This window comes from Squalius cephalus, assembly GCF_949319135.1.
Source record: "Squalius cephalus genome assembly, chromosome: 4".
Classification (NCBI taxonomy): Eukaryota; Metazoa; Chordata; class Actinopteri; order Cypriniformes; family Leuciscidae; genus Squalius; species Squalius cephalus.
The window spans coordinates 13,268,229-13,340,317 of NC_137125.1; the positions used below are offsets into that span (position 1 = coordinate 13,268,229).

The 72,089-nt window shown below is 37.7% G+C and overlaps 1 protein-coding gene across 2 annotated transcripts; it reads left to right on the forward strand.

The window, feature by feature from the left end:
• Positions 1-3,654: 3,654 nt before the first annotated feature.
• LOC307157411 (membrane-spanning 4-domains subfamily A member 4A-like) lies at positions 3,655-43,364 on the forward strand. Of its 2 annotated transcripts, none has more exons than XR_013820950.1 (8): positions 3,655-5,040; positions 6,483-6,663; positions 6,848-6,958; positions 7,051-7,125; positions 8,721-8,849; positions 9,599-9,709; positions 10,004-10,066; positions 10,229-11,256. XR_013820950.1 is itself a non-coding variant. In XM_079869343.1 (8 exons), exons 2-8 carry the CDS (start codon positions 30,389-30,391, stop codon positions 42,357-42,359), a joined length of 714 nt encoding a protein of 237 aa, XP_079725469.1. In that variant the 5' UTR covers positions 5,002-5,040; positions 30,364-30,388; the 3' UTR covers positions 42,360-43,364. The 2 variants fall into 2 exon arrangements, 1 of the variants encoding a protein (XP_079725469.1); XM_079869343.1 differs by lacking the exons at positions 6,483-6,663; positions 6,848-6,958; positions 7,051-7,125; ... (2 more) ...; positions 10,004-10,066; positions 10,229-11,256 and adding exons at positions 30,364-30,520; positions 30,705-30,812; positions 30,905-30,979; ... (2 more) ...; positions 38,490-38,552; positions 42,267-43,364 and having other exon boundaries at positions 5,002-5,040.
• The last annotated feature ends 28,725 nt before the right edge of the window (positions 43,365-72,089 follow it).

The window sequence follows — 72,089 nt, forward strand, 5'->3', positions numbered from 1 at the left end:
AATGAATGAATCAACTCTATTCTAAAAACTTTATTTGAGAAGTATTTTATACAGTTTATTTTTTATGGATTTTTAAAATATATTTATTCTAAAACATAGCAAGGATATTGGATAATTTTTAGCAATGCAATGTGTATGGCACAAATGGCATTTATATATAATATTTTCCAATGTCTTGTAGTACCTTTGATGGTGTTAAACATGGTATAATGTGGATGGAAATATGAATGGAAATGATACAGATGTGTAGTAGGAAATGTGAAAAAAATTTTTTTGGGTGATTTTCCTTTTATTGTGACAGGACACTAGAGAGATGACAGGAAACGAGGTGGGAGAGAGACGGGGGATGGGATCGGGAAAGGTCCACGAGCCAGGACTCGAACTCGGGCCGCCCGAGCGCAAAGGCGCTACATGTCGGCGCACTGACCACGAGGCCATTGGCGCAGACAGGAAATGTGAATTTTAACAGGTATTTTGGACCTACAAACACACTTCCAGATACATATGCACGCACACACTTACACAGAAGTCCAAAGCGCAGCCCAGACAGCATGGTAACATTGATTCAATGTTGAGTTTTGATCCAAACCATCATTTTGGTTGACATCAAAATTTCAATGTTTAAAGTGTGTTGGATCAGCAAGATCTTGCAGGCATGTATCTGTGCAAAACACTACTGGGTGTTTCCCAATCAGTGGGGCGTTTCAGTTCATGATGGGCACTTTCAATGGTGTTACCTCATTTGCTCTAATACACTGGGGGTTTGGTTTAGGGGTGGGCCCTCATGATTTTAGCAAGTCTATTGAAAAATGGTTGAAAAACACCAATTGTAGTTTGAAAATTGGAACTAATTGGTATATGCCCATTTTGGTTTTGCATGTGGGCTTCTCAGTAGTTAATTGATTTAGGCTGTTTAATCCGGCCCGTCGAGTATTTAAAAAATTGTCTTAAGATTGCTTTCATTATGCCTTTTTCTTGCAATACTTTGCGTTATATATATATATATAGCGTTGCATATATTTGACAATCGGAATATCAGATATTTCATGCCATAGCTAACAAATGTAAAAAAGGAAAAATGACATAAAAGCAGATTATCATTCATTCAGCGCTGTTGTGGCTGCGGTGTGTCATGTAGCGCGTCACCATGGAAACCAAACAGACAGCGACTTAAGCGCATAGACTTAATGGTCTGATCTGCCTTTGCTTTTTGTTTTATTTTATTATTCTTAAAATAAATTTGTATATTCGTTTATTTCATTTTTTTTCCACAAATGTATGACTTTTGGAAGTGCAAATTGATTGCCATATGCAGTTTTAATAAAGTTGAATTAACGTAACCTTCTGTCATTTTTACTCTTCTAAGTGTACACTTGCAGGTGTTTTGTTTCTAATTTACTGTTAGGCCCATTAAATAATAGTAAGGATAAACAATATTTAAAAAGTATAGGCTATAATTATCTAACATCTGACTAATTAAAAATTAACCTCAAAACATAACATGCTAAATGGGGGATATCTAGCATAAAAAATGTAACGTTGTTGTCAGAATGTCGTCTTTCAGTTGTTGAATTTCGCGCAGACGTTGCCACAACGTAAATGTGTTTGCTCAGCCCGATCTCATGAAAGTGCGAATACCAAGAATTGTATTTCTAGTGCTTATGATACGCAGTTTTCGCGTGCATATGATACGCACTTTATGGCGTGTAATAGGCACGCACTCCGCACCCCTAATCCTAACCAAGGGGTTTACAGTGCGTAGCATATGCACACAAAAATTTTTTTTGGCGTATAAATGGCACGAGAAATTAAATTTGTGGTATAGATACGCACTTTCATGAGATCGTGTCTCATAATCTGCTACTGGGCCGACCCTCTGTCAAATTTTAAAACCCAGTGTGGCCCTTGAGCCAAAAAGTTTGCCCACCCCTGTTCTACAAGATAAACTTGTTTCTTGAATGCTATGTATGTAGTTTCACAGAAAATGAACTGAGATATAGTTAATGGCTATAGCTCAGAGGTGTTTGTTCCTCTTCATGAAGAGTTTAGCTCTAACACCTGCCTGGAAGTGTTCATTGATCCTAAATGACCCTTGATTAGCTTGATTAGCTGCTTCAGGTGTGTTTAATTAGGGCTGGAGATAAAATCGGACATCCCTGCCATAGTGCTTTCTTTTGATATTGAAGCATTAATAGATTTTAGAAAAATAAATGAAATAATCAGAATTTAACAATATTTTAATCATAGTTAAAATATTTTGTGTTCAGCAACTTTTTTTTCATATTGTGTTTAGTTTATTAACATTCTTGAACGTGGCAACTGAACTGACTTGTTCTCGAGTAACATGCTTTCTTTTTCAGATTTCAGAGAACCCAAAGGAAAAGAGGCAGTAGTCTGATGTAAGACAGATTTGTAAAAACCTGAACCGTTGGACCACCTCTAATTATGACATCAGACTTCTGAAGCCAGTTTTATTTTTAAAGGTTGAAATGCTTTTGTCTTATTTCTCCCCCTTTCTTTTTTAACTCAACTGCTGGAAAGGTGTCATTTATATTTTAAAAGGTTTTTTGCCAAATTTTGAAATGGTCAGGAATTTGTTGATGCATCATTGAAGTGTAGTTGAAATATTAATGTTGTTTCAACATTAACTTTGTACATCAGATGGCAACATTGGTTGACATTCCTTTTCAGATGTATTTTCAGTGTTTCAACAAACTGTATTTAGAGTCAACATCACATTGTAACATTGATCAAACCATATTACCAAAGATTATTTCTGTTAATTTCAGTGTTAATTCAACAGCAGTGATGTAGATTCAACATCATAATGTTGATTAAACAATATTACCATCGATTTATTTTAGTTAATTTCAGTGTTGATTCAACAGCAGTGATGTAGATTCAACATCATAGTGTAACGATGATTCAACAATATTACCATTGATTATGTTTGTTAATTTCAGTGTTGATTCAATAGCAGTGATGTAGATTCAACATCTTAGTGTAATGTTGATTCAATATTACCATTGATTATTTTAGTTAATTTCAGTATTGATTCAGCATTGGTGATGTAGATTCAACATCATAGTGTAATGTTGATTCAGTAGCATTACTATTGATTTTTTGTTCAACAGTTTCAATATTAACTGAGGGTGCAAAAGTGATGTTGATAAAATATCACTTTGTAATGTTGAATCAATATGAACACCATTGATTTGTGATTGAAATCTGAACATTATTTCAATATTAACTGAGGGTGCAAGAGTGATGCTAAAGCAACATCACTTTGTAATGTTGAAGCAATATGAACACTATTGATTTGTGGTTGAAATCTGAACATTATTTCAATATTAACTGAGGGTGCAAGAGTGATGCTAAAGCAACATCGCTTTCTAACATCATTTCAATGTAATCAGCGTTGACACATCAACACTGACTCAACATTGTTTCAGTGGTTACATGCTATCTGGGAGAGGACAGAAAGGACGCAAGAATGCCCATTGGGAAACAATAATGTCACCAAAAACCCCCTCGACTGAAGCAATAGAAGGTTAATGTTGCAAGATTTGTTTCCTCTGGAAAAAAAAACAAGAAACTGCATAGGAACAATGTAACCCAGTTCCGTATAAATATGACCGCATTTTGACTGTTAGTGGCTGCATTTTTTATGTTGATGTCGTTTGCATCCCTAGGGAGAATTCTTCTAGGGAGTTCTCTTCTAGTTCAGTTTTCTAACTGAAACTCTTTTTTGCTTATATTGCTCTGCTGTATTATCTTAGCTTGTAGACTTCTGAGGAGAACAAGTTATTTTTTACTCCTATTGCTTGAACTGCTTACAAGGTAATTAGCCTTTATAATATTCACTCATACAGGACTGCCCTGTTGAGATTGAATAAACTGAAATTTATAACCTGTATTTTTTTGATGATTTGCTACAAGTATTAATCCTTGTGTAACCAGTATTTTATCTTTTGTTTAAATAAAATTTTATTTCATAAAGACAAACACTGTAAAGTTTTACTTCAGCTTACAAAGACAGTTCTATTAGCGATAGACAGAGCATTGTAATAATCTTTGCAAGACCAAAGACAACAAAGTTTCCAGGAACGATTCTGCTGGAGAGTAAGCATGAATTTGATCCATATGTCTAGTTGTCAATGATTATTATTGTTTCACGAGAGTGTAGGGATTACACCTAGATTTGCTGGTATAAATTAAAACAAGCTAGTGAGGAAATAAATCCTATTCTGACCTGACAGCACAAGACTACCTAGCAACTTTGATACTATGGGGTTAATCAGGAAAATGAGATAAATACCAGATCTCACCACAATAGTGAAACTAGGCACTGTAAGGGGATTACTCCATGTATGGTTATTTCGGGGAGGGGACGGGGATTGAGATGCATGTACACACAATCTTCCGCTGACTGGGATTTTTGAGCAGGTTCTGGCATACGCATGGTTTTATAAATCTGAAAACTTTTTGTGCGTACGCAGACTTTTAGTATGAAATCTACAGAAAGTTTTATAAATGAGGACTCAGTGAATATCTGTCTCATCTCCTGCTTGTGTGTGATAGTATGGTTTTAGATTGTCAGATGTTTAACTCTCAGGGATACCTTATGATGAGTTTGAGTCTGTGATGCACTAGTGTTAGGTCTTTTGTTTAGTGTCTTGTATTTTGTATTATTCATGATTTCCTGTCCTTTTGTAGTCTTTTACTTGGTCTTTGTAGTTCTTCTACTGTTTTCCCACCCTAATTTCCCCCAAGTGCTCCTTGTTTTACGTTGTTTAGTCTGTTTTTTTTTTTAGCCCTGTGTTTTCTATTGTCTGGAAGATCCAGCTTCCTCACTTCGTTTTTAACAGCATACTAAAGGTAATGAATCCGGCTTATATGCCCATAATTAACACAAATGATACAGTATGATGCAAAATTTGTTGCTGTTTTTTACAATCCAAAATTCAATTCATTCTCTATTTTTCTCTATTCTCTAAGTCTTGAACTACTGATTATTGGGCCAAATTTGTTCCAAATAAGGTAAGATTAATGGTTTTGACTGTGCTTATCATTGTTATGCCAAATGTTTTGTACAATATTTAGTCTGTTTCCAAACCAGCATGCAGATTATATAAAATACAACAAAGACAAATTAAGTAAGATTTAATTTAATATTATTGTTATTGTGAAAAGAGATTATATTACAGTAGTGCGTCAGGCTTGATTTCCTGGAAACAGTGTGTAGCTTTGCCACCCCTCCTAACCATCTGAGCTCCCCCCCACTTTAACTATCATTCTGGGAAACAGTATTACACCACAGAAAGCGTTATCTCAGAGGAGTGAACTATAAGAACACACAGCAAAGTAGGAGAAACCAACTGAAGAGTCCATCGTTTCCTCCCCTGCAACTGCAAACTGCAAGAAAATCAAAGCCGAAAATCTGAACAAGTTGTGTTCCAAACTTTAGGTTGATATCTCAAAAAATAGCTTTCAGTAAGATTTTGTTTGGCGCAATACCACACTTTTTCACTAGATCACATCCAAGCTCCATTACTGACCATATAAGGGCACCTCCATTTCCATATATGGTTTGAGTGATCCCATCTGAACTATATATTTCGATCATTTTCATAAAATGTATGAAGTAGTCATCCTATCCAGAAGTAATATGGGCGGTTTGGCAGTATTTGATTTGTATTCAACCTATAGCCTAAGTAAAGCAATAAAAAACATGTATGTGCATTATAGCTCAACACTGCATACCAAATCAAGAATCCATCATTTTTTTTCTGTATATTTAAAACATTTTCAGACCTTTTTTTCCTCATAAAATTAAATTGGTGTTATCTTTTGAACTCTTGCCATGAAAACAAACCGAGGTTTCTACTAATCTTTCATGATTTTTCATGTTCATCGCCATTTCAAAATAAAGGCCTGAACACGCCTAATGAGAATGAAATATTTTTGTTGCAATTTGATAAATTACTCCTCCTCTGTAATTTATTTTTGAAAAACAGTCATCAAATATGAAAACTAGAGACTGTAAGCTTTCATTTTTTAAGCTTTTTTTTTTTTAGTTTGTCAGTATTACTTTAGGTTTTTACAAAGTTTTTGCTTTTATACTCACAACTCTATGACAACATCGCCCTCCTGTGGACATCACAACTTTTTTTGGTGAACTTCCAGTTTGTCACAATATTATTGTTTTGAATATATACTGGCAAATGTGAGATGGTGACAGCTGTAGATCAGTTTAAACGAGATGTTTGTAATATAATATCTGTGAAGCGTTATTCTAGTTACCAATAATTCTGTGACACAACTGCATTCATAAGTGTTTCCAGAATATGAAGACCACAGATTGTAATAATAATAAATATGAACATATAATATTTTAATAAATACACTGGTAAGATAATTTATGAACATCTATTTTATATTCTTATTGTTCACATGTTTTTACATGTCTTGATTTTGTACAGGTCAATTTCAGATTCAGAAAGAAGAATGTCTAGTACAGTCATTCCCACAAACTCGTCGCCGCTTGTCATCCAGTTTCAGGCCCCACAACAAACGGCTCCAGCGACTGTTTATGTGCCACAGACAGCTTCAGCTCCTCAAGGACTTCAGGCTTTCCTGAAAGGCCAACCAAAAGCACTTGGGGTGAGAAATCTTTCAATAAAATGTATTTTTATACATGTGAAGTAGGAAAGGTATGGAAAAAAATCCAAAAAAGCAGCAGTACAAACATTAACAAACTGTTGTGCAGATCTGGCAACCCTGCTCAGCTAATAACTGTGAGTCACTATTCCCCTGCAATAAGTGCCTGTTTTCTGGTCTTCCTCAGACTGTCCAGATAATGATCGGCCTGCTGATTCTCCTGTTGGGAATCGTGGCTACAGTCAATGCATATTCCAACTTTGCCGTCAGTGGTATTCCTTATTGGGGATCTCTCATCGTAAGGAAACAATATACAACTTAAGTACAGTTCTGTCTTTTCTAACACAAGCTAAATATTCTAACAGAAGAATCCTTTCTCTCTCCTCTCAGTACATTATCACAGGATCACTCTGCATTGTTGCAGAAAATAAACTCCATGGCAAAGTCTCCTCCAGTTTGTGTTTGGTAAGTACACATCACTTGTTATTTTCAGGGGTAAGGGGCAAGACTAAACAAACTTTCCAATACTGGATGAAAGTAAAAGTATTACTTTCTTTCAAAAAGAAAGAAAGAAAATATTACTGAACCCAAAACTTTTGAACGGAAGTAATGATTTCTGAAGGATCATGTGACACTGAAGACCGGAGTAATGGCTGATGAAAATTCAGCTTTGCATCACAGAAATAATTATATTTTAAAGTATATTCAAATAGAAAACTATCATTTTAAATTGTAATAATATTTCACAATATTACTGTATTTTTGAGCAAATACATGCAAGCCTGATGAGCATAAGAGACATCTTTCAAAAACATTAAAAGTAGTAATGTTTCCAAACTTTTAACTGGTACTAAGTTTATTTGCCATTTGTACCGGTACAGATAAGGAATTTTTGTAGCAGAGCTCGTTTAGTCAGCATTTAAAAAAAAGAAGTAAACATAGAAGACCAACTAGCAAACTACACACTACACACAATAAATAGACTTTCAGAGATACAGTCAACGAAGGGCAGCACAAACCTATGTCAAATAAGCCCACACACTAAGGATTATTACTTTAAGATTACGATTAAATTAAGATTGTTACACATTAAAAAAATATTGCACTGTCCCGAGATAATACATTTTTCCACATTTTGTTATGTTACAGCCTTTTTCCAAAATGGATTAAATTAATTATTTTCCACAAAATTCTACTAATAATACTAATATTATATATTAATAAATAAATAATAAATAATAATACATAATGACAACATGAAAGAAGTTTATTTGAAATCGTTACAAATTTATTAAAAATAAAACTACATGGTGCAATCCTGTTTCCACTGATCACCCTTGAGGTGTTTCTACAGCTGGATTGGAGTTCACCTGTGGTAAATTCAGTTGATTGGACATGATTTGGAAAGGCACACACCTGCCTATATAAGGTCCCACAGTTAACAGTGCATGTCAGAGCACAAACCAAGCCATGAAGTGTCTGTACAGCTCTGAGACAGGATTGTGTCGAGGCTCAGATCCATTTTGGATTAAGTCTATAACATGTTGAAATGTGGAAAAAGTGAAGCGCTATGGATACTTTCCGGATGCTCTGTAAATGGTTAATTTGATTGACTGTGCATAAAATCCATTATATTCTCATAAAGATCATTGAAGTCTAATCAAAATCTAATCAGTTTGCAAAGAAATCGGTGATCTCCAAATTACCTTTAATTTTACATGATACAGAAAACATGTCAAGTTGCCAGATATAAATGAATGTATTGCTATTCTATTAAAATGAAGACAATATTATTTGTCTATTATAAAATAGTACATAGAAGAATAGTTCCACACACCGACACCCGTATTATATTTGAAATTATAAGATATTTATTATATTTGAAGAGAGATATTGCCATTGTATAATTGTATTGTCATCATGAGTCATTTGTTCTTGGACCCGATAATTGCAACTTTATTATTTATTTTTATAGTGCTCCATATATATTGTTTCATGATCTGCTTTAACACACTGGGTAAAGTGCTTTCTAACTTATTAACTTGTTTTTCTGCCTATAGGTGAAAGGTTCACTTGGAATGAACATCTCAAGTGCTATAACTTCAGGCATTTCCATTATTATCCTTTCATTGGAGTTGGCTGTATGATATATCCCTTTCTGCTATGGATATGACTGTTATTATTACAAGGTATGTTAACAACTTTTCTAGTCACAGTTTTACTTGCATTTAATAGAAGAATTTAATAGACCTCTTAATGTTACTGATAATTTACGTCTTGATATTAACACCCGCCAAATGTGTGTGTATTTCAGCAGTGGCGTGTTGCAGTCACTCCTACTAGCCGCTTCGTGACCGTTAGGCAGACTGTCTCACAAATGAATTAGGTTGATTAGCTGTCATCTGTTAAATTTAATTACATAATACCAATTACTAAGAAATGCTTAATTTTGTTCAGTCTGTGTGTAAAAAGGTCGCATTAGCAATTAAAGAAAAACACTAAAGCAAAACATGGTCAGGTCAAAGTGTCTGAATAATTTGGTAGTCACTGTATGAAGAATTTTTGGATGAAGAATGTCACAGTTTACTTTATTTTGCTATAATAATTTGTGGTTTACTGTAGCCAAATTATGAGATGGTATTAAAAATATCTACAGTTTTTCCTCATGGTTTTGGTAAAATTGTAGCCCGTGAAAATGCTGAGTGGCTTGTAACTTCTGAAAACCACTCGACACAGTGGCTAGTGAGCAAAAAAGTTAATGTCAAGCCCTGTTCACCATGCAAGAAGGCTTTGACATTATACGTTTACCGGTAGTTTGATTTGTTGTATTTCCATATGAACCTCAAGGATTGTACATTCTGCACTTGCAGCCAGCGTATGAGTGAGTAACTATAATTTATTTTATTGATATTTGTGCTAATGATGAGTGTTTTCTCAGACCGTATACCAGGGGATCCGTGGTGTGTCCTTGGTATTCTCTATCCTTGAGTTTATCATCTCCATCGTTCTGTCAGCATTTGCCTGTAAAGCCAACGCCTGTTCTCCACAGGTGAGTGATGCGTTCAGGGCTAGAAGCTGAGTGGCCGCTATGGTTGCTAAGCAGTTGCTAGGGTTTTCTGGGTGGTTGCTAGGACATTGCAGATTGACAAAGACGGATAATTTTCAATTTCTATTGTTTTCAATAATCTGCACAAGTTTCAAAACCACAGGATTTTTGTCTTTTCCTTTTTCCATTTGAAATACAGTGCTGTCTATAAACCTGTAATACTAGAACTGTCATCCAATGTTATTAAATTTATATTGCAGTAAGAAGGTATAAAACGCAACGTGTATTTTTCCGAAGGTGCTGAATGTTCAACAAGTTGTTATTCCACAGTCCTATGCCTTTAGACCCAATCCATCAGAGGTAAGAGAAGCTAGTAGCACCAGTCTAATGGGACTTTGTGGAAAATATAATATGTGTGTGTGTGTGTGTGTGTGTGTGTGTGTGTGTGTGTGTGTTCAAGAATTGATTAGAACTATCAATAAATAAGCATTAAAGCTGATGGCATACCTGTTTTTCCTGCAGGTACCTGTGGTGAGCGACTCTTCCGTGAATCACGATCCTGCAGATGTTCCCCCACAATACAGTGAAAGTTCTGATCCTAAATATGAATATTAAAAAGTGGACAGAGCTGTGGTCCTGCTGTTGGGTTTGATGCTTTCACAGGACACACGGGTTCTTCCAGTGATTCAGGTCTTGTCCACACTAATATGTGTGGCATCTTTTAAATGCTGTTTAAACTTGTGACAAGTTTTGATAACATTGTTGTTAAAAAAAATAAAAAGCATATTTTTCTTTCTGTTTTGTCCTTCTGTCCACACTAAGACGCATTTTTATTAATAAAAAACTTTCTCCAAAGTGGATGAATTTGAAAACACTGTTTTCGCGTTGTAGTGTGGACTGTCAAAACTGAGTTTTTTTAAAAACATTGACGTAAGTTTAGTCATGTGACGCATATTCATGTTTATACCAGTGTTCTGCCTGTTATGTATGATTCACTTTCACACTGTTGCTAAAATATGTTACTTACACACTCTTCATATCACAGTCCTGCAAGGAAGACAGAAAATGTACTTGCATTTGCTCTCCTTCAATAAAACATGAGAGCAGTCTCGCTTTAGACATATAATGGTGACTGAGCGCATCAGTGAATGCGGAGATATTTTGCTAAGTAAAATAATCCTGTCAGAAGAATTGCGCGATAACTTTATTATTTATTGTATTCAGCGTTTTCAGGAGTTTTTCAAAAGAAAGTGTGGACGGAGAGTGAAAACACCGTTTTTAAATGTATGTATTTTTTCACTAAAAAGAGTACACGAATGTAATCACTGGATGAAATAGTAAATACAGATTTGTGAGTACAGACACTTGAGTAAAAATACTATTCAAGTACTATACTGCTTCACAATTTTTTTACATCAACAATGCTGCCTAATCATCAGTGAAACTCTTTTTCTCTTTAAAGATAATAAATAAACGCAAATGGCTGATATAACTGAATGTTTAAAACTTGCAAAGTAAAAGCAAATATTAAAATTATTCATAAAATTCCCTAAAGTCTCAGTCCTCTGTGTGTCCTTCAGCAGGCTTCCTGTTTAGGGGTTGAAAAACACAGTTAAAGATTAGAGTAGCACAAAGAGCAGTCTACCCTGATTAAGTCTCGTTTCTTTTCTTTCTGGATCTCAGGATTGGATCTGTTATTTTCCAGTGATAAATGGTCAGAGTTTATTTAGAATCGTCAAAAATAGAAACAAGCAGATTCTGCGCAGGACAACGGCACACCCTCTAGAAGCAACCCAAAACTGATTTAAAAGAATTACGTCCTACAGAGTTTGGGTTCATGTTTCATGTCAGTCATGTTTCCTGTCTTGTCATGTGATTCCCTTGCCCTCATGTGATCCTGCCATGAGCTTCCCTAGTCTTTTGGGGCATGTTAGCATGTTGTCATTGGTTAATTGTCTAAATGCCATGTTTCTGTTTCGAGAGTAGGCGGAGAACTCAGCCAGCACAGCTTCTCAAGAGCGGCTGCACAAGCTCTGATAATTCCCCCCAATAAACTCACTTGAAACTCACTCAAGTGATAAACACCACACCCCAAATAGAGAGGTGGGCAAAGTACCCCTTTACCAATGGCCACAGGAGTCCCCAAGCGCTTACATCAATTACAAAAAAAAAACCTTTATAAATTAACCCCAGGGGCAAACTTAGATACCCCCATAAATTGTTCAAACAATTGCTTGTTCTTCAGTAAACTTCCCCAATAGGAAGCACTTCGTCTACAAAATACAAATTATAAAAAAAGAAAAATCAAATCACACAGATTATAACAATTACTAATAAAAGAAAATGCCACAACACAAAACCATTAATAAAATAAAACAAAATTCAAAATAGAAACAAAACAGCAGCGTAATTTGGGTCCGTGTATCCTGCCATCAAAGATATGTTTACACCGCACAGAGCTGGAAGCAAGTCTGTTTAGGCACGTCCCTCCGACCTGCACGCGCACGCACACACACACAGCCGTGAAATGTACGTTGAAACGGTCCACCAGAAAAAAGATCATACTCACTGTGTTAGCAATGACTCTAACACGACCGTACAGGCTCTCGCTGCACTCGAACTGTGTAGTGACTAGGGCTGGGACGGTATTAATTTTTTCTTATCGCGGTTGAAAAGCAAGAAATTCCCGCGGTATAGTGGTAAACCACTTTAAACCTCAACCCCCCTCCCCACCCTCCCCCAGTTTTTTTTTCTGCGACATCGCGCTGGAACAACAAACAAAGTGGCAATGATAATCTCAGGTACTGTTTATGTGCTTTATTTAATGTTATATCGTAACGAAATGAATATCTTTAAGTGCTCCAGCTTTGTAGCTGTAAAAGCAACAATGGATAATTCACCTCAGATCTTGATGGAAATGGAAACAAGAACGTTAAAACTGAAGAAGTGTATTCTTTGACAAAGATTGTTTTAACTCAGTAGCCTATGTATTTTTAATAATGTTTAAATGGTGTAATATTTGTGAATTTGATTATGTAGCCTACTTATCCATTTTCTTGCAAGTGCCGTCAAGATTCTTCTCTGGTGCTGTGTGCACTTGCCGCGACTCTGTGAGGTTTGACAAACGCGGTCTTCACGTGAGAGAATTGCGTTAAATAAGCACGTGCAATTAAAAGCTGAGGTCCTGCTTTTGGGGCTTCAAATTATAGGCTATAAGACATTTGCAATATAATTGGGAGTCTGCACAGGGTGTTTTTTTTTGTACTTTTTTTGTATTTACGGTGCGGCTTGGACGCTGCGTCTGTCGAAAATAGACTAGGCGCCTATCTTTAGCGAAGCGGTACGGAGAGACGCTTCTGAAACGCGCCGCGTCGTGGCTGGTGTAAACACAAGCATTGACTAGAGTGGGCGCGATCAGCTCCGGTAGCTGCGTCGCAGCCATAACGCGCCACAGAGTGTAAATAAGGGGTTATAGTCAATAGCCTATGAATGAAATGTTATTATGTGTCATGGAACATTGCGCTCTCCAACTTGCGAAAGGTCGGACTTGCTCCATCTTTTGATAAGTTTTGTTTGTAAAACCTTGAATCCATGTAAGACACAATGTTATTAGACACAATCCATGTCATTAGAATCATTGAATCCATGTCATTAGACACAACGTGAACACATGGGCCAGTGTTTATTTTTGTAAAAATTATTTATTTTTTTGCGGTGATGACCGTGACGAGCACAGACCCGAGGTAGGCGTCAGGTGACCGGGGTATTGCGGTAACCGTCCCAGCCCTAGTAGTGACTGCAGAGCACAGGCTTTAAATTATACACCAATATTATAAAATCACATTCCACGTTCCACTCATTCACATACCTGATCAAACAATGAACAGAATAAATGCCCCGAACCACACCTCCACTAGGAACAGGCGACCAGGATGCAAAGAGTAACGCACACTAGAGATGCGCGGTTGGTGGTTACAGCCGTGGACTCCGCGGATAAACCGCGGATCGGGCAGATGATGTGACGGAAAATAATATTTTAATTAAATTCGTGCGGGTGGCGGGCGGTTGAACCAATCAAATGAAAAATATATGTATACACCAATCAGCGGATGGCGGGCGGGTGCGGTTTTGAAAATTGGTTGGTGCGGATGGATGGCGGACGGATGATGAGTTTTGTGATGCGGTTGCGGATGAAATAATAGCCCATCCGCGCATCTCTAACGCACACCCAGCCATTTGAACGTTGCACTTTTATTTCAATCGTTGTAATGATTAACCAGCCCGTTACCTGACATAATCTACTGGGCAGATAATTCAGTTCTCCACCAGGGGGAGGTATAGGGGGATTTCCCACTCCACTACAAATAATTTAGATAATACACCAATTGCTTCTTTCCAAAAGGAATGTAAGTGCTCACATTTCCAAATACAATGAAATAATGATCCCTTATGAGTTGTATATTTTCCACAGATATCTGGAATATTTGAATTTAATTTATTTAACTTTTAAGTTAAATAATGTTCTCATTATACAGTTATATTGGATCAATTTAAAACGAGTGTTGATCAATAATGTTTGTGCTTGGACACAAGTTTTTTCCCATTCATTTTATGTAACGTCCATTTGGAGATCATCAATCAAAGCCAGTCTTTTATGGTTTGTTGAACCTTTGGAAGTGTGGTGGCAAACAATTTTCTAATACTGAATAAGAGACAAACATTGATCAATTGTATTTAAAGATTATGTATTCCCTTGCAAGGAAAGGTCAGCAGTCATACAGTCATTACAAAGTGCCAGGGCACCCTTCCTTCTTTATTGTTGACTCCCTCTATGTCATCAGAGTGGATAAATGAACAACATGTCCCATAACTAACACATTGTTGCATCCTGCTACCCTTGAGTAAAGGCCCTTTGTCTCAGTCATACATTACTTTTTGTCAAGTCACGTATACAAGGTCATAAGAGTTAACCCCCTGAGGTCGGCTATCGCGCCGGCGCGATAGGCTCGTTTTTTTTCGTATGAGTGCAAAAAAAAAATAAAAAAAAAATATTAATTTTTATCTTATATGCTTGTGTTATACATCAATCGATCCTGTTTAGTGTGTATTTTTTTTGTGTATGCTCATAATAAAAACAAAGTGTTGTGCTTTTCGCCAAATAAAGAAAAATAAACATGATGCGAGTTCTGCCTACTCTCCGTCAGTGAAGTCAATTCTGAAACGCGTCCGTAAATGAACTGTAACTCAGCGAATACTCAGTCAAACAGGCATACAGTCACACAGGCATGAAGCTTGAATTATCTTCTTTCAAATGAAGTAATTTTTATAAAAAACAAATATTCACAGTTTATATAATATGTATGTAAAGAGAGAGATGTCAGTCGTTCTCATCTCAGCTAATTAAGTTTTAATGTGACTCCGCCTACGGAGACCGCGCTATTCAAACGCAAATGTGAGGCGATCCATACAAACCTGTGAAACGCCCACATCCGCTGGATAAGGCCGGTGAAACACTGGATGCGTGGCGTAAGCGTCTCAGCTGCGTGGCGTGTCCGTTTTTATTTCGGCTCCCATCCATGTTAACAGTTTAGAGTTTGCATACTGCCTGTGTGAGACGCGCGTCTCAGGCGCGGCACGAGCCGCGTGGAAAACGCGTGCATTCTAGAAATAGAACCGACGCCTATTTTTCACGCGACACGCAAGCGTCTTGGAAGCGTTTCCATGCAAAATTGAATAGGAAAATCTGTTTATTTGTCATTTTGACACGAATACATATTAATAAATGTCCTTTTGATGTTTAAAAGTGTCTAGGTTTTGACATAAATGCAAATATAAATGTAATTTTACAAAATATGATCGATTTTCAAATACTGCTGTATTGAATGAACAGCTTTTAGCAAACTCTATTGCTATACTGAGATGAGGAATACATACTGTATGTGTTTTGTCAAAAATAAAGTCATCAACTAACTAATGAATCCTTTACTTTGAAATACGTATGATAAAATGTATACTTTAGTTTTGAAAGAAGTTGACTAGTTTTGAAAAGATTATAAAGTATGTATGTGCATGCATATATATATGTGTGTGTGTATATATGAAGAGTTCAGATGCAAAAGCCTCTAAATGCCATCTGAAATTTTCTCCTAGAATGATCATTTTTATGAAGCTTGTATATTTAAGTTAGCTATAGGTGACACGTCACCTGAATGAATGGCTCATTAAGTATGCAGAGACGTAGTCTCACCAGGTGTGAACTACTACATATGCATGATGCTGTTGGAGCGTTTACGCCCCATCCGCATATTGGCTTTCCAAACTAAAAGTGTTTCACAAAACTAAAATCAATGTATCGTTTTTTTGTGGATGATTAGGCAGGATGATTTTCATATCATTTTGAAGAAAAAACACTAGGCGATGAAATCCATTAGTCAAAAGTCTTATTGCCACATATTTAGTATGTGTTTTGTGGCCTTATTTCAGAAACTTTAGTTTTTAGTTTTTTCAATAACCACGCATAAACATTATTCTCTCAAAAATGCAGACATGTACATTCTTGTTGCTCACATATTATGGTAGCCCTGTTTGTGCTAAATAGTGTGTCATTTTTTTTTTGCCATTAATATGTTTATAAGCAACTGAAAAAAGCACAAATGTCAGGGCATGTCAGAACATCTCAAGGACCCCAAAAACACCCCAGACCCCAGAGGGTTAATAACAGTTCTTTGTTCCATCAATATAGCAGACAATCATGGGACTCCGCATGCAATCCTCGTGTCATTTTACTACATTAATCTTATTACTATGAATATAAGAAAATTATACATATAGAACATATTAAATTTCTTCCACAGAAGCATTAACAAATTTGCTGTGTATCATAGAGATTTTACATTTATCATTGGAATTTTTAACTGCAATTTCTTCTAAACTGCTTAAAGGATTAGTTCACTTTTAAAAAAACTTTTGCTGATAATTTACTCACCCCCATGTCATCTAGGATGTCCATGTCTTTCTTTCTTCAGTCGAAAAGAAATTAAGGTTTTTGATGAAAACATGCCAGGATTTTTCTCCATGTAATGGACTTCAATGGGCCCCAAACGGTTCAAGGTCCAAATGACAGTTTCAGTGCAGCTTCAAAGGGCTTTAAACGATACCAGACGATGAATAAGGGTCTTATCTAGCGAAACGATCGGTCATTTAAAAAATAAATAACAAAGTTTAAGTTTTATAAGCACAAATGCTCGCCTTGCTCTGTTCTGTGATGCGCGTTCGTGACGTCACGTAATACACAATTATGCTGAAAAGGTCACGCTTGAACTTTACAGCCTGAAACAATTCCAAAGTCATTAATCAGTTTATTAAGAGTGGGTATTGAATCTTTAAGTTTCATTAAATATACAATTAAGTCGTCTGCAAATAGCGAAATCCATGTTCTAGGCCTGCCATTTCAATTCCCTTTATGCCTGGGCATGTTCTAAGCGTAATTGCCAGGGGTTCCAGGGCCATTACAAATAATAGCGGTGAGAGAGGACAACCCTGGCGAGTCCCGTGGTATAAATTAAAAGGTTTGAAAGTTAAATTATTTGTAATGACCTTTGCTGTCGGGCTATCATACAAAATCTTTACCCACTGGCAAAAGTTCTGACCACATCCAAAACGTCTATTTGAGTACATCAAATAAATAAGACAACTTGACTCTGTCAAATGTTGAGCCGTCCTTCTCATAAACACTATTAAGAACTCGCCTGATATTATGGAAGGCCTGTCTATTTCGGACAAAATCATTTTGGTCAATTCCTATTAGGGAAGGTAAATGATCCTCCAATCGAAAGGCTAAAACCTTGGCTATAACTTTGGCATCGAAATTCATTAAAAAAAAATTAGTCTATATGATTCACATCTGTCTTGGGGCTTATCAGGTTTGGGAATGAGTGTTATTAACGCATCTCTAAGAGAAGGGGGAAGGCAGCCCCTCGAGTAGAGATTCTTTATACATTTCTAATAGCGGAATCACTAATTTATCTTTAAAGGTTATGTATATATCAATTGTTATCCTACCAGGGCCCACTGTTTTACCACTCTTCATCTTCATTATATTATTTAAAACTTCTTCACTAGTTAAGGGTTCATCCAATTGTCTTTTGGCTTCACTGTTCATAGATGGGAACTTGAGATTGTCTAAAAAATATAGTTTGCTGCATACTCTGACCTGTAGATTCTGCAGTATATAATGATTGGAAATACTTGGTGAAAGTTTCATTAATCTCCACCGGATCTGATGTCAGATTTCCAGCTGTTGTGTTAATGCTGTTTATTGCTTTACTCCATTACCCGCTTATTTGTTGTCTAAATAAACATCCAGTTTGCTTAATCTCTGTCTTATGAGTCTGATTCCGTAACAGGTAGGGGGCCCAACCTCATTCATAGGGGCCCAAAATTTCAAGTGGCACCCCTGTAGGCAGGTGAGAAGTCTTGCTCCTCAACAATATGTAGGTTCAAGGGGCAGATGCCAATGCACACAATGCCTGATGTTATCTTGCTGGGTGTTGCTGCTCGTGGCAGAGCTGTGGCCACTAAGCTTGGAACGTCATAGATGGTCAAAGTCTTTCCAGGACGTGTTCTCATCCAGTGATCTGCTGCTCTGTTTATATATTGCTTCAGTGGACCAAAAACACTCCTGTCGAGCGGCTGGAGACGATGTGAGCAGTGGGGTGGGAAAGATAGTAGGACTATCCTGTTTTGACCGACAAAAGTCAATTGCTGCCACAGAGAGGTCTGACCAATGATTGTTGAGGAGGAGCAGCACTTTCGACTCCAGGGTCATACGGGTGTGTCAGGCAAAGTGTTGGAGAAAGGCAAGAAAGTCTACATCCTGCATCCACCCTGAACTATTAGCAGAACCAGTAGAGCCAATGGGACTATTCCTCACAAAGTGGTCCTGGAACTTCTTCCTGGGAAAGATGAAGAATGAGGGAATGGACCGTCATGGTACCTAAAATTTATTTATAAACTTTGATGAGCTTTCATGAACATTTGTAAGTCTTATATGCCTAGATGTGTGTGTATTGTTAGTGTTTGTTTATTGTTACACATTTATTTACATTAGTTTTATTATTTCTATATCTGTATTAATTACTTTTTTTGGTTTCTTTGTATGTTTTTATTATATAGGTGTGTGTGTAGTGATTTTATATAATTACATATTTATTTACCTCATAGTTTTATAATCTGTATATATTTATCTGTATAGGCTACAGCAGGGGTCCCCAACTGGCGGACCGGGGTCCAGACCTTTTTATCCGGACCTCTAAACATTTTTGTTAAAAAGTTTTGGAATAAAAACAAAAATAAATTTTTACCGAAAGTTATTTTTGAACAGGCGTGCGCGAGGGCAGCTATGTCTGTGTCAGGTCCTTTGCAAGAGCCGGGGTCCGGAGAGATCACAAACTTTGGCGCATACACACATTACTATGAGATTCGTGAATGGATTATTATGTCTTTGTCAAAAATTCGAAAAGTGGACTCTGAAAACCGCATCTTTCGAGATGAGTGGACTGAAGCGTACGCGTTCATTTTGCCGTCATCGAGCTCTACGAGGCCCGTGTGTCTTATTTGTTCGGAGTCCGTTGCTCTTATTAAAAGTGGAAACATCAAGCGGCATTTCGAGACAAGACACAACACTTTCAATGAAAATTACCCGCCAGGATCACCCGCGAGGACGAGGAAAATTAGTGAACTGAAAGGACAGTATGAGCGTGCAACACGGGTGATAACACAGTCCCTTACAGCACAGCAACGAGCCTACGAGTGCTCACTTCGAGTACAGTGGATTTTGGGCAAACATAAAAAGCCTTTTACTGACTCTGGAATGGTGAAACGAATTTTTGGAGGTGATGGCAGACACGCTGTTTGAGGGTAAAGAAGGACAGCAGCTAAAACAAAAGGTTCGTCAGATTCCTTTATCATCCACAACAACAACAAGAAGAGCTGAGCTGCTGTCGGAAGATGTGCAGTCCCAGCTTGACAGCGCTATCCAAAGTGCCCCGTGCATTGCGTTAGCTGCTGATGAATCAACAGACGTAAGTGACAACGCTCAGCTCTTGGTGTATGTCCGATTCTATCATGAGGAGACTAAAACATTTGTAGAGGACATTTTAGGCGTCACAGATTTAAAAACGCATACCAGGGGAGAGGACATATATTTGGCCATAAAGGAAATGCTGACACAGAGAAGAATCGATGTAAAAAATGTTGTCTCTATCACCACTGACGGGGCACCGTCTATGATGGGAAGAGAAAAGGGTGCAGTCAGTCGACTGAAAGAGGACAACCCAGAGCTCTTGTCATATCACTGCATTATCCACATGTCTGTTCTCTGCTCCACACTTTCAGAGCACCACGCAGAAGTTATGAACACCATCACCAAACTAGTTAACTTTCTCAGGGCTTCATCAGCTCACCAGCATCATCTGCTCAGGGAGTTCTTAGCAGAAGTAGATGCTCCTGCCAATGACCTGCTCTTGCACTCCAATGTCAGATGGTTGAGTAAAGGAAAAGTGCTGGCTCGCTTTTGGAAGATAAGAAATGAAATTAAAGATTTCCTTGCACAACAAAACAGTCACAAGGCTCAGGTGTTTTTGCACTTTTTAGAACAGGAAAGTAACATGGACACACTGGCCTTTCTGGTTGACATCACAGGGCATTTAAATGACCTCAATCTGAAGCTTCAAGGGAAAGACAATTCTGTGTGTGACTTGGTGGCTGCAGTCCAGTCTTTTCAGAGGAAACTGGACATTCTGAAAATGGATCTTGAGCAGGACTGTACACATTTTCCTTCATTGAAGGAGATACAGGAGAGAAATGTCACTGCTCATTCTGACTTTATCCAAAAGTTGATTGAAAACTTTAAGGCTCGCTATGATGGCTTTACATTGGGAGATCAGCTGATGCTCTTTGTTAGGAGTCCATTTTTTGTTAAGAATGTTATTTCTTTCTCAAAGGAGGCAGTACATATGTACAAATGGGCTAATGCACAGGCCCTTCAAATGGAGCTATTAGATTTACAGGCTGATGTTGTGTTAAGAGAGCAATGTGAATCCTCTGACCCTGTCACATTTTGGCTGCAGACTGTGCCAAAGGCAAAGTTTCCTGTACTTAACAAAGTGGCAGTGTACACATTAACAATGTTTGGCTCTACCTATAGCTGTGAGTCAGCCTTCTCTACGCTAAACATCATTAAGAATAAGTACCGCTCACAACTGACCAATGACCATGTGCATGCATGTCTGAGAATTGCTTTGACTCCATTCCTACCCAGATTTAAGAGATTGGCTGCCAGTGCCAATGCAAATTTCTCACACTGAGCTAAGTTTACAAACTTGCTTGTTTACAATAATGTTTACTTTATTTTTTGTTGCACTAATAGAAGTATTGTTTAACACTTTTTATATAATGCATTATGAGGTGCATTATTTGTTCCATTTTTGCACTTTTGAAATACAATGTTTGCAAGTTTATGTGCAATAGCAGCTGTTCACAACACTGAATGTATTTTTCTTTGAGTGGTTATGAAGGTAAATCATTTGCACCTAATATATTAAGATTCTGACTTTGAGTATTTATTTTTATGCTTCCTGTTGCTGTTATTGATGTTGAAAGGTTTGACATTTGAATATTTGCACTAAAATGAAATAACATACTTGAATGAATTTCAACAACATCAGTTGAATACATTTAAAGATAAAGATTGTATTGTCAATGGTTTTATTGTCAATTTGTTGACATGGTTACAATTTAATAAAAGGGAAGAAAACTGAATTATTGCCGGGTGTTTTTGCATGTCCGGACCCTCGTTTACTGGGCTGATCGGGTTAGTGGACCTCTTGCCAATTTAGTTGGGGACCCCTGGGCTACAGTATGTTTTTATTATTAAGGTCTATAGTTTATAAAATTTTATATAGGTAACAAAAGATTTGTCCCATGTATTTTAAACCACTGAATCATTGTAACTTTTTTTTAGTTTTAATGAATTGTAAACTTTACCTGTTTCATCTACATTCCAGATGTCCTTTGAATAACTGTCTACAAGTTGTTAAAAAAAGAGGACACATCTGTTTTGTTGAAGCTAATTGTGTTACAAATTTTAGGTTGATATCTCAAAAAATGCAATATTAACCAAATGCAGAACCTGTAACATAGTGCGGTTGAGGCAGAGATGAGGCAGGATCCAAATGCAGCACACGCTTTATTTAACAGACCACAAACTATATGTAGCAGTAGGGGAATTCCCCTTTCCCTTGTTTTGTGTTCGTTACCCTTATATGGTAATGGGTGGATGAGGTAATTAAGGCCGGTGTATTTAAGTGTGTAAACGGGAAGCCCTAGAATGTAGGCTTTGTCATACTCGCCCCCTCTTCCGGTTACCGGTGTCATGTTAGCCGAGGTAAGTGAGGAAGGTTATGCATGGCTTCGTGGGGTTTTAAAGAGTATGTGTTTTTCTATCTTTGAAGGATTGCTGTAACCTTTTTGGCTGCGTGCCCTGGGAGTTGCGTCAAGCGCTCATTGAAAGCTTTAAGGTAGGCGATCGCAATGTTGTGATGTGGGTTATATGGGGTTAGTCACGTTTAATGGGGTTTATTGTGTTTTAGCTGGACATTCGTGAGTGCATCCTGACTTCGTGATAACGTTATGTGTGGTTCGTGAGATGTGTGTGATTCTCGTGTGGTACGTATGATTTAGTAAATGTTCTATATCCTTTGAAGTAACGTTAGACTCTGATCTAAGTGTTATGTTTTGTTTGCAGTCTTCCGTGTACAACGTGATTAATTCAGGTCGTGCTGCTGTTTTTCATAATTAGGTTATTTTCTCGTGACTAGATAATAGTTTCTGTGTTTTGTTTTGCTTTCATTTTTACGGTTTGGGTTATTTTGGTTATTTCCTTACCTCGAGGTTTGCTTGACCAGTGTGATTTGGGCCGTTGGCCGTGTGGTGTAATTAATTATATTATATTATATCATATCATATCAGTAGTGTCTCTCTAACGGTCACCTGTTGAGACCAATAACGTTAATTACTGATTTGGTCAATCTTTCTATTTGTGTCGGATGTGATCATTTTGTATCTGTATCGGTCCACTAATCTTTCTTTGTTTCTTTTTTTTGTTTGTTTGTTTGAGTCAAGGCTGAGTGCGCCGAGGGGGAGGCTAGTCACCTGGGTGAACACATTTGTTGTGAGGTTGGAGCACCAGGGTTGAGCACCTCGACTTATTTAGTTTGCTGTGCACACATAAATGGTTGAGTGCACAGTTGTTTAGAGCTAGCTTGCCACCCCTAAAGTAAACTTTAGCCTTGTTCATATATATATATATACACTGCTCAAAAAAATTAAAGGAACACTTTGAAAACACATCAGATCTCAATGGGGAAAAATATCATGCTGGATATCTATACTAATATGGACTTGGTAATGTGTTCTGAACGAAAGGATGCCACATCGTTTGATGGAAATGAAAATGATCAACCTACAGAGGATTGAATTCAAAGACACCCTGGAAATCTAAGTGAAAAAATGTTGCAGCAGGCTTGTCAATTTTGCTGAAATTTCATTGCAGCAACTCAAAATGGTACTCAGTAGTTTGTATGGCCCCCACGTGGTTGTATGCATGCCTGACAACGTCGGGGCATGCTCCTAATGAGACGACGGATGGTGTCCTGGGGTATTTCCTCCCAGATCTGGACCAGCGCATCACTGAGCTCCTGGACAGTCTGAGGTGCAACCAGGTGATGTCAGATGACCGAAACACAATGTCCCAGAGCTGTTCTATTGGATGTAGGTCAGGTGAGCGTGGTGGCCCTTCAATGGTATCATTCCTTCATCCTCCAGGAACTGCCTGCATGCTCTCGCCACATGAGGGCGGGCATTGTTGTGCACCAGGAGGAACCCAGGACCCACTGCACCAGCATAGGGTCTGACAATGGATCCAAGGATTTCAGCCCGATACCTAATGGCAGTCAGGGTGCCATTGTCTAGCCTGCAGAGGTCTGTGCATCCCTCCATGGATATGCCTCCCCCAGACCATCACTGACCCACCACCAAACCGGTCATGCTGAACGATGTTACAGGCAGCATAACATTCTCCACGGCTTCTCCAGACCCTTTCCTGTCTGTCACGTGCTCAGGGTGAACCTGCTCTCATTTGTGAAAACCACAGGGCACCAGTGGCGGACCTGCCAATTCTGGTGTTCAATGGGAAATGCCAATCGAGCTCCCTGGTGCTGGGCAGTGAGCACAGGGCCCACTAGAGGACGTCGGGCCCTCAGGCCACCCTAATGAAGTCTGTTTCTGATTGTTTGGTCAGAGACATTCACACCAGTGGCCTGCTGGAGGTCATTTTGTAGGGCTCTGGCAGTGCTCATCATGTTCCTCCTCGCACAAAGGAGCAGATACCGGTCCTGCTGATGGGTTAAGGACCTTCTACGGCCCTGTCCAGCTCTCCTAGAGTAGCTGTCTGTCTTCCTGGAATCTCCTCCATGCTCTTGAGACTGTGCTGGGAGACACAGCAAACCTTCTGGCATGGCACGTATTGATGAGCCATCCTGAAGGAGCTGGACTGCCTGCGCAACCTCTGTAGGGTCCAGGTATCGCCTCATGCTACCAGTAGTGACACTGACCCTAGCCAAATGCAAAACTGGTGAAAAACAGTCCAGAAAGATGAGTAGGGAAAAAATGTCAGTGGCCTCCACCTGTAAAACCATTCCTGTTTTGGGGGTTGTCTCACTGTTGCCCATCTAGTGCACCTGCTGTTAATTTCATTAACACTAAAGCAGCTGAAACTGATTACCAACCCCCTCTGTTACTTAACTGACCAGGGGTGCGTTTCCCGAAAGCATCGTTGGCCAACTATGGTCGCAAGTTCATCGCAATGTCCATTGAACTCTATTGGTAACGACGGAACTTGCGACCATAGTTGGCCAACGATGCTTTCGGGAAACGCACCCCAGATCAATACCCCAGGAGTTTAACTGACTTGATGCTATTCTCTGATTAAAAAGTGTTCCCTTTATTTTTTTGAGCAGTGTATATATAATTTTTTTTTTTAATTCTTTTTTTATATTATTTTGTGGAGACAATACATTTGTTTTTCTGGTTGTGATGTTTGTTTGATGTGATAACTTGCTTGGATCACGTATGCCTGGAGGAATGTTCTTTTAACATTGTTCTTAGTATTGTTACAATAAATTTGCTAGTGATTTATACTATTTAAAGATACAAGCAGAATATTTTCCTGTCAAATAAAATTATTCATTTGTTTGCTGAATTACACGACTCTGACTTTTCTCTGCACCACCGAACCTGGGTTCCTTTTTATATTTCCTTGGGTGTAATTCCCAAGGTGGCGTAGTCAGGCTATCTGTATTGAGTTATACTACAAAAATACTGCTCCGGTCACATATACAAATTACTCGGGACTCGGGAACAACCAACGTTAACGTGCTACAGCGAACTGTAAGACATACAAGAACTCACAAAGACAAGGCTGAAACACAGGGTTTAAATAATCAGGGACAAACGAGCTAGACAAGATAACAAGGGGGCGTGGTAAATCAGAAACACCTGGGATAACTAATAGACAAGACAGGGAACCATAGAACCTGACAGGACACAAAACCCACATCGTGACAGAACCATACGTCATAGCAGTGTGAGGACGACAGCGCCAGCCTAACAGTCTGATGCCAGAAGTGGACGGAGTTCATGTAAACTATGGCGGAGCAAATGGTAGAACAAGGAAGAGAAGAAGGTAAAAAGAAGTTCGATCTTTGTTGGGTGCAACATACTTAACGTTATACGCTTATGCAAAACGGCTCTAAGTATTTTGTAAGTTAATATTCAACAATACTATTGATCTGTCATTGACATCATAACTGAACTGAGCTGGATGATGACATCACTGTTTTCTCCAGAATGGCTATATAGATTAATTAACTGAATTAATAACTTTCTCTTTTCTTTTTTTTTTTTTCTTTTACAACAGACTGATTTTGTGATGACAGTACAAATAGGTGGGACTGATGTTGTGATGAAGGACAGTACCCCGGCTGCTTCAATGGTTACAACTGGTGGTGAGTGTTTTCATTCAGGGGTTAAATGGTGGTAACATATTGTTGAAATTATGTGGTGTATTTTTATTTTATGATGTGAATAATTTATTTCCAAAATGTCTTCACTGCAACAGGAATGGTTTGTGACATTAAAGACTTGGTCTCTTTATCTTAATCTGTGGTAAAGCTTGCAGATTTTGAGTAAAAATGACAGAGATGAGACAATTGCTCAAGTTGGAAGCAGATGCAGAGCTTGAGGCAACAGTAAGTGGACACACAATGCTTTCAAAAATAGAAACATTGACCATACAACTAATATATTCTTAGTATTTAACTAAAATTATGACTGTGCCATTATTTGTACTGTATTTTATTTTATTTTTTTATTCTAAACTGTTTTAATTATTCTTATTTATTTTGATTATTTAAATTTCTTATATGTAAAGCACTTTGAATTACCATTGTGTATGAAATGTGCTATATAAATAAACTTGCCTTGCCTTATTGGCTACTTTTTATAATCTATTCCTTTGTTCTTTTTGAATACATTCACCACAAACAAGTATGTATAACTACTGAACTGATGCAAACAGTGGAGCACTCGGTTTGCTCTGTTTGTGGTATAAAATGGGATGTCTAATCTCTATCCAGATCAGATGGAGGACCTGCGCCTAGACACAACCACAACGCATCCCTGAAGTATCAGCAGAGGTTGGGTCAACTAGACTCTCCTCTGTGAAGGCCTCAACGACACGCCAGCCATCGGCACTGATCCTCAACAAACTCATCTCCATACCGGCGTGACTCCGACCTGTAACGCTGCCTGAATCATAATCATACACTGTTCGCTCTTTGGCCAGAGGAGAACTGGCCCCCAACTGAGCCTGGGTTCTCCCAAGGTTTTTTTCTCCATTCTGTCACTGATGGAGTTTTGGTTCCTGTCACTGTCACCTTCGGCTTTTGGCTTGCTTAGTAGGGGACATTTAATTTAATATTCAACTATATTATTGATCTGCCTGCATTGACACCATATTTTAGAACTGAACTAAGCTGGACTTATTTTCCTGTTATCACTGTAAAGCTGCTTTCAAAACAATCTGTATTGTAAAAAGCGCTATAAATAAAGGTGACTTGACACATCCCTTTCTAAATGATATTGTAATAGTGTCTTGTGTGCATCCACAGGCTCTTAATTCCTGTATACAGGAATATATTAAAATACCCTGTATGAAGTTTACCAACATATTATGCAACTTTTCAGATCAGCACACTTTAGACAGGTGAAGGTGCAGAAACCCTGATATTTAACCTCAGTGTTGTATTGCATTGTAATTAAAATCCAATTCATACGTTTACACAAGCAAACGTATGGAAAAGAATGAGTTCAAACAAAACATTAACATTAATTGTGTTTTCTTTATGAGACAGTTTTTGCTAATTATTTAATATTGCAACCTCAATCCTGAAAACTGTCACTTAAGATTCCTTGTCTACCGCTCTCAGAAATTGCAGGATGTAAAGTTAAGATACTCTGCACACACGAGACATAACACATAAATTTCATTATTTCATAACAGAAAATTGTTTTCCTGTTGCGACTCTCATTATGCACAGGGAGAATTAAGGGTGATTGGGGCATAAGGTCGAATGGGACAGTATAACTATACAGAGAGTTTATTTTCTCTTATTTTCTTTTTTGCTGAGCCCTAGCTGTGAGACCACATGATCAAAATTGGATGCCCTTATTGGTGTGACATCCTGTAGGTGGGTGGGAAGTTAAAAAAAAATACCAAAAAAAGTGTTTTGGCTCAGTTTACATAAAAGTGTATGTAACACCCCATACACAAAAGAAATATATTAAAAAAAATATTTTCAGGATACATTTTGGAATATATGCAAATATTTGAAATTGGCCCAATAAATATATTTCATACTTATATTTCATATATTTTTGTTATATTTCAGAATATATTTCAATGTATTTTTTTCTGTATGGGTCCCCAAAAGTGTCAAAAATATATGTGGCATATATTCCAAATACATTGAAATATATTCTGAAATATAACAAAAATATATGAAATATAAGTATGAAATATATTTATTGGGCCAATTTCAAATATTTGCATATATTCCAAAATATATCCTGAAAATATATATTTTTAATATATTTCTTTTGTGTATGGGACATATATATTTCATTATAATATAAACTTTTTTCCTGTTCAAATGGATAGGTAACATCCTCAGTATTACAGAAATGTATCATGTGTTGGGCTGATGTTTTTAATGGCAAGAAAGCTTGCACAAGGCCCCTTAACAGATTTCAAATTTGACAAATGATTACATTTATTTCATAAGACGAATTACTGAGAGAAGTAAAAAAAAAATAATAATAATAATTAACAGACGTTTGTCATATTATTATTCTGTCATATTATGACGTTGCAGTTATGTTACCAAGTCATGAAATTACCAAAACATCCATAAAACGTTATCGTGTAACCTTAGGAGACCGTACTGACAACGTTGTCAGTCATTATTTGATGGAAATTAAATTACAGAAATGCGACGTCGATACTATTTTGTCAGTTGGTAAGTCATGAAATTACCAAAAAGTACGAATAAATTACGTAACTGGTACGTTTTTTAGCGGGGAAAACTCATCAATTATCCCCGTGACAGCAGCAGTTCTGCCTCCAACAAGTGCACGGCACACCCATCTCTAATTGAGTTTCTCATCTCTCCGTGTAAAACAGCGCAGAAGGTCGAGATCGGCTTCTTCCACGACGACACAAAACACACAAGAACTTCGATCAAGACTGCAACAAGATTGGACTCGTCCAGGTACTCGTTCATGTACAGTTTGTGTTGTCAGGTCGTTATTAACAGAGTACTGAGTTAGTGATGCAACGAAATGAAAACGCTTCAAATCGAAACCGAAACTAAACTTACTGAGACGGAAAAGTCTGCTTTTAATTAGACTTTGATAGTAAATATTGTAAGATTAGTCGATTATTTCCTCTAACATTCCTCTCAGAAACTCTGTCTCCAGCCGTCATTATTGTGGACATGTTCAGGGCGGGTCTCCGCATGACACATTTTCTGCAATACAGATTTCATTTGCACAAAAGCACGCCTTAAAATATTAAAATAATACGTGTGGATGTGATTGATGTTAAGATTTCATAATGTTGTGGGGTTTTAAATCAAAATATGACTTTATGTTATGAAACAGGACAGCGATTTCATACATGTCCACTGGACACCAGGACTTAATGTTTATTAGCCTACTCATTCTGGGAGACACAACATATATATATATATATATATATATGGAATAAATAAAATATATTATTACGAAAATCTTTACAATTATCACTCCCATTATTACTCTTATTTTTTCATTACAAACACATTAATATGCATCATACAGTGTAAAGATATGGCATGGGAAAACCTGTTTATGGCCATTTTACTCACACACACCACATAAAGCAAAATGGTATATCAAATCATTCTGTTACATCTTTCACAACATAGTTGAGACCCATCTTTATACAAAGTTTGGCTTTTTTTCCGCATAGACATGAACATCACTATCCAAACTTGATTGGTTGTAATTCAAGAATGCTTTGGAATATAAGACAAAACATGTTTTACTGCAAGAAATGTTGTTACAAATTAAGTTATGTTATTAAGTTATGTTACAAATTTTAGGTTGATATCTCAAAAAGCTTTCAGTAAGATTTTGTTTCTAGCCAGTAACACACTTTTTCACTAGATGACATCCAAGCTCTATTACTGACCATATAAGGGCGCTATTTCCATATATGGTTTGAGTGATCTGAACCATATATTTCCATAATTTTCATACAGTTTATGAAGTAGACATCCTTTTCAGAAGTAATCTGGCAGTATTTTATTTGAATTCAACCTTGAATAAACAAATAAATAATTATAATTATAGCTTGCGCCACATCACAAATCGAGAATACGTTTTTTTCTTTGTATTTAAAACATTTTCAGACCTTTTTCACTCAATATATCATGATTTTTCATGTTCGTCGCTATTTCAAATTAAAGGCCTGAATACGCCTAATGAGAATGAAATATTATTGTTGCAAATTGATCAATTACTGCTCGTCTGTAATTTATTTAAAAAAAGGTTTTTAAGGTTTTTACTAAGATATTATTGCTTTAAATTTATACTGGCAAATGTGTGTTAATAAATACACTGGTAAGATTATTTATGAAAATCTATTTTATAGTGCATCCAGAAAGTATTTACTGTGCACATTTTGTTATGTTACAGCTTTATTCCAAAATGGATTAAATGAATTATTTTCCTCAAAATTCTACAAATAATAATGACAACATGAAAGAAGTTTGTTTGAAATCTTTGCAAGTTTATTAATTACAATAAAAATACATAATTACAATACAGAATTTTGGAATAAGGCTGTAACATAACACAATGTGGAAAAAGTGAAGCGCTGTGAATGCACTGTATATTCTTATTCTTCACATGTTTTTACATGTCTTGTTTTTGTACAGATCAATTTCAGATTCAGAAAGAAGAATGTCTAGTACCGTCATTCCCATTCCCACAAACTCGTCGAGGCTGATCATCCAGTTTCAGGCCCCAGGACAAATGGCTCCAGCGACTCAAGGACTTCAGGCTTTCCTGAAAGGCCAACCAAAAGCACTTGGGGTGAGAAATCTTTCAATAAAATTTATTTTTATACGTGTGAAGGAGGAAAGGTACGGAAAAAAATCCAAAAAAGCAGCAGTACAAACATTAACAAACTGTTGTGCAGATCTGGCAACCCTGCTCAGCTAATAACTGTGAGTCACTATTCCCCTGCAATAAGTGCCTGTTTTCTGGTCTTCCTCAGACTGTCCAGATAATGATCGGTCTGCTGATTCTCCTGTTGGGAGTGGCTATAGTCCATCCAGATTCCATCTTTGTCTTCAGTGGTATTCCTTATTGGGGATCTCTCATCGTAAGCAAACAATATACAACTTAAGTACAGTTCTGTCTTTTCTAACACAAGCTACATATTCTAACAGAAGAATCCTTTCTCTCTCCTCTCAGTACATTATCGCAGGATCACTCTGCATTGCTGCAGAAAATAAACTCCATGGCAAAGGCTCCTCCAGTTTGAGTTTGGTATGCGCACATCACTTGTTATTTTCAGGGGTTCAAGTACAAACTTTATTTAATGTAAGACTAAACAAACTGCCCAAAACTGGATGAAAGTAAAAGTATTAATTTCTTTCAAAAAAAAAAAAATTACTGAACCCAAAACTTTTGAACGTTAGTAATTAGGGGTGTAAATCGGACAGTTAATCACGATACGATATCGATTCTCTCAGCCAGCGATACGATGTTTGCCGATACCTCAAAAAATGATATGATACGATTCGATTCAGGGCTATAATCGATCAATCAATCGATATTTAGATATTATGTGCCAAGTGTACACAACCAGTTACGCTTATTAACTCACACTAATACATGCAAAAATATATAACATGAAAGTTTAATTAAACTCTTTGAAAATTGCACACCCTCTCCCAATTAAAAAAAAACAAAAAGACATTATATATGAAAATGAACAAGAACGGAGTTATCTGTTTTTGCAAATTAACTCTATAACACATGAGTTCATTTGCAAAAACAGATAACTCCGTTCTTGTTCATTTTCATATATCATGTTTTTTTTATTTATATTGTGCATTTGAATATCAATCAAACTGCAGCTGGGTTGTTTTGATTAAAGCTGCCGTCGGCAACATTTATTTGATCAAATTCAGTGAAATTGACACTATAATCCGACAGAACAACATAAATAAGGTGGTTTTAGAAAAAAACCCGAGCTTCTAACTCCACCTGGAGCCTGTTATTTGTTTTGCAAAAATCGGGTCCAATCAGCGCAGGGGGGTGTGAGATCTGACTGTCAATCACAGTTCGTGCACACGCCACAGATCCCCCTCCCTCACGCAGACGTGCACGTTACAGTATCACATGCACATGACACGCCTGAAGTTCGCCTGAAGATTGTACGAAGCGTGATGGCAGAGAGAAAATCTACTAACAAGCTTCCAATTCCTCTGTTATTGCTATATATGGGTAGATTAGCCAGGGCAGCCTACCTCCGAGTCCATGGTGTTGATCGATGCTGAAGAGACGGACGCGTTCACAGAAAATCAGGTACACACGCACTGACGATGGGCGGGTGCTCGTTGGTAGTGGGGGAGGGGCATGGGAGTTGTAAACATTCAAAATTTTGGCTAAGTCCACTCAATCTGCCAGACTTGCCGACTGCAGCTTTAAGTATTAATAACAAAAAAAAGTTCTTTGAAAGAATTTTTTATATATATTTTTTTTGTGTGTGGCAAAAGCACATAACTCCACATTTCATGTTTCAGAGTCAAACAAAGCCAAGTAATTAATATGATACATAATAAAACACTTGGTTAAACTTTGTAACGTTAATCTTCTCAGCTGACATAGACGCCTGACAAACTTTGTTGTTGTGATTAACGTAGCCTACACGCAATACAGAGAGCTTTTCCCTCACCACATGCTGTTTTAGCAAGATTCCGTGAAAAAGTTTCAGCTTTTATTTTCCTTTAATTTCCCGAAGAAGATATCACGGGTTCATCAAGTTCGCTGAAATCCATCCTCGATCACTTTTAGTCAGCTTTGACGAAACTCCTCTCAGCTAGCGCGTCTTTTCAAAGTGACAAGCAAGCAGCCTTGTCACCTGACCTGAATACTGCGTACTGATTCGCTAAAACAGACTTTTCGGGGCTTGTCGTTTCTGCTGTAAAACATGAACTCGCGATCCCTTGACAGTGGAAAATACCGGCTTTTGTGACAAAGGGTTCAGTCAATCATGTCAGGCGTCTATTTCAGCGGAGAAAAGTTACGTGAGGATGTGGAGTGTGTCAAAATAAAGGTACCGTATATCGATATTTTATGTGTGGTATCGATGCATCGTATCGTTAGACGTTTGATCGATGCATCGATCCATATCGATGTATTGTTACACCCCTAGTAGTAATGATTTCTGAAGGATCATGTGACACTGAAGACTGGAGTAATGGTGCTGAAAATTCAGCTTTGCATCACAGAAATAATTATATTTTAAAGTATATTTAAATAGAAAAATAAATATAATTTTAAATTGTAGTAATATTTCACAATATTACTGTATTTTTGAGCAAATACATGCAGGCCTGATGAGCATAAGAGACATCTTTCAAAAACATTAAAAGTGTTATATGTGGATGATATGAAAACACCAACAAACATTCATAATACTTCACCTTTTGCACATTTTGTTATGTTACAGCCTTATTCCAAAATGGATTAAATTCATTATTTTCCACAAAATTCTACTAATAATACCCCATAATGACAACGTGAAAGAAGTTTGTTTGAAATCGTTGCAAATTTATGAAAGAAAGAAAGAAAAAAAAAATCCCATGTACATAAGTATTCACAGCCTTTGCCATGACACTCAAAATTGAGCTCAGGTGCAATCCTGTTTCCACTGATCACCCTTGAGGTGTTTCTACAGCTGGATTGGAGTTCACCTGTGGTAAATTCAGTTGATTGGACATGATTTGGAAAGGCACACACCTGCCTATATAAGGTCCCACAGTTAACAGTGCATGTCAGAGCACAAACCAAGCCATGAAGTGTCTGTACAGCTCTGAGACAGGATTGTGTCGAGGCTCAGACCCATTTTGGTTTAAGCCTATAACATATCAAAATGTGGAAAAAGTGAAGCGCTATGGATACTTTCCGGATGCTCTGTAAATGGTTCATTGGATTGACTATGCTTAAAATCCATTATATTTTCATAAAGATCAATGAAGTCAAAATAGAAGGCAGTTTGCAAAGAAATCGTTGATCTCCAAATTACCTAGTTTTACATGATACAAATATAAATTAATGCATTGCTATTCTATTAAAATGAAGACACAATATTATTTGTCTATTGTAAAATAGTACATAGAAGAATAGTTCCACCCACAGACACCTGTATTATATTTGAAGTTCTTAGACTCTTATTATATTTGAAGAGAGATATTGCCATTGTATAATTGTACTGTCTTCATGAGTCATTTGTACTTGGGCCTTATAATTGCAACTTGCAACTTTATTATTATTATTTTTTTTATAGTGCTCCATATATTAGGGCTGAACGATTAATTACATTTGCGATAATATCGCGATATGATGAAATGCGATTTTTTTTTTTTTTTTTACCACAAAGCTGCGATTACAGTCTGGTCACGTGACACGCGAGAGTTAACCAGTCTGTATTGCAGATGAAGCATCAACTTGGCACGCTAGGCATATAGGCCTGGCTACAGGAAATAACAGTTTATGTTTCATTTATGTGATATTGTGTTATAGATTCTCTCCAACGAATCTGTATTGATTGAGATCATTTCAGATTTATGTCTGAGCTTAGTTTTAAACACAGATATGTGATGATGCGTTTGCTTTACAAACAACCGTATTCTGCTTGCTTCTAATTCCTCTGTCTCACACACACACGACACCACTCGAACCTTACAATAAATAACCTTTAATAAAGTTTGGAAAAGTTTAAGTGAATTACAAGGACATTCGCGGGCTTCATTGCACAAGATATGAGATGCGCGCGGTCTGCGTGATGTTACTCTTGTAGTGCGCGGTCTCGCCCGCCGGTATTTTACTTATAAATGCTCTACGAAGGCATCATATGTCTTGGAATGCAGTTGGCTTATATATTAAAAATATGAAAATCACAGACAGAAGCTGCTTTCAATTTCAAATACTCACGTGCGCTTTGCGAAAAGTGTTTGAGCATGCGGCTGTGAGCGACTCGTCTACGTGGTTAAATGTACTTGCATCTCAAAATGTGACACAGTCAGTTATATCTTAAGTTATTAAACAGACAGGACAAACCACATCTTATAATTTTCAAAAGAGATGAACACGCCAAGCCTACTCTTAAATACTGAAAGCACTCTTTGATTATTGCTTGTAATATTTTTTTCCCCTCTTTGTTATTTGTTTTGAAGCTATATTAGTTAAACTTATTAACATGTAATTGTATTAATTTAGTTTTTTAATGTGTAATTATTATAAGTAGGCCTACTTATAATTATGTAATTCAATATTTTAAGTTTTATTAAAGGTGCAATGCGCAACATTTCATGTTAAAAATACCCGTTTTTCTAACCCATACATTGCTTAAACAATTGCCTGATGGGCTGAATGAGCCCTTCTCTGATCACTGCGATTGCCTCTATAATCCTGTACAGTAAAATAAATAAGAGGGATTCGGGACGGAATTTGAGACTGGGCGTGACGTCATGCGCGTTCACGCTCACCTGGCTATGTCTGGCAGGTTTGTGTATTCGCCGCTAGTAGTGGGAAGTTCGGATCATTTTACTGACTCGGATCTTTGAGTCTCGTTCAGCAAAATGAACGAATCTTTTTTCGAGTCATTTCGTTAATTTCAGTATAATATAAATAAAATGGCATGTTAAATATTCCAACACATCTAAGTTAGTATTTACGAAAATGTTGATTACATTTGTAAAAAGAATAAAACTATAGGGTAATGCAGCCAAAGCCAAATTCTAAGAAACCGAAATGTTTTATTAATTGATTAGTTGTTGGGTCTTAAGTTCAGGCTATTGCAGTCTGACTCTGTTAGTTCACCTCACCTCCTGATCCGAGATGTTCTTTCCTTTGCAACTTCATATTTATCACGTTTGTTCTCCTCCTCTCGTGTCTCGAGACGTTAGTTGCATCGACTCGTCAGTGTCTGACTCTGATCTGTCTGCTGGGCCGTGCCGTGTGTGATACAGCAGGGTCGTAAACAGAAACGATTAGTTCATCTTTCGAGTCTCGAGTTCGGGTTCGGGTCTGAGTCTTTCGTTCTTCCTGTCAGTCCCATAGACTATGCTGTCAGTAGCGGAAAGAGAAAAGATAAGTTCATCTCTCGAGTCTTCGGGTTCGAGTCGTTTGTTCATCAAGCCATAAACCCATAGCACTATGCAGAAACAGAAATGATTAGTTCATATATATATATATATATATATATATATATATATTATACATTAATATGCTAAAGGCCTATAAGCTATGTTACAAAGGTGTAGGTTTCAAAATTTAGGTGACTAAAAAAATCACTAAAATAACACTAAAAAACAGTTTTTAATTCATTAATAACACAAGGACAAAAAAAAATCATATAACAACTCAATAGAGAAAAATAAACTACAATTCAATTCAATTATACTTATACAAATATGGGAAATATGTTGACTATTCAAGTATATGTCTATGATATTAACTGAAAATTATAATCCACTGTAAACAAGTCTCATCAAAGCGGGTTTCCCCTATCATAAGGATAAAGCTTTGCATTAACCAACTCTTAAATATTCAATGTTACTGAAAATCATTTTTTCAGATTTATAACTTTATTACCTCTGAAGACATTATGACTGTAAACAAAAGATTTGTGCGGCTGATGCTTCTTTGGTTATGAACAGCTCGTGCTCGTGCAAGCGTGCGTGTGCGTGTGGTCCATGAGCTTGCACATCTCTGGTTGCAGTTTCGCTTGTCGCCAGAGGGGGCATAGTTCTGCAAAAACTCAGAGACTTGCGCAATGCACCTTTAATAAGATCAATTAAAGAAAAAAATTTGATCGGCTCACGAGGTGCCTAAAGATTCCCTTCCCTATTTTACAATGATTTATTGCTTGTTTTTGTTGAATAATAGAAAAGATAAAGAGCTTAAAATAATCGCATATTAAATCGCAATTGCAATATTAGTAAAAATAAATCGCAATTATTTTCCAAAATCGTTCAGCCCTACCATATATATTGTTTCATGATCTGCTTTAACACTCTGGGTAAAGTGCTTTATAACTAATTAACTTGTTTTTCTGTCTATAGGTGAAAGCTTCAGTTGGAATGAACATCTTAAGTGCTTTAACTGCAGGCATTTCCATTTTTATCCTTTCAAAGGAGTTGTTTATAGGATATATCCCTTACTGCTATGATAGATATGACTGTTATAATTACAAGGTATGTTAACAACTTTTCTAGTCACAGTTTTACTTGCATTTAATAGAAGAATTTAATAGACCTCTTCATGTTACTGATCATTTACGTAAATCACAGCTTTACATTAACACCCGCCAAATGCGTGTGTATTTCAGCAGTGGCGTGTTGCAGTCACTCCTACTAGCCACTTCGGCAGACTGAATTTCATATATACATTTATCAATTGAAGTCTTTTAAAAAGTCATCTGAAATAATAAACTAAGTGCAATGTAGTGGTCAAAAATAGCAACAGCGAGTTACACACAAACCCGCCTCTCCTCACTCACTCTTTTTTTTTTGCTCCAGAAATTTATTCAGACACCTTCAACATTTCTCACATTATCAGTTTATTCGCTATAGTTTAGAAAATGATAATAACAAACTACAAGAACTCGTTTCACTGGTTTTGTCCACCCTTCTGTTAGACTGTCTCACAAATCAATTAGGTTGATTAGCTGTCAGCTGTTAAATTTAATTACATAATACCAATTTAGGTCAACCAATTTCCAAGAAATGCTTAATTTTGTTCCTCTGTGTGTAAAAAGGTCACATTAGCAATTAAAGAAAAAACATTAAAGCAAAACATGGTCAGATCAAAGTGTCTGAATAATTTTTGGTAATTTTTATACATTTTACTGGTAGTCACTGTATGAAGAATATTTGGATGAGGAATGTCACAGTTTACTTTATTTTGTTATCATCACTTGCATAAATTAACTGTACTGTAGTTGCACCCACTAGTAAAAAAAAAAAAAATACCAAAAAATATTTCTGGTGTCTGAATAAATATTTGGTTTGACTGTAGCTGGCAAATTATGAGATAGTATTAAACATATCTAGTATCTAGCAGTTTTTCCTCATGGTATTGTTAAAAATTGTAGCCTGTGAAAATGCTGAGTGGCTTGTAACTTCTGAAAACCACTCGACACAGTGTCTAGTGAACAAAAAAGTTAACGTCAAGCCCTGTTTACCATGCAAGAAGGCTTTGACATTATACGTTTAGTTTGATTTGTTATATTACCATATTAACCTCAAGGATTGTACATTCTGCACTTGCAGCCAGCGTATGAATGAGTAACTATCATTTATTTTATTGATATTTGTGCTAATGATGAGTGTTTTCTCAGACCCTCTTCTGGAGGATCCATGCTGTGTCCTTTGTATTCACTATCCTTGAGTTTATCATCTCCATCGTTCTGTCAGCATTTGCCTGTAAAGCCAACGCCTGTTCTCCACAGGTGAGTGATGTGTTCAGGGCTAGAAGCTGAGTGGCCGCTATGGTTGCTAAGCAGTTGCTAGGGTTTTCTGGGTGGTTGCTAGGACATTGCATATTGACAGAAAGACAGGTAGTTTTTCAATTTCTATTGTTTTCAATAATCTGCACAAGGCACAAGTTTCAACACCAAAATATTTTAGCAAGATTTTTGTCTTTTCCTTTTTCCATTTGAAATACAGTGCTGTCTATAAACCTGTGATACTAGAACTGTCATCCAATGTTATTAAATTTATATTGCAGTAAGAAGGTATAAAACGCAATGTGTATTTTTCCGAAGGTGCTTCCACGTTACCAAGTTGTTATTCCACAGTCCTATGCCTTTAGACCCAATCCATCAGAGGTAAGAGAAGCTTGTTTTTCAATCTCACTGTTTCCAGTTTCCACACCAAAACATTTTAGCAGGATTTTTGTCTTTACTTTTTCCATTTGAAATACAGTGTTGTCTATAAACCTGTAATACTAGAACTGTCTGCAAATGTTATTGAATTTATACTACACTAAGAAGTTGTGCAATAAGATGTAAGAATTACATGTGCATTTTTCCAAAGGTGCGGCATGTTCACCAAGATGTTTGTTGTGTTGATTTTCCTTGGTGCGTTTGGGCCTAATCACTCCCGTGATCTTAACAAATCAGAGGTAAGAGAAGCTTGTAGCACCAGTCTAATGGGACTTTGTGTAAAATGGTTTAAAAAAATCCATGATCTATTATTTGGATTAGTGTTGCTTTTATACATATGACCCATTCAGGGATTGCGGGTATTTTTCAAGTAGAGAAAGAAAACATAGGATTTTTTTTTTTCTGTTAAACTTTTCTTTTCATAGAACACGTATTTGCTAGTCTTAAGATTGTAAGATTTAAAATATTGATTCTGAAAATCAATGTACTAACAGAAACATCTGTCAACTCTGTTGTATGGGTCAAAAACATACAATTAACAAATGTAACACAATTCAAAACCCTGTCTTTCTTAAAGGGACAATATGTAGCTTTTTAGGTATTTTATTATCTAAAATCAATATTTTTATTCATAAATATGCCCTCAATGGTGTACAAATACCTATGCCAATGATCAGACTAATCCTCGTAAACGAAGAATTTATTATCTTTATATACATGGGATGGGTAGGTCCACGGAGGCTTCCATGTAGTTCCGCCATCTTGAAAAACTATAATAGCAGAGAGGGACAAAAAGTACTAGGCCAACGCGTTTCCACAACGCGTTTCGTTCAGAGCCAGCGTCACGTGACTGAAGTCAACAGAAGCGGAGAAGCAGAGCAGAGAGAGGCGCTTGTCACTGCCGCGGCAAGTTTAAAAGGATGCACTGCACGGTTATTTATACACTGTTCATTCATACATATGCTGAGTCACAGGATGAGTCCTCGTTGTCGAAAAAGTCAAAAATAGACCGTAAAAGGAAACGTGACCGGAGATTACAAAAACAAGGGTTAATGTCGGGATAGCTAATGCAGGAGAAAGCTTTTAAAAGAGACCCTGAAGTTGCCTGCTTTCTTCTCGACAGGTAAGTCAATGTTACGGTCTTAATTACAAGCTTTTTTTCATTGCTTTGTTGTGAACTTTATTATATAGACAGTAGAACATTTATAGTTATATCTATTTATCTATTCTATTCATAGTAAGTTAAACAGGCTCTTTGATGAATAGCAGCTATTGAGTAAAGGAACGTTAGAGAAGGCGCTGATGATGATGATATCTAACAATGCACGTACTTCAAAAAATATAACGAATAAAGGCGGCATTACTACTAACTACCATAGTTAATGTTTTTCACAGTCAGTAATTTATACTGTAACATTCTTTTTTTCGTTGATTCAAGTTTCAGTTTGTTTTAAATAACAAACCTGTTCACCCGAAGAAAAACTCGAAGTGCTATTATAAGACATCCTGTCATAGCTTTTTGGTACATAACGGCAACCGTAGATGCAACGCGCATTTGGAAAAGTGAGGCGCTGGAGAGCATTATTCGTTTGAATGCAAAATACAGTTTCACCACTAGATGGGAGAAATTCCCACTTAGTGTCCCTTTAAAGGGGGGGTGAAATGCTATTTCATGCATACCGGTACTGAGTTTTTTACTCTGTTAAAGAGTTGGATTCCCATGCTAAACATGGACAAAGTTTCACAAATAAAGTTGTACGTTTGATGGAGTATTTCTGTGGCAAAAATACTCCTTCAGGTTTGTCACAAGTTTCGGAAAGTTTTTTTCGAGTATGGGCCTGTGTGACGTCAGATGGGGCGGAATTTCCTTATACGGGTCCTAAGGGCACTTCTCCCGGAAGGGCGCGCGCACTCGTAGACCAGAGCGACGAGCGAGAGAGCGAAAGCAGTACACCCATCAAAGCACTGTGCTCGGCTTTAGGGAAGTCAATGTCACCAAAGAAGTGGGTTTTTGGTTGCCAGTGCAAGACAACCCTGCACAGATTCACAAAGAACCCAGTTTTAAGGGACCAGTGGATGGAGTTTGTTTTTCCAGAGCATCAACGGAGTTGTGCAAGTGTTTTTGTTTGTTCCCTGCATTTCGACGATGATTGTTTTATAAACAAGGCCCAGTTCGACGCCGGATTTGCAGATTGTCTAATGCTTAAGGATGGAGCAGTTCCAACGATAAAGGTTCACGGCCGTGCGTCGAAACCGCAGGCAGTGAGTAAAACTGGTTCAAATGTCTGTGTGTTGTTAGCTATCGGTGCGTAAGCACAGCAAGTAAACAGTGAACAGCGCTCGTGATTCTTTAGCTCCGCCCGCACGGCCCGCCTTCAGCCGCTCGTTTTTTTCCGGAAAGACTCGGAACAGCCTATCTTTCTTTTATAAATATAATAAAACTAAAGACTTTTTGGAGATATGAAGGATGCAATACTACTCTATATGTACTCAAGATTAACATGAGATTGACTGAAACTGAGTGTTTCACCCCCCCTTTAACAGAACTTTTGTCTCATCCATTAATTCAACTTTAAACCTAATAAGACAAGATACTTTTTTGTTTTGGAGTAAAAATATCAATATATGAATTGAAATGAAATAAAATAAATGAAAAGTTGCCAAGATGGTGTGCAATTTCTCTAAACATAGCTTTAAAAATGAATAAAATCCTTTAAAATGTCACGTAGTAAGAATAATTATGCTAATCAGCTTCTAATCAATTTGTTAACAATGATTCATGATCATTTTTAAAGCAAAACCTTAAACAAACAGAGCTGACATTGACTACGTTTACAAGCTGTCAATATCCGGGTTATGGTCGGGTTAAGGTCACTATTTGGGTTTCTGAAACATTCGGAATAACCCGTTTACATGCGTGAGCAGAGAGTTACTCCTGTATACATGGAATTTGTAATCAATTGGCAATATCCCGATGTAAACGGCGACGCACAGTTAGCGTCTGGACGTACGGACAACCTTAAGATGCAATATGCGTCATTTCCGATTCTTCTTCCTGTATCCAAAGACAACAACAGCAGCAGCAGCACGCGGATAATGAATAGTTCGGTGCAGATAGTGATCGCCTTTGTTTGCGCTTTCCTCCTCGCTCCAAAAGTGTGGTTCTGTGCTGCGTCTCGCCATGTTTACCTCTACTTCTTGTTTACTTCCGGTATACTGCACGCGGGTTTCTGTATACGCCGTCTCTACTCAAAAGACCAAGATTCCTTGCGAATAGAACATGCGCAGAACACAAATCAATGTTCCTTTTGATGGGGATATGCCGATACGCGTTTACATGACCAAATATTCGGGTTAGAAAAGGGGTACCCCAGGGATCATATCCAGGTTTTTAAAAACCGGGATATGAGCATATTCGGGGTTTTGCCGGTGTTTACATGGCCGTGCGCGACCGGGTTATTGCTAATATTCCGGTTTTGAACAGGTTATTGGCTGCATGTAAACGTAGTCATTGATGGTAACAGAGTTTATATCAATAACAGAGTTGACCTCCACTAGTTAAAATACCCAAAACATATAAATTATTATGTGCAAGAATTGATTAGAATGATCAATAAATAAGCATTAAAGCTGATTGTATACCTGTTTTTCTTGCAGATACCTCTGGTGAGCGACTCTTCTGTGAATCACAATCTTGCAGATGTTCCCCCACAATACAGTAAAAGTGCTGATCCTAAATATGAATATTAAAAAGTGGACAGAGCTGTGGTCCTGCCGCTGGGTTTGATGCTTTCTCAGGACACACGGGTTCTTCCAGTGATTCCAGTGACTAATATGCTTTAGTCTAAACACATCTTTTTCTCTCCGTTTTGGCCTTCGTCCACACTGAGATGTGTTTTTATTAATGAAAACAAAGCTTTTTGAAAATGTTCTCCAAAGTGGATAAATTTGAAAATGCAGTTTGGACTGTCAAAACGGAGGTATTTGAAAACGATGAGGATGAAGTTTAGTCATGTGACGCAAATTGTACCAATAGATTTTGTGTTGTTGTACTGGTATTGTGCCTCTTATATACTGTTCACTTTTACACTGTTGCGTTGTTGTACCGGTATTGTGCCTCTTATATACTATTCACTTTCACACTGTTGCTAAAATATGTTACTTTGCACACTCTTCAAATCACAGTCCTGCAAAGATGACAGAAAATTCACTCACATTTGTTGTCCTGCAGTAAAATATCAGAGCAGTTGTGTTTTAGACCAAATATACAATGGTGACTATTGAACGCACATAAATGCCACCACAATGTTGTAAATACGAGTGGGAAGCTCAGGATTTTCTTTAAGCCTCGATCTGTACGAGTTGTGTGCATGTCAGTGAGAAACATGGTGGAAAACCACAATACTTAAAGGTATTTAGCAGTGATATTGTCAGGCTTTTCTATTTACAGCGAAGTAAGCTAATTGCCTACACAATATATTATAGTATTATAATATTACTGTATAATATGTAACGTTAAGGTATACAGTGTGTGTAAGAGCCATTATGCTCTATTTATAATTTGTTGTAGTTCCACTGTTGGACACTGGGTGGAGTGTGGGTTTAATAGGTATATAGGTAGCCAGAGAGCAAGTGAAGTCAAGTGCAACTAATGAGAAAAGCAAAAAATGTTGACCTTGTCAGGATCGGATGTGGACATGCTAACTTGTGGATTATAATGTGTTTTGGCATTGGAACTGTGACAAATAAAGGGATAAATGCATTACTGGACTGGAAGCATCTTGTTTGGATCTCACGCGTCAGAAATAATCCTACAACACCTCTAAGTGACAAGAAGGCCATTGTCGCTACACAGTGGCTTAATAACTAAATTAAAAACATAAAAAAGCAAAACACACCTAATGCACATTCCTTGTTCTTTATTTTCTAGAAGTAGAGTTCAAGAACCTTGCTGTATGTTTGTGTAATTAAGATTATGTTGCAAATTAGCTCTATGAAATATTAATAATCAATAATAACTTGTTATAATTGATTATGAATATTTGGATCAGTTAATAGTCTTGTACATGTCTTAGAATTAATGAACAATTAACACTGAGTGTTCACGGGCAAAACAGGTTAATCGATTGTAATATTAATTTACAACATTAAGTTGTTTAAGTTAATTAATCTCACTGGTTCTTCCAGTGATTCAGGTCTTGTCCACACTAATACGTGTGGCATCTTTTAAATGCTGTTTAAACTTGTGACAATTTTTGATAAATAATAATGCTGTTAAAAAAGAAAAATAATTTTTCTCTCCGTTTTGTCCTTCTGTCCACACTGAGACACATTTTTATTAATTAAAAAACGTTCTCCAAAGTGGATGAATTTGAAAACACTGTTTTCACGTTGTAGTGTGGACTGTCAAAACTGAGTTTTTTTTTTAAAAACATTGAGTAAGTTTAGTCATGTGACACATATTCATGTTTATACCAGTATTGTGCCTTTTATGTACAATTCACTTTCACACTGTTGCTAAAAAATGTTACTTTACACACTCTTCATATCACAGTTTTTTCAAAATACAAGACAGAAAATGTACTTGCATTTTGTTCTTCAGTAAAACATGAGAGCAGTTGCGTTTTAGACCAAACATATAATGGTGACTGAGTGCATCAGTGAATGCTGAGATATTTTGCTAAATAAAATAATCCTGTCAGAAGAATTGTGCGATAAATGTATTATTTACTTTTCCATCTGTATCATCTCAGTGAGCTTTTGTGAGGTTTTACGCATGTGCATGTATTTTTTCACTAAAAAGAAGACACGAATGTAATCACTGGATCAAATAGTAAGTACAGACACTTGTGAGTAAAAACACTATTCAAGATACTGCTTGTCAGTGAAATTCACTCTTTCTCTCTTTCACAAGTTCACATCTACATATAATTATTACGGTAAAGGTTATGCGTATTTGGCGTGCTGTCCGGGTGGAGGGCTCCGAGCTCAAATTTCTGCCCGAACCCAGAGTACTCCCCCTGTTGGTAAGAGTAGATGGAACTAGAAGTGAGGAGATGGAACTAGAAGTGAGGAGATGGGGTGGAGGTGGGATGCTGATAAACTGTCAAGGAACAGAGGTGGGTTCTGCTGTTATTTATATTGTCCTGAGTTGATTACTGATTGATCTCCACTTGTGCTAATTGGGTTAATTATCTGCACCTGCTCCTCCCGAACCTTGTTAATAAAACATCATTTCACGAGTTCACATCTACATATAATTATTACGGTAAAGGTTATGCGTATTTGGCGTGCTGTCCGGGTGGAGGGCTCCGAGCTCGGAATTTCTGCCCGAACCCAGAGTACTCCCCCACAAAAGAGCAAAAGGACAGCCGCCAGACTACAGACCCCCCAAAGACACAGCGAATTTGGCAGGCTGGCGTTTCAATAAGTTGATCGCTTGACCGGAATATCTCCATGGCTTTGACAGGTGAGTCCTGCCGACCGATGGACGGGGAGCTGCGGGATTCGGAAAAATGGCTGACCAGGAGGGCCCATGTAGCTTCTGACGTGAATGACTCAACAGCGTCATGATATTGGGCTCTACTGGCCGCCTGCGAGGTGGAATGAATTTGAAAATGCTGGCTGGGCAGAAAAGATAGAAAAAAAGATAGACGTGTCGAGTCTGCTGAGAGACCAATGCTCGCTGGACAGAAATGTGAAAAAGGTAGATACATGCTGTGTCCGCTGAGAGACCAATGCTCGCTGGATGGAAGAGAGTAGAGATAAGTACATAGTACGTCCGCTGGGAGACCAATGATCGCTGGACGGAAGAGAGTAGAGATAGGTACATATTACGTCCGCTGGGAGACCAAGGCTCGCTGGACGGAAGAGAGTAGAGATAGGTACATAGTAAGTCCGCTGGGAGACCAATGATCGCTGGACGGAAGAGAGTAGAGATAAGTACATAGTACGTCCGCTGGGAGACCAATGATCGCTGGACGGAAGAGAGTAGAGATAGGTACATATTACGTCCGCTGGGAGACCAATGCTCGCTGGATGGAAGAGAGTAGAGATAGGTACATAGTAAGTCCGCTGGGAGACCAATGATCGCTGGACGGAAGAGAGTAGAGATAAGTACATAGTACGTCCGCTGGGAGACCAATGCTCGCTGGACGGAAGAGAGTAGAGATAGGTACATAGTACGTCCGCTGGGAGACCAATGATCGCTGGACGGAAGAGAGTAGAGATAGGTACATAGTACGTCCGCTGGGAGACCAATGATCGCTGGACGGAAGAGAGTAGAGATAGGTACATAGTACGTCCGCTGGGAGACCAATGCTCGCTGGACGGAAGAGAGTAGAGATAAGTACATAGTACGTCCGCTGGGAGACCAATGATCGCTGGACGGAAGAGAGTAGAGATAGGTACATATTACGTCCGCTGGGAGACCAATGCTCGCTGGATGGAAGAGAGTAGAGATAGGTACATAGTAAGTCCGCTGGGAGACCAATGATCGCTGGACGGAAGAGAGTAGAGATAAGTACATAGTACGTCCGCTGGGAGACCAATGCTCGCTGGACGGAAGAGAGTAGAGATAGGTACATAGTAAGTCCGCTGGGAGACCAATGATCGCTGGACGGAAGAGAGTAGAGATAAGTACATAGTACGTCCGCTGGGAGACCAATGATCGCTGGACGGAAGAGAGTAGAGATAGGTACATAGTACGTCCGCTGGGAGACCAATGATCGCTGGACGGAAGAGAGTAGAGATAGGTACATAGTACGTCCGCTGGGAGACCAATGCTCGCTGGACGGAAGAGAGTAGAGATAAGTACATAGTACGTCCGCTGGGAGACAAATGATCGCTGGACGGAAGAGAGTAGAGATAAGTACATAGTACGTCCGCTGGGAGACCAATGATCGCTGGACGGAAGAGAGTAGAGATAGGTACATAGTACGTCCGCTGGGAGACCAATGATCGCTGGACGGAAGAGAGTAGAGATAGGTACATACTACGTCCGCTGGGAGACCAATGCTCGCTGGACGGAAGAGAGTAGAGATAGGTACATAGTAAGTCCGCTGGGAGACCAATGATCGCTGGACGGAAGAGAGTAGAGATAAGTACATAGTACGTCCGCTGGGAGACCAATGCTCGCTGGACGGAAGAGAGTAGAGATAGGTACATAGTAAGTCCGCTGGGAGACCAATGATCGCTGGACGGAAGAGAGTAGAGATAAGTACATAGTACGTCCGCTGGGAGACCAATGATCGCTGGACGGAAGAGAGTAGAGATAGGTACATAGTACGTCCGCTGGGAGACCAATGATCGCTGGACGGAAGAGAGTAGAGATAGGTACATAGTACGTCCGCTGGGAGACCAATGCTCGCTGGACGGAAGAGAGTAGAGATAAGTACATAGTACGTCCGCTGGGAGACCAATGATCGCTGGACGGAAGAGAGTAGAGATAGGTACATAGTACGTCCGCTGGGAGACCAATGATCGCTGGACGGAAGAGAGTAGAGATAGGTACATAGTACGTCTGCTGGGAGACAAATGATCGCTGGACAGAAGAGAGTAGAGATAAGTACATAGTACGTCCGCTGGGAGACAAATGATCGCTGGACGGAAGAGAGTAGAGATAGGTACATAGTACGTCCGCTGGGAGACCAATGCTCGCTGGACGGAAGAGAGTAGAGATAAGTACATAGTACGTCCGCTGGGAGACCAATGATCGCTGGACGGAAGAGAGTAGAGATAAGTACATAGTACGTCCGCTGGGAGACCAATGATCGCTGGACGGAAGAGAGTAGAGATAGGTACATACTACGTCCGCTGGGAGACCAATGCTCGCTGGACGGAAGAGAGTAGAGATAGGTACATAGTACGTCTGCTGGGAGACAAATGATCGCTGGACAGAAGAGAGTAGAGATAAGTACATAGTACGTCCGCTGGGAGACAAATGATCGCTGGACGGAAGAGAGTAGAGATAGGTACATAGTACGTCCGCTGGGAGACCAATGCTCGCTGGACGGAAGAGAGTAGAGATAAGTACATAGTACGTCCGCTGGGAGACCAATGATCGCTGGATGGAAAACAGAGAAGAGATAGATGCATACTGCGTCAGCTGAGAGACCAATGCTCGCTGGACGAAAAAGAGGAAAAGATAGATGCATAATGCGTCCGCTGAGAGACCAATGCTCGCTGGACGAAAAAGAGGAAAAGATAGATGCATAATGCGTCCGCTGAGAGACCAATGCTCGCTGGACGGAAAAGAGGAAAAGATAGAAATATGCTGCGTCCGCTGGGAGACTAAGGCTCGCTGCAATAATAACCAGAGTTTGCCTACATCGGAAACGTTGTTTCTGGAGCTGTTTGACTGTTGGCTCGGTTTGTCGCACAGACAGAGCTGTGTCGCAGAGTGGGAATATGAAGATCACTAAATTGCTTTCCTGGATCGCATTCGTCTGGTTTATCATTTCTTCTGGCTTTCGCCCTGTGATTTTAATTCATCAATACATGGCGAACGAACTGTTTCAATTGCGCTTTCGCCTCTGCGAGCCACATCCTGCTCTACACTTTCATCGGGACATTGCATATCAACCACTATGTAAATACATACATCGGGGGTCCCGACGAGGTTACATATCTGATACTTCAAGAGCAATACCATCTCTCTGGTCTTCCAACCCTCGTCCCTCAAAGAAATATCCACGGGCCACGGACCACAGTGTGTTAGCAAAGCTACCCAGATCAGCTGACACTAAAGCCGGTAAGAATGATCTTACTTTTGGATTATGGAATATTCGATCGCTGTCAAACAAAGGTCCTGTTGTGTATGATTTGCTCTCGGATCGTAAGTTTGACTTTCTCTGTCTGACTGAGACGTGGCAACAAAGTAATGACTTCTCTCAACTCAACCATTCTACTCCCCCGGGCTATGTTTACATCTGCAAACCCCGTGCATCGGGCCGTGGTGGGGGTTGAGCATTATTACATGATGATAAATGGAAAGTTTTAGAAATATCTATGCCAGAATACACCTCATTTGAATCTACTACACTGCAAATTACTGGGTCAATTCCTACGATTCTCGCTACTGTTTATTGCCCTCCTAAGACCAACTCTGCTTTTCTACATGAACTCTATGCGTTTTTAACCTTTCTTTCTTCATTGTCTCCTAATGTGATTCTGCTCGGGGACTTTAATATTCATATTGATAATACTGGTACAAATGGTGGACAACCAGAATGAGACTTTTACCGCCGCCGTTCCCGCGGCGGCAAAATTGGGATGTGTATTTGCTGCCTTTTACCGCTGAGTGGCGCTGTAATCACAGACTTTTAAAAGTGTCAGTTTATTCTCTTTATGACGTAATCTGCCGCGGCAGTAATCTGAGCTGAGGTCACAAATAAATTCAAGATAAATATTGTGGTTAAACGAATTCAAATTCATTAAATTTAAACAAAGTAGACACAAGTTAACATTGTGTGCCCAGTTTTTCTATAATTTAGAAAGGCTATGTCAATAGGTTACTTGTCATTTACTTCGTGTTATTTTAATGTGTTTGTAGATTTATTAACTGAAACATAACAGTGAAATAAATTAAAATAATTTACCGTAAAATTAAAACATTTTCAGGACTTGCAGTTACTAACCGATGTTAGTCGGTTTAAGCATTCTTTGTTATATTCAGAATTAAATAGGCTTACATGTTGTTATGATTATCAATTGAATTCTTTAATAAATAATCAACCACAATGCCTATTACTGCCGCAGCAAAAATAAACCAGTCGAATTTCAAAGTCGTTCGCGAAATGACTAGGCTATACCGGGTGGCGCAAGTGACAGGGCAAAACAGCAGCAACTGCGGCATTTTAAAAGGTAAGTTTCCTATCTGTTTATTTAAAAACAAAACAAAAAAACTTTTTTTCATTATTTGAACAAAAATGAGACTGATTGAATATGTAAAAATATAAACAAACAAAGCAGAGAAAATAGTAGACCTAGGCTATACAGACTATAGCTCTGTGGTCAATGCATTAACAATAGCCTCTCGGAGCTTCAAAAGATCTGAGATCGAATCTCAGTGTAGCCGACAGTGTTTATGTTTTTCCGTTCTTGATGCTTAAATATGCATCTGTTTATTAAAGTCAATCATCTTGTTTAATTATCAATTGTACATTACAACATAAATTTGCTACATTCCAGTTGAGCCGCTGCAAAGACGACACATCTGATGAAGGAAGACTGTCAGCCGATTGCACCAGAAAATTAAGATGATGAAGCTCGTCTTTAATCTGCTAAATTATTTTTTGTGTGTGTGTGAGAATCATTCATGAGATTGAGATGACTGACAGTGACAAATCAGAAAAATACTTTCAATACAGTATTGCTTTCAATTAAAAAATAAACAATGAAAATGTAAAAGAAAAAGAAAATTAATTAAGTTTAAAAACCCATCGCACATTTCAAGGTATGAATAAAGTGTTGGACAGTTTATTTATTTAAACAGGGTTCCATCGATAGAGTTTATTCCCTTTGTGATGCAAAATAAGAAACACAGAATCTTATTCTTGCAACATTGTCAAAGAAATTGCAGCTAAATTAAAAAATTAAAACGGTACAAAACGAAAAAAGTTCAAAGCAACATAAATTAAGAACAGGCGTTTTTCTTTGCCTCTCTCGCGCTGGATATTTTTTTATTAAGTTTGGTCTCCCTCACTGCGCGCGGCGGGTCTTTCTCGAAATTAAGCATTTCAGCGTAAAAAAACACCATACAGCTGATAATACTGTATATGTCGCTGTGTGTCATCCACACAAATCACGAAAGAAAAAACTGTAACAAATAGCTTTTGTTCCTTCAAAGATACAACATGCCTTGCTGAATTCACCTTACAATAAAACGAGGTGGGTCGCGAATTAAAGAGCTCTGTATCTGCTAAATTGAAATTGTGTGTGGAAAACCTTTAAATACAATCAATAAAACTACAATATATAATTTAATAAGATATAGGGCCTACTGTACATAGGCTATGGACTTTTGGAGATTTTGAGATTAATCCTTAAAAGAATTTTGCCTTTGCCTGCTCATCAGGCTGGCTCCGACACTCTCCATATGAAAGACGGAACATTAACACCTCTGTCCTGCACCCCCACGATAAAGCAACTATTGCCTTCTCCAAACCCCCCACAGGCTAGCTGAGTTTGCAAAACAAAACAAAGAGTTTGCCACTCGTCGTGGTGTGCCAAAACACTTCATTATAAACTTCAATATTCATTCAAAACAATCTCAAAACGCTTTGTGACATTTTGAAAAGCCGTGGATGCATTACTGCCACTGGAACCATGAACGCAACAGAATACTGGTTCTGATTTTATTGTTATATACACATATATATATATAATTTTTTTTTTTTTTTTTTTTTTAAGAACTGCTTTTGAAATTACGATTGGAATTATTATAGGCTACAGAAGTAAAGTCATTGTATAATATTTGTTCCTTAGTGTAAAATGGAAATGCATGGTGATTTTATTTTGTAAATAGGCTATAAGCAAAAAACTATGTTTTAGAACTAGACAAATCTCTCTGCATCAACAATAGACTATAAAATGCATTAATAGGCTAATATAAAAATATCAATAGTCCAAGTTAGTTCGGGATTCGAACCCGTGTCATCTAAATGATCGTAACGTAAGTTCAACCACTCGGCCACGATTCACTCGTTGCGACATGGCCTAACGTTCCAGTGTGTGTTCGCTCACACGAGCGAGAAGCGCTCTTCATTCAAATGAACACTAATGTGTTTGTCGAACACTAATTCAACATGCCAGAATAAAACCTGGCTTTAGAACAATGCATAGCGCCACTCGTCGTGGTGTGCCAAAAAAATTACAATAATTTAGTTTAATTTATTTCAGTGTTAATGTTTGAGTTAAAAAAATCCTCTACAAATGAAATTAACACAAAGTCGGCTATAAGAGTCCTTTATAGGCTACGTAAAAAAGCAAAGGGCTTACAGTCTTAACATTTAGGCTACTTTGCTTAAATTCGATACATTTATTTTCAGTAGGGCCTAATAAATTTGTAGGGATGTAATTTCAGTATGCTTTACCAACGCTATGTATTCAATTAAAGTTCCAAGAGGTCTGGTCTCTATATTTCCTTCCCAGCTGACACTAATATGCAAGTGCACAGCAAAAATCACAACTTGTGCTTGCTGGAACGCAAGTTATTTAAGGTGTCTCAACTGAACACAGTCTACCCTACAGTGTGAATTCGTTACAAGGTTATATGATCGTCAACTTCATCTTTGCAGTCAACACTGTCAGAAAACACTAGTTTATTGATAAAAATCAAGCACGCATCACCGGATTTACAAATGCACATCTTGCTTGTTGCACGCACACATATTATGTCGAAAAAACGAAATATTATGTTGAAATAACATTATTATTAATAATACATATTTTAGAATATTTGATTAAATGCTGATTGTTGCGCTTGTTCAATTTAATAAAATTAAAACTTTAATTGTGATAATTAAAATAATTGAAAATTAAATATTTAGTGGCCAAGTTTTGCTAATTTATTATATAGGCTATTATATGCCTATTGCCTATATTGAGTAGGTATATATATACAAGGCATATATTAAGTTATTTTAGCTGTTATGAGAAAAATAAATCTAACGAAATCTAAAATCTAAATCTAATAAATCTAAAAAAAAATTCTAACGCCAATTCAACATGCCAGAATAAAACCTGATTTTTGAACAATGCGTAACGCCACTCGGCCTGGTGTGCCAAAACACTACATTTTAAACTTCAATGTTTAATTCAAAACAATCTCAAAACGCGTTGTGACATTTTTTAAAGCAGTAGCCTATATACATTAAGGGCATTGAAACCAGGATCTTAACTAAAACGCATTCCGCGTAATCTCTCAAAAATTATGCCACACTACTCCATGTATTTTTTTTTTTAAGGACTGCTTTTGAAATCACTATAAATTACTATGCAATTGTATCGCTCACGAGAGCTCTTCGTTTATCTAATTCCTCAATAGAATAGTAAAAATATTCAGCGTCATTGCTCCTAATATCATCTCTATTTTTAACTTTTGATTCTATTTTTTCAGTTCTAAAATTGATTCTATCTTTGGTTCTATTCTGTTGTAGCCTAATAGGCCTATTTATATATATGAAAAATATGCCTATTAGGCTTAGGGTTTTATATTTAACCCACTTACATTTTAAAATACGGCAATTGCTGCTGTTTTGCACAATGTCCCTTTGCGCCACCTGGCGGTCATTTCGGGAACGACTTTGAAATGCGGCTGGTTTATTTTCGCCGCGGCAGCTGGCGCGGCGGTAATAGGCATTCTGGTTGTCCACCATCTGTAGTGTATCTACAAGGGATTTTTGATCATGTCTTGATGGCTTTGGCTTACAACAATTTATTAATTCTCCTACCCATGTAAAAGGTAACTCCTCATAATTGTACTACTTCTGATCTGTCCATTTCAGATCATATGCTGGTGTCGTTTAATGTTCAGTTACCTGTTTTTAAGCATAATCTACGTTGTTCTATCTCATTCCGGAACATAAAAAACATTGATGTTGCGGTTTTTGCTCAAGGATTTTCCAACCTTTGTAGCAGTGTTCACTATTCCACCCCAGACGACCTGGTTCTACATTACAATACTGGATTGCAAACGATTTTAGATGTCTGTGCTCCATAAAACTCCTCCACTTGAGGCAGGAACTCTCCACCAACCTGAAGTGGGCAAGCCACCCTTTTCCGACTAAGAACCATGGCCTCGGATTTGGAAGTGCTGATTCTCATCCCAGGCGCTTCACACTCGGCTGCAAACCACCCCACTGCATGCTGAAGGTCCTGGTCTGAAGGGGCCAGCACGACAACATCATCAGCAAAGAGCAGAGACGAAATTGTGTTGTCCCCAAACCTGACTCCCTCTGGCCCCTGGCTGCGCCTAGAAATTCTGTCCATAAAAATTATGAACAGAACCGGCGACAAAGGGCAGCCCTGCCGGAGTCCAACATGCACCGGGAAGAAGTCTGACTTACTGCTGGCAATGTGAACCAAGCTTCTGTTCTGGTCATACAGGGACCGGATAGCCCTTAGCAAAGGGCCCCGGACCCCATACTCCCGGAGCACCCTCCACAAGATGCCGCGAGGGACACAGTCGAATGCCTTCTCCAAATCCACAAAGCACATGTGGATTGGTTGGGCAAACTCCCATGAACCCTCCAGTACCCTGGAGAGGGTATAGAGCTGGTCCAGTGTTCCACGACCGGGACGAAAACCGCACTGTTCCTCCTGAATCCGAGGTTCTACTATCGGCCGTATTCTCCTCTCCAGTAGCCTGGCATAGACTTTCCCTAATTTTGATCACGTTTGGATAAACTGCACTTGTGTTCTGCAACTCGACTCCAGTGGATTTGTTACAGTTTAGCTTCAGCTTGCCTTAACGCTGATTTGTCCCAACTCACTTGGACTATGTTGTCTCATCAAGAACGTCAACAAGATTAGCGTGATATAGTTAAACCCAGTTGTAATCCTCATCCCTCACCCATAGTTGTAGTCCAAAAGAAAGATTGTTCTATTCATATATGTGTAGATTATCATCAATTTAATGACAAGTTTCAATTTGGCCTGCAACAGGAGAGAGAGCCAGGAGAAGAGCAGTATGCAAGTAGGTCAAGAGCAAACGACAAACACCTGTGTCTTGTTTCAGTAATTTGTATGGAGAGATAGGATAAAAGCCACCAGGAAACAGGAAGCTAGAGAGAGGTTGACTGAGGACTTGTGGCGATCGTGTGAATGCTCTGTGGAGCTGCTGTTGGATTGAAAATGTTAAATGACAAATAAAGTTTATTTGAAGCGCCTTGTTTTGTTTTGAGCAGTTTATAAAATAAATCCACGAGCCTCAGTAAAGCCGACCCTGTCTCCTTCCTTCCACATATACAGAACATCATCACACCCACATAAAACCCACAAGACCCAACCGGACAACAGTGCTTATATATAAATATATTTTAATTTTTGAACAAAATTATTGCTAGGGACAAAGGGACACGTCCTTAGCGTCCCTACTAAATTCTATGCCCCTAAATGATTATATGCATCTAAATGATTAAATCCAAAGGCATATTTTTATTATATTGCTCTACGTTTTTGTGCTGAATTCGTTTTGCCTTCGTATGCTACTGAGTGAATAATAGATTTAAAAAATCAGTAGTTAACTGGAAGGCATCCCCCATTGAAATTCACTCCCTGGACGCCGTCCTATTTACAGACATTTTATTTTATTGAACCATATCAACTTACAAACTCAATTAGGGAACAATAATATGCATATGAAAATATACACAAATAACATGTATATATGTGTGGGTGTGTGTGTGTATATATATATATATATATATAAATATATATATATATCTTTTTTTTTTTTTTTAAACAACAACAACAGCATATTAAGTACAATAAATAAAAGCATAATCTTCAAAACACTTACATTTTTATTGTAAGGATTGCTTGTAAGGAAGAAAATATGAAATAAAAATAAAGAAAATAATTTAAACTTACATATTTAAAAAAAAAAAATTTTTGCATGACTTTATACAATTCACCAAGGGATTCACCAAGTATTTTATAAAAGATAACTTTTACATTCATTTCTAAAAAATGTTGCAGAAGGTTTGCTGTTATTCCATTTGCTTTTATGTATTTACATCATTTCCAGACCTGTATGGTTATTTTGCACAGGTTGTTATTAGTGGATTTATGCTGCCACTTCAGAAGTCATACGTGATTATGAGCTTGTTGCATTCAAGTGTTTGTTGTCGGAATGAACAGGAATCATGGAGTTTTCCGGGTTTATTCTTGCCTATTTATTGAGAAAATATTATTCAAACCAAAATTATATGTAGTCTCCAATGCACTGACAACCATATTTATTTACAATTCTATCCAGATGCAGGCTATTTTCGCTGTGTATAAAACATACAATACGCTTCAAATGATCACTCATATTATGTATATAAGCACTACATTATTAACAAGACATGATCTAGCTGTTGTGGGGAAAACTCATCAATTATCCCCGTGACAGCATTAGTTCTGCCTCCACATGTGCACGGCACACCCATCTCTAACTGAGTTACTATCGTCCGTGTAAAACAGCGCGTGAAGTCGAGATCGGCTTCTTCCACGACGACACAAAACACACACAAGAACTTCGATCAAGACTGCAGCAAGACTGAGCTCGCCCAGGTAATCGTTCATGTACAGTTTGCGTTGTCAGGTCGTTATTAACAGAGTACTGAGTTAGTGATGCACCGAAATGAAAACGCTTCAAATCGAAACCGAAACTAAACATTCCCTTGTGAAAAAGAAGTGTACTTAATTGTATTGAAAGCGTACTTTTTGTGTGCTTAAAATAATAAAAGTATACTTGTATAAAAGTATAAGTGCACTTGCAGATAATATAATATAATTAAAATTAAAGACCACTTAAGTGTACTTAAATGGAATACACTTTAATGACAATATTTCTTAACACACTTAAGTGCACTTTTTACAAATGCACTTTGTAATAATATCTAATTAAGCTTAACTTAAAGTAAGTACACTTTCATGACAATATTTATAAACACATATAAGTGTGCTTTTTAAAAATGCACGTTGTAATAATGTCTAATTAAGTTTTACTTGAAGAAAGTACACTTTCCTCACAATATTTCTAAACACACTTAAGTGTACTTTTTAAAAATGCACTTTGTAATAATGTCTAATTAAGTTTTACTTGAAGAAAGTACACTTTCCTCACAATACATCTGAACACACTTAAGTGTACTTTTTTAAAATGCACTTTGTAATAATATCTAATTAAGTTTTACTTAAGGAAAGTACACTTTCATCACAATATTTCTAAACACACTTAAGTGTACTTTTTAAAAATGCACATTATAATAATGTCTAATTAATTTTATTTAAAGAAAGTACACTTTCATGATAATATTTCTAAACACACTTAAGTGCATGTTTTAAAAAATGCACTTTTTAATAATGTCTACTTAAGTTTTACTTAAACAAACATTTTAAATAATTATGATTTTATAGTGTTTTAAAGTTATTAAAGTTAAACTTATAAGTTATTAAAGGAAATTTATTGTGATAATAAAATAAGAACTTTAATGGAAAACATGGAAAATAATTATAAAAATAATTTTAATTACAACTCAGGTGTGTTGTCCAAAAATAATTTGTTAATGTATTTTAAATATGTTTAGTCTATAATATATACTTGTGCATTAATGCACTTGAAATGTATTTTTCCAATACATTTGCTTGTACATTATAATCAAGTACAACATATTGTTGACATTTTTGTCTGTTTTATACATAATATTTGACAATAAAATGTAATTTATGAGAGGAGTCTTAGCATAATAGTAATGTGTTGTACTTTACAACTGTGAACAGAATACTTTCAATATCATTATGTTGTTCAGAACTTCTTAGTCAATTAAACACATTTAATTGTAATCAGACAACACTACACTGAACAAAAATATAGATTTTTAGTTAGGTGAAAGAGTCAAGTTTTGTGAATTTAGGCTACAGAGTCTAACAACACATTGAGTTATAGAACAACTTCAACTTAAACAGAAAAGCTGAAATAAATAACCCTTTTATATACTGTCTATGGAAATAACATTTAACCATGCATGAAATATACGAACATGTTGTTTAATGCGCATGCGCCGGAAATACTACGTCATGATGACGCACTACTTCACTAGAGTTTGAAAAATGCGCAGTTAGGAGCTGTATGCGCCTGCGCCCTCTCATCTGCTCTCTGCTAATAGTCAGGTCCGAATCTTCAAGATTGTGTAACCCTGTAGGCATTTTTGAGGAAAAGTTGTTATACCACATTTTTAGAAAGTTCAATGTCTCCTGAATAAGGATCCACCATATAACATTGAAATAAGGGTCCCATTTTCTTGTAATTGTTATTGAAACAATAGGGGCATTATTCACAGCCGAAACACTACAGGTGGATAGGGTAAAATTTTTAAGTTATAGATATCACCATAAAACCTTTACAGTTTTTCACTTACATAGAGACAGACATTTTTTGTATTCCAAGTTTTCTGAAATGTCATGTTTACATATGCAAATGAGGCATACCAGTATATATATATATATATATATATATATATATATAATTCGAGGCGCAGGCATACCAGTACGCGGTTCTCCCTTTCGGGCTAGCCCTGTCTCCTCGCGACTTCACGAAGGTTGTCGAGGCAGCCCTTGTTCCTCTCGACGACTGGCTGATCCTAGCTCACTCTCGAGACAAGGTTTGCGAACACAGGGACCTAGTGCTCCGGCACCTAGCTTGTCTGGGCCTTCGGGTCAACTGGGAGAAGAGCAAACTCTGCTCCGTGCAGAGGATCTCTTTTCTCGGTATGGAAATCGACTCGGTCGCCATGTGCGCGCAGCTTACAAGCGAGCGCGCGCAGTCACTGCTAACTGGCCTTCGTCAGTTCGAGGGCAAGAGTGCGGTTCCACTGAAACTTTTTCAGAGGCTCCTGGGGCATATGGCATCCGCAGCCGCAGTAACTGGACTGCGAGGCTGGAGTGCCCATAGAACGAGTTTCCTGGCATGTTGTTGTATCAACAGATGCCTCCACAATGGGCTAGGGCGCCATGTGCAATGGACATGCTGCTGCGGGCTCCTGGACAAGACCCCAGCGCCTTTGGCATGTCAATTGTCTCGAGTTGCAGGCTGTACGTCTCGCCCTGCACCGCTTCTGTGCGTTGCTCAGGGGTCAACAACACGTACTGGTCCGATCAGACAATACCGCCACAGTAGCGTACATCAACCGACAAGGTGGTCTACGCTCCCGCCGTATGTCGCAACTCGCCCGCCACCTCCTCATATGGAGTCAGAAGCATCTGAGGTCGCTTCGAGCCATTTATATCCCGGGAGACCTGAACCGTGCAGCTGATCTGTCTCGGTTTCGGCCTCTCGCTGGAGAATGGAGACTCCATCCCCAGTCGGTTCAGCTGATTTGGGATCAGTTCGGGGACGCACAGGTAGATCTGTTTGCCTCCCACGACTCGTCCCACTGCGACCTGTTTTATTCCCTGACCGAGGGCACGCTCGGCACGGATGCACTGGCGCACAGCTGGCCGCGGGGCCTCTGCAAGTATGCATTTCCCCCAGTGAGCCTTCTTGCGCAGACTTTGCGCAAGATCAGGGAGGACGAGGAGCAGGTAATTTTGGTTGCCCCGTATTGGCACAACCGCACCTGGTTCCAAGAACTAGTACTCCTCGCGACTGCTTTCTCAGGGACGGGGCACCCTATGGCACCCTCATCCCGATCTTTGAAACCTCCATGTGTGGTTCCTGGACGGGACGAGGCAGGTTTGAGTACCCTACCACCAGCGGTTGTGGCTACCATCACTTCCGCTAGAGCATCGTCCACGAGACATGCCTATGCGTTGAAGTGGAACGTCAACTGGTGTTCTTCTAAACTTCAAGAACCCACGAAAGGCCCGATCAGTGTCGCGCTTTCCTTCCTGCAAGAAGGGTTGGAGCGAAGGTTGTCTCCCTCCACCCTGAAAGTGTATAGTGCCGCCATTGCCGCACATCACGACGCAGTTGATGGTAAGTCCTTGGGAAAGCACGACCTGATCGTCAGGTTCCTGAGGGGAGCCAGGAGACTGAATCCTCCTCGCCCTCCTCTCGTTCCGTCTTGGGACCTCTCAGTGGTACTAACTGCCCTGCGGAGTGCTCCCTTTGAGCCTCTGCAATCAGTGGAGCTTAAGTTCCTGTCAATGAAGACAGTGCTCCTGGTTGCATTGGCCTCCATCAAGAGGGTAGGGGACCTGCAGGCATTTTCGGTTGACGAAGCGTGCCTGGAATTTGGACCGGCTAACTCTCACGTGATCCTGAGACCCCGGCCTGGATATGTGCCCAAGGTTCCCACCACACCCTTTCGAGACCAGGTGGTGAACCTGCAAGCGCTGCCCTTGGAGCAGGCAGACCCAGCCTTGGCACTGCTCTGTCCAGTACGCACCCTCCATGCTTACGTAGACAGAATGCATTGTTTCAGGACTTCAGACCAGCTCTTTGTCTGTTATGGTGGGAAGCTGAAGGGAAAGGCTCTCTCCAAGCAAAGGTTGTCTCACTGGATAGTGGACGCCATTGCTTTGGCTTACCAGCAGCAAGGTCGTCCATGCCCCCTTGGTGTGACGGCCCACTCCACCCGGAGTGTGGCATCCTCTTGGGCTCTAGTGCATGGCGCCTCGCTAACAGACATCTGTAGAGCTGCAGGCTGGGCGACACCTAACACGGCCTCTGGGCGACCCCCACGTGTGTAGTCCACTGTAAGCCTCTCTGAGCATGTGTCTTTCCCTCGGCAAGCCACCTTGCCACCCCTGGGGTTGAAATATTCCACCTGCGGCTGGACACCCCAGTGATTCTCGATATGCAGCCCCCTGGGGTCATATGTGTATTCCATGTCCCCCCCTTCGGGCTGGGCATAATTGCATATTTCCACTGATATATGCTTCCCAGTGTACCTTGGTACCTTGGCATAATTCCAGCAGGCATTAAAAACTGTCCCTTTCATGTTAATGTTGTTTTTCATTGTTTACATGTTTAAATATTCTGAGAATGCATAGTTTAGTTCTAATGTTTAATGTTTAAACTGCAATAAATGCATTAAAACGTTTTTTTTTTTTTTTGGCAGCCATTTTGTTTTTATTGTTTATGCCAAAACAGTGATGCTTACAACTTGTTATACGGCAGAAATGGATTCAGCACCTAAAAATCATATAGAAACAACACTTGAAGTACTTTTCCTCAAAAATGCCTACTGCATCTTATCCAGGGCTATTTATCTATTTTGGGACTCGACTATAAGGATTTGGTGCGACGTGACACAGTGGCTCCTGTCTCATCAATTTTTCCTGTTATTTTGCAGGTATTATTGTTACAACAACTTAATAATATGCACACGAGATCTGTAATGCAAATGTATATGCCGCAGATATTTCGAGTAATGACGTTCGGGGTTGTGAATATGTTGATATGCAGACTGTCCGCCATTTTGTGAACGCCGTAACACGAGGTGATTGTGAAATGCGTTTAATTCGATTCAAATTGACTCAGTTACAAGGTTATAGTGTTCATTATGAATTTACTTTAAAATTGTGTTTGGTTTAAGTTATGTATAAAGATCGGATTCACTTTCTCAGGCAAATGTTTCAGACATACATTCAGCTGATGTAAGTTAATACTGTGTTATTTCCCTAGAGACCTAAACCTTTTCCCTAAACCTAATTACCTGGCTCTATCTTTTGGGTCTCGTCCTCAACGTCCCCACTCTATAGATCACCTGTAACTGACTACCTGGCTCTATCTTTTGGGTCTCGTTCCTGACGTCCCCACTCTATAGATCACCTGCTATTCTGACTCGTTTTCCCTAAACCTAACTATCTGGGGCGTCTGCACTCGACACCCACCTGATCTTAATATCTCTGGCGTCTGCACTCGACACCAATACCTTTATACTCTAGCACTTGCGTCTTCAGTCGACAACTGGCCGAGTTCTAACTAACTTGCTTCCCTAAACTAGCTTCCTGCGCAGGAATAAATTGACAAACAGACCTGCAAATGTCCTTTAAATGCTTTAATCACGGCCAGGAGATCTTCCCGAGCAGTTCTCAGGGAATCTCTCCCAAGAAGCAAGGCCGGAGGATCTCAGACAAATTCCATTGAGAATCCCACCGAAAAATACATATACAACAGTTTTTATAGTATAGAGGTATGGCATAAATGTCAGGCTGCATTACATAATTTCCCCACTATTTGATTGGTTCTTCATATGCAAACCCCTCTGTTACTAGGTAAAGCAAACTTTGATCTTGTGATTACTTATCACAAGGTTTTAATGATGACTTAATTTGTTCTAACAGACTGTCTAGTTTAACTTCCCAAAACTATGTTATTTTTACACATTTTTACACAAGTTTTTCCCCAAAGAGTTTGGAAACATTAAAAGCATATAAATGTTGTTCCTGCAAGAAAAACAAATGTTAGTTAATTTTAGATTAGTTAGATTAATTTAAAGTTGATTAATTCAAATCCACCACACTATCAAGTCACTAACTATCCCTATCGCTTAAATGCTTTGAATCTTTTCCACCTGTGCATTTACATATGCCCCTATAATCACCATGTATTTTACAGGTAACAAACCAAAGGAAGGCTGCAGCATTGCTGTGTCAAATGTGGTAAATAGCCTACAGGAACATCCTTCATGAAGATAGCTATGTGCGGCAAGCTTAAAATTCAAGATTACCTTTCTCAATTTGTATGGGTCTTGGGTTTGCATGGGTCATTTATCTATATTTGTGTAATTGATAAGTTATGTTTAATTCCCTGTAAAGTAGCAATACAATGTTCTCTATTTTTAATCACTTTAAGCCCAGTGTCAGAGAAGATGGCGTGGTCAGTGGAATCCTGGTGTTTGTGGGAAATAGAAGGAGCCTTGCCCAGCACTACGATGTGACCCTGATGACTGAGGTAATTCATCACACATTCATTAGCAGTCAAAAGTTTACGTACGCTTTGCAGAATAAACTGCTTTCATCAGGGTAGTACTAAATAAAAAGAGAACATATACATTTTTGTGATCCCTCTTATTGCTAAAATGAACATTTTGCAGATACTGCAAGGTGTATAAACTTTAAAGCACAACTGTATATCTATCAATTTCATTCATTTGAGCCAAATATAATAATGGACTGGATCTGTTTTATAAACAAATGTTTTCCTTCGGGGAATTTTTTTTTTTTTTTTTTTTTTTTTTTTCCTCAAGGTATTTTTTCTGACTTTTCTGCCTCTTTGGAACATTTCCATTCACATTTACTCTGGAGAGCTTCTGGGACATTGACATAAACAGCACTTTCCAACAACTTAAAAAAAATTGGTGACATGATTTTGGTTTTCTTGTTTTTGTGCCTTTGGATTTCTTCAGTTTTTGTTTTGTTTTTAGACAAACTTATATTCACTGCAATGCTGGAGTAAGCATTTTGTCCTGTTTAATGTTGGTGCTATGTAAAGTCTGCTATGTTAATATTAGTTTAGGTATTAGCCAACATGATCTAACAATTTTTTTTTTTTACAGTATTTATTAATCTTTGTTAATATTAGTTAATTAAAATATAGTTTAAGTTAGTTTATACAATTTATAGTCATTGTTCATGCGAGTTCACAGTGCATTAATTTTAATACACAACTTTTGAATATAATAATGCATTATTAAATGTTGAAATTAACATGAACTAAGACTAATAAATGCTTAAAGTATTATTCATTCTTAGTTCATGTTAACCTTTTTGTAAAGCATTACCCGTTTGAATCTTAGTGTTGTACATGGAATGATACTTTTCTTCACATTTTGTTTGTATTAATTCATAGGTTGTGTGTTTGAGGTACTGTGTGTTTGCTTCTAAAATGATGTGTGAACTGGTAATCCCTAGGTCATGGGGACCAAATTACCTCAAAAGTATAGTAATACCAGTAAATTACATGCAAACAATCTAATAAATCCATACAGAATGATGTTTTCTGAAAATGTAAAAATGCTAAATGTTTTCTGTGATGGATAGGTTTAGGTACCTTTGTATGAGGGAGAAAATGATTGTGCATAAGCATCATTGTCCTCCAGACTCTTTATAAATGAGTTAAAGGGATAGTTCACTTTAAAATAAAAAATTCTGTCATCATACTCGCCCTCAAAAGTTGTTTCTAACCTGTATGAATTTATTTCTTCTGCTGAACACGAAGGAAGATATTTAAAGGGTACATAACATGCACAGTTTCACCTAATCTCATGTTAATCTTGAGTACCTATAGAGTAGTAGTGCATCCTTAATATCTCAAAAAAGTGTTTAGTTTTATTATATTTAGAAAAGAAAAATACAGCTTTCCGATTCTCTCCGGAAAAAGCCGAGGTCCTGGAGGCGGAGCTATAGAGTCAAGCGGTAGTGCATGATTTCCAGCAAAAGACAGAAATCTGATCCAGTTGTACTTACATGAATGGGGTCTTTTATCACTGGGACCGCTCCACGTTTTAATAGCAAACGATTTGCAAATCCAGCGTCGACCTGAGCCTTGTTAATAAAACATTCGTCACTGAAACGACCAGAACACACAACCGCACTTCCTACACTCCGTTGCTGCCCCGGAAAAACAAACGGCATCCACTGTTCCTGTAACACTGGGTTCTTTGGAAAGCTGGACACGGTAAGCTTTCCCTCACATCCAAAAACACACTTTTTTGGAGACATTCTTGAACAAATCCTATGCAGCGCTGCCGATGATTTCCTGTTGAAGCGCGTTGATGTGCGCGGTCTCGCTCTCCTCTAGTCGACGTGGACGCGGGCGAGCTTTTCCGAGAGAAATGCTCATATAAGGAGTTGCACTCTGATCTACGTCATTAGATCCACGATCTAAAAAAAACCAGCCGAAACTTGCACCAACCCGGAAGTAAGATTTTCAGCATAGAAATTCTCCGTTATTCGTCCAAAATATTTTTTTAAAACTTTGCCCATGTTTAGCATGCGAATCTATCTCTTTAACACTGTAAACAACTCTGAATACATGAAACACCATTGTACCCCCCCTTTAAAAAAATGTCTGTAACGAAACAGTTAACTGGTCCCACTGACTTCCATAGTATTTTTTTTTCCTACTATGGAAGTTAATGGGACCAGTTAACTGGTTGGTTACTGACATTCTTTGAAATATCATCTTTTGTGTTCAGCAGAAGAAATAAATTCATACAGGTTTGAAACAACTTGAGGGCGAGTATGACGACAGAATTTATTTTAAAGTGAACTATCCCTTTAAGGTGTTGTAACTGTTTATGTATAGTGTTTCTTTGTTTTTTTTTTGGTGCATCAACAGAAAGGTTTTTATGTATTTATTTTAGATATTTTGTCAGTAAATGTACGTAGAGGGTTTTAAATTGAATTTGTGTTGATTGTAACTAGGTTAAGATTTTTTTTTATTCAAATTTGAAATAAATTGCAACTTTTTTTAATTACAAATGTATTTAATTATATAATACTGTACATGTATATTACATTAAAGTATATTTTAGTCCACATTAATTGCTTGTCAGTATATTTGGAAGTACACTTTTATCATATTTAAAAGTTCAAATAAAAATGTATTAAAGTCCCACTTAAGTTGTTCCAAAAAAGCACTCTTAATTTCAACTAATTGCATTTAATTTGAGCTTAATCTGTGATACATTTGAAATTAAATACAAATAGAATGCACTTAAGCGGTGAAAACATTACATTTAATTTACACTTAAGTGTATTGTTAACTGACATTAAAGTACATTTTAGTTCACATGAATTGTTTGTCAGTTAATTAAACTAAACTTTAACTATATTTGAAATACTCTGAAAGAACTCATTAAATATGTATTAAAGTCCCATTTTATGTTTAAAAAGCATTCAAAAGTTCAACGAATTGCATTTAATATGAACTTAATTTGTGATGCATTTGAAATTAAATACAAATAAAATGCACTTAAGCGGTGAAAACATTACATTTAATTCACACTTAAGTGTATTGTTAACTGACATTAAAGTACATTTTAGTTCACATTAATTGCTTGTCAGTGCATTAAGTGCACTTTAAATCAATTTTAAAGACACTAGAAGCAATTATGAAAGTAAATATAAAGTTGTATTAAAGTCCCACTTAAGTTGTACCAAAAAATCACTCTTAATGACAACTTATTGCATTTTATTTCAACTTAATATGTGATATATTTCAAATTAATTATACTTAATGTGCATTCAGACCGGTGAAAATATTGCATTTGAGTTACACTTAAGTGTATACATTTAAAGTATATTATTTGTATAATAAGTACACTTTATAAAAGTACACTAAAGTGCATTTTTTTTCCACAAGGGTTCTGGAGACGGAAAAGTGTGACTTACTGACTTTAATTAGACTTTGTAAATGCTGCCATTATTGTTGATATAATTTATATATAATTTGTTTATTTTTTCTATAATCACTTAACTTTCTTGTTTGCTATTTATACACTTATACATTATTTATTTATAAGTTGCAGTACCTTTATTTTGAAGGATTGGTTGAAGTTTATGCGCAAATGCGAACTTCACGTCAGATTCATAGTTCATGCAAGCAAACTGCAAGCACAAAAATGTATGCTCAGATTAAGATTTATTCTCGTCACAAAGGACTTGAACTTTCGTAAGGAGATTCAAAGACTATTTCCCTTTCTCGCAGCAGGCAGCCAACGAGGTAGTTTGTTTTATTTGTCTGTATTTTGTGTCAGTAAAATGCCATTACTGTTGCAGGCTTTCGCTTTGTCTCAAGCTGATGTCATTTCTGTATTTTGTTGTTTATACTGTTTAGTTTTCATGGTAGATTTGGAGAAAAGTCTTCAATTAAACCAGTAGCTAGAGAACCATTTGTGTCTGCGTGTGCTTTGGAGGGATGAGGGAGATACAGACTTTGATAGTAAATATTGTAAGATTAGTCGAATATTTCCTCTTTGCCCATACAGAAATGTAATAAATGTCAATATATGTAAATTATATATAATGTCAGTGCCCATGTATGTCTGCTGCCTATATGAGAATATATGCAAAATTCATATTTGTAAAACACAGACATATATGAAACATATTTCAAAATATAGCAAAAATGTCCGTTTTCATGTAAGTGCCATATATTTTCCCGTATATGCACATAAATGTGAAATATATGTAAGACGCATATGTATACGTGCATATATGTACTTATTTCCATAGCACATACTTTCACTTATATTAGGGATACAAATATGCTTCTAATATGATGACACCATGTACTTTCACTTATATTAGTGGCACAACTATGTTTTTCTATACAGCCTGTACATATATTTGTACTCATTCCACAGAACACACAATTCCAAGTCTTTTCAAATACAAACTTTACTGCATTTTTTTCAGTACAGACTTGACAAGTACAAACTTTTCAAGTAAAAACTTGAACTTCATTTAACTTCAACTTCAGACTTTATTTTCTTTTTAAAGCCTTTTCCAAGCGCTCACTTTTTTCCCTCAGTATTACATTTTCAAACTTCTAGCCACATTTAAAACATTTCCAAACTCACTCACTGGTGAAACACACTCATTTTTAATGAACATTTTTCCTGGACATTGCCAGTCTTAGCTCTGCCATCTTCCCATTCAGGGCTGTTCCGATCTAGCCAGCCGAAACTGAGTGCTTTGACATAACTGCATTTGAGAAGGTAGATTTTAAAGAACAAAGTTTTAGGTATAAAGCAGACAAAACACTGGTGGATAAACTTATCACTAAGATAAAAAAAAAAATCTTTATTGCAGTTTCTTCAAGTGCAAGTCAGTAAAATTGAGTGACAAAGTACTCGAGTATGCAAGTAAGGCCACATTTACACTGCAATCAGTGTGTAAGCATGGCGGACAGTTTTGCACCAATTTAATTTGCAGGCGAGATAGGGGGTCATAGTGCCAAACACCACCAGCACCACCTCTCATCGAAACTAACTTTTTTTTTTGGAACACCGAATGTGAATTTGAACATATACATTGAAAATTCTGGGATGCACTACCTGCAGCCCCATGAATGATTGTCCATTTGTCCGCAGATATCTCCACGGGTGTGGTTCGGACTAGGGATGGGACGATTACCGGTTTCACGATAAATCATAAGGGTGTCACGATTTCGATTTTAAATCGAAATCGATCGAAATTAGGGGAGCGCGGGGCACAACCTAACGCGGGGTTAGTTGTAACACGCTTGTTTTAAATACTTCCGCACATGCTTGGATGACGAAACTTTGTTTATTTACTAGTTGCCATATCAACACTATATAGAAAAAAAAATCCGCCAAAATTATTTTATTTTTGGAAGATATCCATACACATTTATTAAACCATAGCAAAAGTAAATTTCTTACTTAAGTTAATTTTTCATCTCTATTTTTTGTGTTTATTTAAAATAAGACAAATCTGATATTATTTTAATCTCCAAGATGTTATTTAACAGTTGAGATAGTTCTTTAATGCTTCGCTAACTAGCAGAAGACACTAGCAGGGTTTAAATCCCAGTTGTGCAGGCGGGGGCATGTTGTAACACTGCGTTACAATGTGCCCCTATTAGAAATATGCTATTATATTCTATACTTTTATTAATTTTATTGAGAAAACGTGAGAAAAAGGTGAATAAAGAGTGTCAATGTTCAGAAATTACTAATTATTTATTTGTTTTAAACTATGTTGTATAGCTGTGTTTTCATGTGTTTGTAGTCAAAACTCAAAAATGAGTTTATATTTAATTATTAAAAATTGCCATTATTTTATATGAAAAAGTTTTTTAATTGTATTTTATTTAGAAAATATTTTAGTTTGTTTTGTATATTTTTTTTATTAGATCAGATAACATTTTAAGATGTTTTATGGTCACGTTACAATGTGCCCCTGCACATGTTACAATGTACCCCACCTATGGGGCATGTTGTCACATTTCACTTCCATTCTTTCGGGGTATATCAAGAAAAAAGTATATACTGTATTAATAAAACAAAAACACATAATTGTAGTAGACATGTGGGAAATTAATGTGGGAAAAAAATAAATACTCTGAACCATAAGTAGATTTACACAAACTGAGAAAGTCAAAAAGCGTTAGGTTGTGCCCCGCTCTCCCCTAATGCTCAATCTTGATTATCGAATCAAAAAATGGAATCGTCGATGCTGTCACGCCCCATGTCACGTCAGCTCGGCTTGCCAAGCGAAAAAAAAACACACGTGTTGAAGTGCTGCCAGAGCTGCCAACTCTCACGCATTCACCGTGAGACACACGCAATTGACACTTTTCACACACTCTCACGCACAGAAAAAATCGCGCAGCAAAGAGGACACGGAGACCGACAGACTAGAGCAGGTTACTTTATGATATAAAAAAATCTCAGCTCTCAGATTCTGTCAATTTTATTACGAAATTCAAACAATAAATACCATTTTGGCGCTTGTGAATGTTACATGACAGATCCCTAACGCACGTGAACCGATCATCTCTACTAGCTAATAGTAAAAAAAACACGAACACTGTTGAAAGATACAGTACAACTTACCGAAATGTATATTCCTCATACATAATATCGATCAATCAGTGTTTTTCATCAGCGTGAAGAGGTCAATAACATAGCTGGAGAACAATTATGTCACATTTACCTCAGGAAAGCCATGTGACCATAAAATAGGCTATTGCACGTAGTTGGAAAGAAAAAATAGCTATAGAGAGTATTTTGCTAAATAGGCCTATGTGTTCTATATTACATGTTATATTTTTTACTTAGGCTATATCATTAAATAAAGTTGTTATTATAATAAAAAACGCATTATATTTAATTATTTTTAACCTTAAATAATAGCCTACTAACATAGGGCTCTCTGTATGTTTACAGCATTAGATGAGTTTATTTGTATTTTTTTTTTTTGAGACAAATTAACACCTATCTTGTGTAGCCTACCTAATATTTATCCAAATGAGTCAATATTAATTCAAATCACAATAATTGAATTGAAATAATAAAAAAAGTGTAGCTTACCAGAAATTGTACCATGTAAACATTGTAACATGTTGTCACTAAACCTAATAAAATTCAGTTTAGTTACTAAAATGTTAGTGACAATCACAATACACTTATTGTGATGCAATTTTTTTTACAATCAAACAAATCGAGAATCGAATCTAACCGTGACTGTAGAATCGAAAATGTAATCGAATCGAGGATTTGGAGAATCGTGACACCCTTAATAAATCACGATAAAATGTCCTGGGGCCTGTACCATGATGGTAGTTGAACAAACTCGGGGTTACAGGATTAGTTTTGAGTCGACAAAACCAAACCGATGTGATCAGGCTTTATTGGTACCATGACGCAGCTCATCAACTTTCTCTGTCAACTCAGGCTTTGATCCTTAAGCTATGATTACTCCACGCGCGCGTGCACATACCAAAGTCACGTTGGCACCGAACAACCAATCGCGTTCGATATGTATAGAGCGAGAGCGATATATTTTTCCGCGGAGGGGCAAGAGATAATCATTCAGAATTACCATGAATTTAAATATGTATTTCAAGCTCGAAACAATACGGTCTGCTGCCAAAGAGAAGATAAGACTGTTGGAGAAAGATTGCTGATTGCGTTAATGTGTAAGTTAAACAAATACGTTGTATAGGCTATTCATGTAAAATGATGTTATATTTTAGCCTATTTTTATAATATATAAAAAATGTGCATGTATATACTAAGAAAGATTAATATTCATTGATTTTTAGATGCAACCCCAACTCCAAACGTTCTTGACAGCAGATAAAGACAACATATAAAAATATAATTCAAAAAGGTATTTACCACAACCTTTTATTATTTCTGTGAACATTTTATCACAAACACTTGTTTGCAGCAAACAGAAATAAAGAGTTAAATTCAGAAAACCGGTGGAGGGCCACTCCTCAAGAATACACTGGCGGAGGAGTTGGCTCTGAGTAGCAATAAGGGACGGCCGATTATGGATGGGATTACAGGTGCTGTACAATCTGACCCTGGTGCTGGCTCCTCTTAGCAAGTAACACTGGGTAGCCTACGTGTGCAATATTACTACTTTAAGTTTTAAATATGGCTGACTGTATGCTCTGCAGTAGAGTTAATACAGTGTCCCTGTTGAAGCCAACACACATACACACAGAGGTCAGTATGCAACAGACAGAACACCAGAAACATAACCTGCTTTACAACAGTTATGCTTTATATTGGCCTACTTATATTATTAGGGTGGAGGAAATTATGAAGACACTGTCTGTGTGTTCTCAGACAGTTGCTGAGGTGAATGCATAGGCTTTTTACCATGGCAAACATTTGAATGTGTGGCTAAAAAAGGGACTGGCCCTTACACATCTCTTTTATTGTAGGATTTTTCACAACCTGCCCCAGAAACTGAGGCCTCTACCTCAATGGGCTTCAGAAGAAATGTGAACAAGGATTTAAAACCCTTGACATAAATTACAGTCAGTCCTGTGTTTGTACGTAGGAAGTCAAGGAACTTTTTGTGATTTGATTTAGCCTCCAGAAAACTTGTAATGATAATGTTTGTGGTGGAATTATGTTTCAGGTGGAAACAGACTCAGTCAGGGCCCTGTACAAAAGGAGTCTTGAACTAGACTGCACACTAAATGAGTTTTAAACTAGACTGCACACTAAAGGAGACTTGAACTAGACTGCACACTAAATGAGACTTGAACTAGACTGCACACTAAATGAGTTTTAAACTAGACTGCACACTAAAGGAGTCTTAAACTAGACTGCACACTAAAGGAGTCTTAAACTAGACTGCACACTAAAGGAGTCTCAAACTAGACTGCAAAGGCGTCTCAAACTAGACTGCACACTAAAGTAGTCTCAAACTAGACTGTTCACTAAAGGAGCTGACTGTGAGCTGAGGAGGCTCCAAATAAAAAAAATAAAAAATTGGAGATCAAACAGCTGGATAAAACTGACCTCAGTATGTGAACTTATTTAACCAAGTAACACTTTAGTATGAATATTTATTAATGCAACTTTCTCTTTCTCTCTTTCTTCCTCCCATCCCACAAAACCAATAAAACAGTTTGAGACCTGTCTGCAGTTTCAATGTGCTTTTATTAAGTGTAATATTGTGGTGATTGCATCTACATCTGCATCAGCTGGGTGGTCAAGTGTGATCGGGTAACACTTATCGGGGAGAAGCTGGTTTTGTGATGGTTCTCGCTCCGTTCTAATGGTGGCTATAATGTGCAGAATAGCACACGCAGCCACTATCTGTGATGCCCGCTCTGGTGACTCTTAAGCACCGAACACAGTTGAAATGTGCCTTTAGGATGCCAAAGGTCATCTCGATCTTCACTCTGGTTTTACTGAGGGCCACATTGAAGCGGTGCTGTGGCCCTGTCTGAGGGTCATGATAGAGGGTCATGTTTTGTACTGTACCAAATTTAACTTTCTTTCCTCAAAGCGCTGACACAACACAGACTCACAGAAAATTCCTGGTCATGCACTGGAGCCAGGCCCTTTGGCATCCAAACTTGTGATCATACGTTCATGACCACAAGTCATCTGCAGATGAAATGTTTAGTAGATCATTGTTATATATGTTAATGTTACTATTAATTTAAAGATTCATCTCTCAGAAAATAATCTCACATGTAGGCCTACATGAACATTAAGGCTGTGAAAGGACTTCCTATTAACATAATCTGCCTTATCCTTATGTTCTCCTAGAGCAGTGGAGATTGCAACATGTGTGCAGTCAATTGCTCCAGTAACT

Excerpts from the sequence above, each read along its gene's own strand:
- LOC307157411 (XM_079869343.1), top strand. The coding sequence starts at position 30,389 with ATGTCTAGTACCGTCATTCCCATTCCCACAAACTCGTCGAGGCTGATC. Across the intron at positions 30,980-36,786 it reads GCTCCTCCAGTTTGAGTTTG|GTGAAAGCTTCAGTTGGAAT; the intron begins GTATGCGCACAT and ends TTCTGTCTATAG. Across the intron at positions 36,919-38,063 it reads ATGACTGTTATAATTACAAG|ACCCTCTTCTGGAGGATCCA; the intron begins GTATGTTAACAA and ends GTGTTTTCTCAG.